Below are 72,089 nucleotides of genomic sequence, written 5' to 3' on the forward strand. Positions count from 1 at the left end.
ACAGAATCTCTATTTTTTGGTCACCTAATCTCCCACAAAAAATTAAATAAAAAGTGATCAAACCGTCGCATCTACACCGAAATGGTATTACTAAAAACTACAGCTTATCCCGCAAAAAAATAAGCCCTCATACCACTTAATCGACGGAAAAATAAACACGTTATGGCTCTTGGAATTTGGCGACACAAAATACATTTCATTTTTTACACTTAGGTTTTTACTTGTAAAAGTAGTAATATAGAAAAAACTATATATATATATATTTGGTATCGCCGTAATCGTATTGACCCACAGAATAAAGTTAACATGTTGTTTTAATTGCACAGTAAATTCCGTAAAAACGAAGCGCAAAAAACCATGGAGGAATCAGTTTTTTTCATTTTCTACCCCACAAAATTATTTTCCCCGTTTCCTAGTACATTATATGGCAAAATAAATGGTGCTACGAAAAACTACAACTCGTCCCGCAAAAGTCAAGCCCTCATAGTACTATTTCGATGGAAAAATAAAGACGTTATGGCTTTTGGAAGGTGGGGGGGGGGGGAAACTAAAATGAAAATCTGAAAAAGGGCTGCGGTGGGAAGGGGTTAAGATAAAAATAGCCTATTGTATATATACATATTACAGCAAGGTATTTCACATGGGGAAGATGTCCATTGGACTCTTTAGAAACCGAACAGCCCTTTGGTCCAGTAACTTATATTAAAAGAGCATTAGCCGTTAGGATTTGTCTATTCTGACCACAGAGATTTTAGCGTTTGCATGGCATCGATGGGATGACAGAGAGAACCCACTACCCTGTCAAACACATAAGATGTGGCATTTGACTGCAGTATCTAATGGGTTAAACTGCCAGGATCATAGTTCCTGCGGGCACAGAGGCAATACCCACGAGATCCTAATGACTAATATATCAGTCACAGAGCAGTTTGAAACGCTAGATGTACACTCTTTTGATAAATGAATAAGGATGGAATTTATGCAACAATGCGAACGTCCATTTTCCTTTCTTCTACATTGATGTGATGTGTATGAGTTAACCCATTGGGACAGTCTGCTGCATATGATACCTACAAATAAAGGCCCTTTTACACCCGCCGATAAGCGGCCCGTGCAGCAAGCGCCGATCAACGAGACATCGTTGATCGGCCCTCGTTTGCTCCGGTCACTCCGGAGGTATGGATGGAGACGAGCGGTCATTAGTCCGATCGCTCGTCCCCATACATAAAGCTATACGACCGGCAGATGATTAGAGCGTTTATTCGTTCATCTGCTGATCGTTCCCATTTACACAGGCAATTATCGTCAACAAGCGTTCTATGAATGCTCCTCTGCCTGATAATCATCCAATGTAAAACCCACTTAACCACATTGGTGATTATCTAATTCTATTCCCAATTCTACTATTTGCAAACAGATAGAAGCTTGTCATCTGTTGGGGGGGGGGGGAGGGGGGAGGAGATTGAGTTTATCTCATGAATACACAGACTCATAAAATGCTCATTTTAATATCCGGCGTGAAAACTTTGAGAATAGATAATACAGCCATTCTTACACGGATTTTCAAAGTAAGTTCACCAGCTTCATCAGATCTTAGAGATCTATTTAAATAACGTATGCAGTTTGTATTGTAAAATCTGGTGGCATATCTCAGCACATTTGAAGCATAAAATGCTCGTTCTACACTCCAAAATACACTTGAAATTGGCCTGCAAAGTGTATACGATGCATATTTTAACACTAGATTAAAAAGGTGTCATAAAAAGAGTGATGTCACTAATCAAAGCATTTTACAAGCTGATTTTTCCAATTGACGCTTCAAAAAAACTTAGCCTTAAAAACATCTGGATTTAGGAGGCCGCTTCCACTCTGAAATCAGCCTGAACATATGCCTCGTAAACGTTACCCAAGTCTTAAGCTCAATACTAGAAATTAAAGTTATGTCTCATCCCAGAAAACTCTTTTAGACTGGCTTTCCGTTTTTTCTGACTTTTTTTGAAGCAGAAACACTGCAGATAGATGTTAGTTGGAAGTCAAGGCACTATAAACAGTTTGTTTGTTTTTTGGTGGAATTTTTATGCATGTGACAATCTGTATAACTTTTTTTTTCATGCCATTTTTTTCTCCAGAATAAATCATGTGTTGCAAAGCGGAATATTTGAATCACATGATTTGAAATGTACAAGGGGATTTTTTTTTGAGTACTCATTGTAAAGATCCCTTTCTCGTCGAGTTCATTGAAGGACACAAAAGATTGTGGGTCTAGGCTGCTGCAGCCACTAGTACATGATCTGTGGTTGTACAAAACCCAGGCCCCGCACTGATCAGCTGGTCCGGTGCCTCCGTGCACCAGACGTACATGCGACATACATGCCGGAAGCAGTTGGCTCCGGCAACGAATTAGCGGCCAAGCTGCAATACTGCTTCTGTTCAAGTAAATAGGAGCTGACCTGCAGTACAGCCGCTATGATATGCACGGAGCCAACTGCTTCCAGCTCCGAACATAGCATTATGTGCCATAACATCCGGTGCCCGCAGGCCACCGGAGCGGCTTATCGGTGCGGGGTCCGGGTTTCAGATCGACACCAATGACATACTAATGACATATCCGGTGGATAGGTCATCAATTGTCAGAAGGTGGACAACCCCTTTAAGGCAAAAAAATAAATAAAAAATGTTAGTTCCTCCCTCACAGATTTCGCAACTAGAAGCCTAGAGAAGGTAAGCCGTAAATACACAGAACAAAAAAAACTCTTGGTGGGATGGAACTGAAAACCAGATGAAAAAATAACTGGGTGGTAAGCTGTGTCCCCCAATGAATGAAACAAGTAAAGGATTTTCCAGTAAGTACTAAAAAAATATCCCCATTTCTCCGTCGTGTCATTGGGGGACACCCTAACGCAGTCCCTCGGGCAGCGAACAAAAACATCACCCAACAGGTCACCGAACCCACTAATGCCTGCAGAACCTAGCAAAAACCTGGGAATAACATTTGAGGATGCGAAGTGTGCACCTTACAGAACAGAGTTATATATGAAAAGAGACCAGGTAGTGATCTGATGTATTTGTAGGGCAGAGGCCCAATAGCATGCCGGCCACAATGCAACCACAGGACTAGTGGAATGACTTCTTAGTCAGAGAGTGAGAGCTCTCCCTTAGCACAATAGCCTTGGATGATGTTCGGAAGTAGAAAAAGTTAAGTCAGACTAGCGGAAGGAGACGGTTTTACACAAATAGATCCAAACAGCGGTGAGCACATCTAGATGGAGCAGAGAGCATCTGCCAGAGTTGGAAGAACAGAACAAGAAGAGATCCCACGCAGAGGCTTAAAAAAAAAAGATGCCGACTGCATTGCTTAAAGAGGCTCTGTCACCAGATTTTGCAGCCCCTATCTGCTATTGCAGCAGATAGGCGCTGCAATGTAGATTACAGTAATGTTTTTATTTTTAAAAAACGAGCATTTTTGGCCAAGTTATGACCATTTTTGTATTTATGCAAATGAGGCTTGCAAAAGTCCAAGTGGGTGTGTTTAAAAGTAAAAGTCCAAGTGGGCGTGTATTATGTGCGTACATCGGGGCATGTTTAATACTTTTACTAGCTGGGCGTTGTGTATAGAAGTATCATCCACTTCTCTTCAGAACGCCCAGCTTCTGGCAGTGCAGACACAGCGTGTTCTCGAGAGATCGCGCTGTCGTCACTCACAGGTCCTGCATCGTGTCAGACGAACGAGGACACCGGCACCAGAGGCTACAGTTGATTCTGCAGCAGCATCAGCGTTTGCAGGTAAGTAGCTACATCGACTGCATTCAGTCCAGATTGGGGTGGCCAAACATGCCGGAATTGAAAAGAGGGTGTGTGTAATAAAAATATACACCCCAGAACCCTTTCTTCTGAGTAACACAGGCAAATACACCTAGCTATTCTCTGGGGCATTACATATCTAAACCGCTATATTCCATAGCCTACTTCTCAAAACCATGCATCTGAGATGGGACCTATCGAAGAGTTACAAAATTGAAGGAGGCTGCCAACAACTAGAGCTAACTTCCCCCTCATACGTGAGCCTTTTTTTTTTTAAGAGTGTGTGTGTGCGCGCGCGCGCCTTGGACCAAGGAGAATTGCAGATCAAACCTGGACGTGCAGTGGAGCATGCCAACACTTTATCTGCATATTGTGGGTGGCTCCAGACTGAAGTGGACTGTACATAGTCCTGGATCATGTCAGTGATAAAGTTGTACCTATGACAACTATCCTGGAGGGCCGCAAAGCATCTAAAGCCAAGTTAGGATTAAATACATCTACTTGATCAAGTCCTTTCCCTGTTGCAGAGGCATCGGAGCAAACCTCTGCCCGCTATGCATTTCTACTGAATGAAAGACTAGTTCAGGGAATTTTTATTCAATCTCAGACACCTGTGATAATTAGTTTTCCAGGTGTGCCCAAAGGAAAACTACTTAAGAAGGACGTTCCACATTATTAAGCAGGCCACAGGTTTCAAGCAATATGGGAAGGAAAAGGATCTCGCTGCTGCCGAAAAGCGTGAAATAGTGCAATACCTTGGACAAGGTATGAAAACATTGTATATTTCAAGAACTTAAGCGTGATCATCGTACTGTGAAAAGATTTGTGGCTGATTCAGAGCACAGACGGGTTCGTTCAGATAAAGGCATAATGAGGAAGGTTTCTGCCAGACAAATTAATAGGATTAGGAGAGCAGCTGCTAAAATGTCATTGCAAAGAAGCAAACCGGTATTTGAAGCCGCGGGTGCCTCTGGCGTCCCGCGAACTTCAATGTGTAGGATCCTCCAGAGGTTTGCAAGTGTGCATAAAGCTATTATCTGACCACCCCTAAACAATGCTCACAAGCAGAACCGGTTGCAGTGGGCTCAGAAATACATGAAGACTAGTTTTCATACCGTGTTGTTTACTGATGAGTGCCGTGCAACCCTGGATGGTCCAGATGGATGTAGTGGATGGTTGGTGAATGACCATTTCCCAACAAGGCTGCAACGTCAGCAAGGAGGTGGCGGAGTCATGTTTTGGGCTGGAATCATGGGGAGAGAGCTGGCAGGCCCCTTTAGGGTCTCGGACGGTGTGAAAATGACCTCTGCAAAGTACAGAGTTTATGACTGACCACTTTCTTCCGTGATACACAAAGAACCGTGCCTTCCAAAGCAAAATTATCTTCATGCATGACAATGCACCATCTCATGCTGCAAAGAATACCTGTCATTGGCTGCTATTGGCATAAAAGGAGAGACACTCATGGTGTGGCCCCCATGTTCCCCCGACCTCAACCCTATTGAGAACCTTTGGCGCATCCTCAAGCAAAATATCTATGAGGGTGTGAGGCAGTTCACATCAAAACAGAAGCTCTGGGAGGCTATTCTGACATCCTGCAAAGATATTCAAGCAGAAACTGTCCAAATACTCACAAATTCAATGGATGCAAGAATTGTGAAGGTGATCTCAAAGAAGGGGTCCTATGTTAACATGTAATATGGCCTGCTAAGTCTCTTTTGATTGAAAGAGGTTTTGATTTCTGTAAATATGACCTCCTGAAGCTGCAAATTCAACAAATTACCATTTTAGTTCTCTTTACAACCTTTCAAATTATTATGAACAATAGAGATCAAAACATTTTAAACAGTGCATTTTGAGGTTTTTTTTACGTCGAAAAAAAATCTGTTATCATTAGATTTGTTCAATAAAATTTGCATTATACTCCAACGGTTGACAGCTTGAAGATTATACTGAAGCATTTGCATCGACTATTTAGGAAAATCAGCAAAGAATAACATTTGCATAATAATTTGGAATGCGTTGTATCGGTACATTGGACCGCTGTGTTCATCTGTTTTTGGACACAGGATAGCCTTATGGGTACAGCTTTGTTTAACCAAGGTTTACGAGTGATGTATATCATAATTAGCCTCTTGACTGCTCCTTTTGTTATTTCAGTAAAAGCAATGCAACTACAGTGAACCCCTTCAGTAAAAAAGGAGCCCTTAAATTTACTGGAAAAAAAAAGACACTTTGTTCCTTTGTCACTATATGGCAGTAGGTGGCCAAAGCACAAGTCTCACTTACAATCGGGTGATAGAGCCTATTTAAGTGCCCTATTGCCTACATAATGTGATCGGCACTGTAATGTAGAGAAGTTGTGTTTATTTGTAAATACAATAATTTTTGAGCAAGTTCTAAAGAATTTTAGATTTATGCTAATTAATCTTAGACAACTGGGTGTTTTTACTGTTTACCAACTGGGCATTGTACAGAGGTGTATGACGCTTACCAATCAGCATCATACACTTCTCATTGTTTCAGCCCAGCTTCTTTCACTGCACAATCACACTGTAACAATGGGCTGGAATAATAAGTGTATGATGCCAATTGGTCACAGTCACACACTTCTCTGTACAATACCCAGGTGGTAAAACGTAAAAACACACCCAGTTGGTCATTAAGAAACTAATTAGCATAAATCTAAATGTATTACTTGCTCAAAAATGATCTTTTTTCAAAATAAAAACCACTGTTATCCACATTACAGCACCGGTCAGATTATGTAGGAGATAGGGCACTTATAATCTGGTGACAGTGCCGCTTTAACATGTTAGCTTATAACGGAGCACCCTTACATGGTCAGCCGCTGTTTCAGCTGTCAAATCCCAGGTAAAGGGCAGTTTAGTTTTTTTTTTTTTTTTTTAAACAGCTTATGCAACTTAGAATTGTGCAAAAAACAAAAAACATTTTTTTTATTGAAGCAACTCCCGTCCCAGCAGGATGTCACCATTACTTTAGCGTACCGCTACTGTATCCACATCTATGCAAGTGGTAAAATGGTGTTCTTAACCCCTTAACGACCAGCCTATTTTGGACCTTAATGACCAAGCTATTTTTTACGTTTTTCAATCGTCGCATTCCAAGAGCTAACACGTTTTTATTTTTGCGTCGACATAGCTGTATAAGGTCTTGTTTTTTGCAGGACGCGTTGTATTTAATAGCACCATTTTGGGGGACATATTTATTGATTATCTTTTATAAACTTTTTTTTGGGGGGGGGGGGGGAATAGAAAAAAAATCTGAAATTTCGCCACTCTTTTTTGCGTCCTAAAACTACGCCGTTTACCGTGTGGTATAACTAACACAATAACTTTATTTAGCAGGTTGTTACGATTGAAACGATACCAAATTTGTATAGTTTTTGTATGTTTTACTACTTTTACACAGTAAAAATGCTTTTTTTTTCTAAATTATTTGTTTTTGTGTCTCCATATTTGACAAGCCGTAACGTTATTTTTTCGCCCATGCAGTTGTACGAGGGCTTTTTTTTTGCGGGACGACTTGTAGTTTTTATTGGTACCATTTTGGAGTAGATGCAACTTTTTATCCCATTTTTTTAAAGTCAGTATTCACAGAAAACAGCAATTTTTCCAGTTTATTAATTTTTTTACGGCGTTCACCGTGCAGGTTAAATAATGCAAAAAGATTTATAGTCGGGGTCGTTACGGACGCGGCGATACCAAATATGTGCAACTTTAACTTTATTTTGTTTTTTTAATAGTAAAGCAGTTTGTAAGGGGAAAAGCTGGGTTTTATTTTTTTTAAATTAACTTTATTAAACTTTTTTACTAGTCCCATTAGGGGACTAATATGCGATTCTGAGATCGCATTTATAATACACTGCAATACTTTTGTATTGCAGTGTATTATGCCTGTCCGTTTAACACGGACAGGCATCTGCTAGGTCATGCCTGCGGCATGATCTAGCAGGCCATGATCTAGCAGGCATTCACTCCAGGCAGACCTGGGGGCCTTTATTAGACCCCCAGCTGCCATTAGAGACACTCGGCGATCGTATCGCCAGGTGTCGGTGGGAGAGGGAGCTCCCTCTCCAAAACCACTCAGATGCGGTGCTCGCTATTGAGCACCGCATCTGAGGGGTTAAACGTGTGAGATCGATACTAATATCGATCTCACACGGCAGAGCAGGGACGCCTCTTAGCAGCTGAGAGCAGGGAGATTTGACAGCTCCCTGCTGTTTACTTCTTCCGATGCCGCGACGTAAATAGTCTGGCATCGGAATAAGGCCCGTTAGTGACCGGCCCATCGTGTTTCTACGTCGGTCACCAACGGGTTAAACCATAAAGACTGGCAAGACACATTAGACCACAACTCCTATGGAGCAGAGTATTCAGCATCTGCCTGCCCTCCCAACGCTGCAGTACCAGGAACAAGCTTACATTAACATGGATTGCTAGAACAGGCCTAAGGCTGTTTGCCCATATGCAATATAGATCTGTACTAGACCTATAAAGTAAGTTACATTTTATAAAGAGTCATTAACATGTTACACGTGACAGATGCTCTTTTCCCCCAATCAAAATGTGTGATGCCAAGTACCAGATTACGTTTAAAGTAGTATGAGAACTAGGGATGCACCGAAACTGTTTCGATAATCTGCATCCCCAAACGGTTCGATACCGTTATTTCATGTATTTCGATACTATACTGCGCTGTAAAGCGAAGTAACACATGAATGTATGAGAGCGGGGCTGCGGCTGTGATAGTCATTGCCGCGCTCCTGAGTGCTGATAAGTGCACGGGGTCAGGCTGATGCGATGCGGCCGGGGCTGCACTAATGTGTGGCAGCACTGAAGACAGAACATGGCGGACGCACTGCCAAACACCCCAATGTTATGTCTTCAGTGCCTGAACCGCCGCTCATTAGTGCAGCGTCGGCCGCATCTCCTCACGCTGACTGCGCACGCACTTCCTGTCAGGAGCGGGGCAATCACTGTTACTGGCAGAGATCAGAGAAATCTCTCATCTCCGCCGTTATTCCCGTGAATGCTGCGATCACAGCGGACTGCAGCATTCAGGGGAAAATGAGAAGGGAGGATGCCCCTTGGATCGCGTCACAGGGAATTCCTGTGACGCGATTGAGGGACATAACATATATGGGCAGGCAGCCCAGAGTCCATTGAAGGACCCCAGGGCTGTCTTACCCAAGTATGCCCTAACAGGATATATGGTATGTCCTAACAACTTCCTGTGCACTATCAGTACACAGGCTAATGTACTGGCATATAGATATATACCGGTACAATACTATCAGTATATAGATATATGCCAGTACATTTATTTTTTTTAAATGTAACATTAAAGTTTAAAAAAAGAACGTAAAAACAAACACATTAAAATAAGTCTCAATACATAAAATACACATTCAGTATTGGCCTGGCCGTAATAACCTGCATAATTTATGATGTGTACGCTCTGAAAAAAAATCAAAACTGCTTTTTCACTTATTGCGGGGCACAAGGTGTGATGAATTTAACCACCATGTGCCTCACATTAATAGTCATTAAGCCCATCATGTACCTTACATATTAACCCATTATGACAGAGAAACATGATGGGGTTAATTACTATTAATGTGAGGTACATGGAGGTTAAATTCATCATCACACCACGTGCCTCACATCCGAAAATGTCAGAACTTTTTTTTTATTACTGTTGGCAAAGTATCGAAATCGCAATACTAAAGAGTATCGGTATCGAAGTCTAAATTCTGGTATCGTGACATCCCTAATGAGAATACACTTAAACAAAAAAGGACTAGATATAGACATCAGAAATCACCTAAGGTTTTATTGATCTTATTAGATTTGTTCAATCCACAATTTATAACCTAGTAACATAAATCTTGAAATTTTACATGTTTAGATTAACCAATTAGGATTTTTACAGTGAAATGCAAAATATACAAGGCTGCTAGACTCTTCTGTACAATGTTAAATGTCAAAACTAAAACAATACATAAACCTACAATAGGCTTAAAGACCAGACATTTGCAATTCCCTTGTAGTGTTTAGAACAGTCTATGTACTGTTTGATGCACAAATATAAAAAGTTTTACAGGAGTTTCTTTTCCATTGCGAAAACGATGTCAGTGTTATAGCATGCATGGCAAACACAACTTTAAAGACTAGAAAATGTCCAAAGCACAAATTTTATGTCACCACCCTTTCTGCCATCTCCTGCCAGACTATCTATTCACACCAACTTTAAAAAACAAACAAAAAACCCTTAACAGCATGACTCAGCCACCTACAATATATGCAGTTGAGAAACTGTAAAGCAGATAAACATTGTACAAGTTTGTGATGGGCCTTTGAGCATGATCTATTCAGCAACCATTGCAGAATCAAAAAATGTATGCTGGAAGCATAGCAAAATTTTAGCTATATGAAATGGTCTATATTGCTTGGAGTCTAATTATACAACTTTCAGAATGACCATAAGTTTTTTTGGTGCTGCATCAAAGTTCAGCATACTACATTATGCACTAACGTTGACAATGCAGAATGGGATGCACGGTGTTGCACAAGGCAAACCTAGAAATCACCCAGAAAACCAATTAGAATTTCTCTTAGTCATGTGAATCTGGAAACAAGCCAAACAGATCAGTTTAATAAAAGGCGTGAGAAGAGGCCTATGATCTGAACACCTTTAAATCCACATTAGGACTAGTGTTACTATTAGCATTATTAACATAATGGCTATAGTTTAGATAATATAGTTTGATTGGAGCAGAAGGTTCTAGTACTAGAGAGAGAACGCATAGCAGTGTATATCCGCAAGTGGCAGGTATTGACACCCCCCCCCCCCCCAGTACAGAATTTTATGCCAATTTCTGCATTTCATCATAGTGTACTTACCTTGCACTATTGACTATCCCATGTCCTTAATACCACCATGAGCTGATCTGCTCTTTGAAGTCATCAAATATCCTTTAATTTTTATTGCTCAATGAACTTGCAATTCATGCAAATGGTAAGGACAGAAGAGCCGGGCACTTAAACCATGCATGCAAGGCATGTTTGCTTTTAACCCAGTTTCATGTCTGGGTAACAATTTAAAATTCTGGAGAATCAAACTGCTTACTCAGGATCCAAATGGGAGCAGAGTATAGACAGCCATTTACAATCTACTATTTTTTTATGATTTCTAGCTCTGGATGCAGGTGTAAATGGCTTCGCATTGAACACAATTGTGCAAAAACCTTGCAATAATGTAAGCCAAGGTGAGGCACTAAATTCTATGCATTGATGTCGCAATGACACTTCCAGATCTGTGCACCTGAAGATTAAGCTGGCCATAACATACACAGTAAGCCATAGTTTAAAAGGGTTCGTACGATTAGAAAAAGCTCTATGCCAGACACTGCCACTCTTGTCCTTGGGCTCAGTTTTGGGGGTTAAATACTAAAAAAAAAAAGTAGTCCCTTTTCTAATTTCATACAACCCTAAGGCCTCATTCACACGGCAGGGTTTCCCGGCCGGGTGCCGGCCGTTCATAAATCGGCCGGCACCCGGCTGCATTAGGAATGATAGACCCCTAATGGGGCTATTCACACGACCGATTTTTTGACGGCCGGAAAATCCGGCCGTCAAAAAATAGGACATGCTCTATCTTTGCCCGGGCACCCGGCCGCCCGGCTCCCATAGAAGTCTATGGGGCCGGGTATTACACGGCCATCACCGGAATGTGTTCCGAGTGATGGCCGGGTTTCCCGGTGCTTGCGCTCTATCTCCTCCTCCTCACAGCGCAGAGTGCATGTGAGGAGGAGGAGTTGATGCCATTCTGACGAATGGCATCGCTGTACACTGTGTTGCAGGGCCGGGGTGTACAGCAGGTGGAAGGGAGCGCTGCGCTGGCTCCCTTCCCCTGCTTGTTAAAAGCACCCTGGCTCGGCGACACCTTCGATGGCGCCGCTAGTAGTAGTAGCAGCAGCTGCTGCTGCTGCGGCTGCTACTACTGTAGCGACGCCACTATAGCAGAGCAGGGAGGTATCTCCCCGCTCTGCTATGTGCTAGCCGCACTTTAGCTCCTTGAAGGAGCGGAATCCCCGTGTTTTCGGGGATTCCGCTCCTGGACAGAGCGCTTGATGTCTCTGTCCATATCTGGGCAGTGACATCAGGGGAAACTCCTGAAGCGGAATCCCCGAACACATGGGGATTCCCCTTCAGGAGCTGCCGCTGATGTCACTGTCCGGATCTGCCCGGCCCGGATGCATAACTTTATGCAAACCGGCCGGGCAAAATGGCCGATTTTACCGTCCGACACTCGGGCTCGGGAACGACCCGGTCGTGTGAATCCCGCCTAAGAGGCTTCTAGTTCAGATCTAGTCTAGTATTCAGCAGTAATACCCTGGGATCCCTAAAGAAGCATAAATAGCCTGGACCGTGTCGAATTGTTAAACAAAGGATACTTGCCCTACTCTACATTTTAGGAGAGTTGTTTGGGTTAACACTATTAAATCCCATGTCTAGTATCCCCATTTGTATTACAAAAGATTTAAAGAAATCACACTGGAAGCACCGCAAAATCAATTCCTGGGAAGGTCTTTACTCTGTTTAATATTTCAAGATAAATACAAAGAAGAAAAAAAAAAAGGAAAAAATAAGCAACTGAACGGCATTTTTCTATTTTTATTTATTTTCAGTCTGATGACAAAGGCCTCGAGTGAAAATCTGTAGCATTAACAACTCTAATCCTCATTTTGTGCCATGTATGCCTGCTATGTAGAATCACCCAACATACCAAGTTCCTGTCTAGACTGTAGGCAGGCTTTGACACCATTTTTTTTTTTTTTATAAGGTTACAATATGCAAGCCAACATGTTGGCAGAGGAGAATACAGAGGTAATACAATTAGTTGCACATGGCCACCAGGAGATTTTTTTTTAATAAGTATGGGGCAGGAAAAGGAGCATCAACTGGCATTTCTAAATCACTTAAATTTCTTATATGTCCAAGTGATATACTTGGCACTTGGTGTTTTAAACAGTCTAACATGCAATAGATTTGAACTTGCTTAATGTTCTAAGACTTATTCTCACTCTACATATTAGTAAGGAATAGAAAGTTCTGCATCTTTATATTTGTTTTATTAAATTACCTTTTTAATTCCAGGTTCCAGGTGCTTTCACCAATGTAACTATAAGCCTGATTTAAGCTATGCATCATGGGCAAACTGATGCAGAATACATCTAGAGTCACTTAGTTGGACCCTCAAGTGAACACCTCCAGGAATGTGAAAGGTAACTCAAAAAATATCTGCAGTGCAGTGATTTGGAAATGACCAGTTAACCTGCATGACCAAATTCAGAATCCAGCAGTATTTGCAAACAAGTCAAGTCAAAAAGAAATGAGGTTTTTGTGAAGGCCATAGCTTTGGTGACAATCAGAACCAAATTTAAGATCTGTTTATCTTGACCTGAGCAGATAGCTCGAGCCGGGGATCCCTGTTTATTTGGTCATGGCCTTGATGGCTACCGCACATTCTTCATCCATTGCATTCAAGACTGAGATCTGTTAATAAAAAAAAAAAAAATAGAATTAGAATACAATGGCAATATTTACTAGTCACATTGGAAAATTAGTGCAAACAATGGTTCAGATCTGTGGTCAGCACTTATTTAGTATGTTTCCTCTGGCACAGTTCTCAGACCCCAAACTTTACTCTAGGGTCCATTTCAGAAGGACAAAGTCAATGCTTAAAGAGGCTCTGTCACCACATTATAAGTGGCCTATATCGTACATGATGTGATCGGCGCTGTAATGTAGATTACAGCAGTGTTTTTATTTAGAAAAACGATCATTTTTGACAGTTAGCACAAAGCTAATATAGGTCATGAGTTTCTCAATGGACAATTGGGCGTGTTTTACTATATGACCAAGTGGGCATTATACAGAGGAGTGTATGATGCTGACCAATCAGCTTCATACACTTCTCTCCATTCATTTACACTGCAGATGGCGATAGTGTATTTATGTGACTGCAAATAGCTATAACACTACTCATGTGTCATGACAATGAATATACATTACCTCCAGCCAGGACGTCATGTGTATTCATTCTCCTAACCACTTCTATAGCATCTCTGATTTACAGCACATCAGGCGTAGTCTCGCGAGATTACGCTGTAAGCGGTCATTCACAGCGAGATCTCGCTGTCCTGTAAGTCACAGAGACGCTACAGCATTGGTCAGGAGAATGAATACACATGACGTCCTGGCTGGAGGTAATGTATATTCATTGTCATGACAAATAAGTAGCGTTATAGTGTGTTTGTGACTGCAATTAGCGATCTCGCTATATGCAGTGTAAATGAATGGAGAGAAGTGTATGACGCTGATTGGTCACCGTCATACACTCCTCTGTACAACGCCCACTTGGCCAAAAAGTAAAAAACACGCCCAGTTGGTCATTAAGAAACTCATTAGCATAAAGCTAATATAGGTCATAACTCCGTCAAAAAGTTTTTCTAAAAAAAAACAAAAAAAAAAACCGCTGTAATCTACATTACAGCGCCAATCACATCTACAATATAGGCCACTTATGTGGTGACAGCCTCTTTAATGAGGCTAAACCAGTTTATAAGCACCCTAATACATAATTTGATAGGCGCTGTAATGTAGAACAGTGGTTTTTATTTTGAACAATCATTTTTGAGCAAGTTATGAACAATTTCAGATTTATGCCAATTAGTTCTTAATGACCAACTGAGCATTTAACTTTTTAGCAAGTGTATGACACTGACCAGTATCAGCATCATACACTACTGTTCGTTCATGTTCAGCTTGTTTCACTGCACAGCATGATCTTGAGATCACGCTGTGACGGGACTTCCTCCCACTGGTCCTTCACCGGAGCGACAGAAGAGTCAATAGACCAAATAGCTGCTGCAGATTCGGATAAACCACTGTTTTTCAAGATAAAAACCACTGTTCTCTACATTACAGATTAGGTAGGAGATAGGGCACTAATAAACTTGTGACAGAGTCTCTAAAGGGAAGGTGTCCTGAAAAAAAAAAAATAAATTTTTTTTATGTTATAGCTTTTAGTGTGTTATTAAAATACATTTTATTTATTTGTGTTTTACTTCTCTATGGGGGCTGCCATTTTTTTTCATCTCTGTATGTGTCGATTAACGACACATACAGAGATGGAATACGCCACATACATCCCATAGAGAATGCGAACGGGAGCCATTCCATTCACTGTAGTGTACGCCGCTCCCACAGTCCAAAAGGAAGGTCTTTGGCAGAGTGACATCCGGCGCCATTTTCATGTGGACCGGCAGCCGCGGACGGACAGTAAGAGGACTATTTCCGGTCGCGGCTTCTGTCCATATGTTCAGAAGCAAGGACAGGGAGCGGAACCAGCGGCAGCAGCAGGTAAGTTATGTTTGTGTATGTGATGTGTGTGTATGTTCGTGTTATTCTGTGTGATTACCACTGTATCTAATCCTCCAACACTGTGCATTCGCTCAAAAAATGGCAGCACAGTGTAGGTTTCAACATTCAACCCCCTCCTTTCTCCTGGCACTAGCCAGGATAAAGGAGGGGGGGGGGATTGTTTGAGCACACTAGAGTGAGTGTGTCTTCTCCAATTTTGCAGCATAAAGCAATGAGGTTGCTTTACCACATGCCAATGCTGCAATTTTGGAAATTGCTCACTCTAGTGACCAGCACATGGAAATGTTATAAATTAGAATCTAATTTATAATATTTCCTGACTTGTGAAAAAAATGAACAAGATTAGAACCATGTGTAATCATTTATATACTGTATAAAAAAAAAATTCTAGCGACACATTCCCTTTAAGACCAGCAATTCATTTTGATCCCTACTTAGGATAAGTACAATTTGCGAATTTGACACCGAAAAAAGCTCACTGTAGACATTGCCTGACTGGTCTTTATAAATACTGCTCAATGTTGACCAAGACATTATGCGCCATTTCTAAATGCAAGGACTAGGTTTTTGCATTGAGGTTAATCTTCAGGACATCCAATGTAATTCTTGCAGACTCCTACTAAGTATTGAGGCTAGCCTGTAACTGACCCTCACCCCCAAAAAAAAAAAAAAAAAAAAAAAAAAAGAGAGTGAGGAATAGATACTGCAAGAACAAGACCTAGCTTCCTTACCATAATCTCATCTCCTGCTTCATATTTAGCTTCTATTTCCTTTCCCAGGTCACCTTCTGGCAGCTTAAGGTCATCACGAACTTCTCCACTGTCAGTCAGCAGGGACAGGTATCTATCATTAATACCGATCAGCTAAAAAAAATAATAAAAACAAGGTAATACAAAGAATGTGCTGCAAATATAGTTTGTATGAGACTGCAGATATCTGAATCATGCAATTCAGCCTGTCAAATCCAAACTAGTCTGTTAAAGCTTTGTTAAAGGAATATTACAACTATTTACATAATCAAAATAGAACACAGGAATTTTTTTAAATTTGTTATGGGTCACAAAGTGCAGCCAAATAGGGTTTAATACTGCTGCAGTTTGCACTTGAGTGCACAGAATAGACGCACAGGCTAGGTTCAGAGCGTAAAAACTTAGTTGCAGAAATGGCCACGAATTCCACCATTCATGGCAAAGAGGGAATATACAGCATTTCTGCAAAAGGTGAGGCATGCTGAAGATTTGAAAATCTTATATGAAGTTATCTTATGCTGCAAGTGGAGTTTAAAAAACCCCATTTACTTTCAATGCACAGAATTTGCAACATGTTACGTGTGAATCTAGCCTCATGGCAATGTTAACAGCCAAGGTGTATTGCTGCTGAAGGGATCAGTAGATCTTGGGCTAGGTTCACACATTCTATAGCAAATTGCTGTAGTCTTGCAATGTGGTTATTGGTGGTGCAGTTTCTACATGTGGGTTTACATGTTGCAGCAGTGCATTTTGCGATGTGGTTTTTACAGGAAAGAATCCTCTTAATATGGTTTAGTGAAAGCTTGTTTGATAACTCAATGGTAGTCTGGGTGGGGAAGCAGCATACCAAATGTGAAATGTCAGTCAACTCCTTCACTAAAGTTCAAATGGTGTTTGGTGCATTAGTCTGAGGTGGTTTCCTGGTGCTTTTATTTTTAAAATTTAGGTCACTTTACCAAACATATGATTTTATGATGGAATGGTTAAAGTCTGATGAATGGATGTTACTTCAGAAATGCAAACCGGACCAAATTTTTGCAATGCAATGTTTCAGAGGTGCCAGTTAGCATAGTAGTAGGTTCAGTACCCAGATTTTAACTTGGCAAAAGGACACTGATATAGAGATGCTGCAAACACAATATGGGCAGTCTTGAAGGCCTGGGGCTTGTCCACACGTAACAGAATAGCGGCAGATGCTCTGTCTGGAATTGGATGGAAAATATGCAGCAGAATACAGTAGCAGCAAAGTGGGTGTGAATGACCAAATGTCATCCTCAGGCTGCATAAAATGTCAGTCCAGAAATTCACATGCGGTGCACATCTTTTGTTCCGCAGCATGTTAAGAGGCTCTGTCACCACATTATAAGCGGCCTATATTGTACATGTGATCAGCGCTATAACATAGATCAGTGTTTTTTATTTAGAAAAACTATTTGACAGAGTTATGACCTAGATTAGCTTTATGCTAATGAGTTTCTCAATGGACAACTGGGCGTGTTTTACTATATGACCAACTGGGTGTTGTGGAGAGAAGTGTATGACGCTGACCAATCAGTGTCATACACTTCTCCCCATTCATTTACTCAGCGCTATAGCTATATCGCTATGTGCAATGTGCAGCCACAAACACTAACATTACTCGTGTCATGACAATGAATAGACATTACAGGAAAGAACAAATGTGCCTAGGGCACACTGAAAGCCAAATTTCCCAACCACTAACAGATAGTGTTAAAATATAACTTTTAATGTGTTATCTTTAACCCCTTAAAGGGAATGTTGCCAGAAAAACATGTTTTTTTTTTAAAAATTAAACATTTAGTGTGTAGGTGATTAAACATTGTTCCAATTTTTTTTTTTTTTTTTGCACGAGTCCAGGAAATATTATAAATTATTTCTAATTTATAATACTACCCATTTTTGGTCACTAGATGGAGCTGTTCCCAATGTTGCAGCATTGCAACATTGGGTTAAAAGCCCTCGCTCTAGTGAGCTCTCAGCATCCCCCCCTCCTTTATCCTGGCTAGTGCTGGGATAAACGAGGGGTTTGAACGGTGTAACCTCCTACACTGTGTGTCGCCATTTTTTGAGCTAACCCACAGTGTAGTAGGTTTACATACAGTAGTAGAGACACACAAACATGAACATACATTAAAATCTTACCTGCTCCTGCCGCCGCGGCGGCTCCCTCCGGCCCGTCCGCTCCGTTTGCTGCCGCTGGTGCAAGTGCACAAATCCGGAAGCCGCGACCGGAAGTAGTAATATTACTGTCCGGCCGCGACTTCCGGTCCACAGGAAAATGGCGCCGGACGGCGCCAATTTCGAATAGGACTGTGTGGGAGCGGCGCATGCGCAGTTCCCACACAGACGCCGTACACTGCAGTCAATGGGACGGGAGCCGTATTCCATGTCTGTATGTGTCGTTAATCGACACACACAGAAATGGAACAAAAAATGGCAGCCCCCATAGGGAAGAAAAAGTGTAAAAATAAGAAAAAGTAAAACACAAACACACAAATGAATATAAAAGTTTTTAATAAAGCACTAACATCTTTAACATATAAAAAAATAATTGGTGATGACACTGTTCCTTTAACGCCGAAGGACGGATATATCCGTCCTCAGCAGCTGCTAGTTCGCGCAGGACGACGGATATATCCGTCCTGTGATCGCGCGGGTACTGACAGTTTACCCACGCGATCAGCGGCAGGAGCACAGCTGTTATACACAGCCTGGCTCCTGCTGCAACTGCCGGAATCGAAGCACGCGCCGATTCCGGCAGTTTAACCCATTAAATGCCGCTGTCAACAGTGACAGCGGCATTTAATGTGTTTGACAGAAGGGGGAACTCCCTCTGTCTCCCGATCGGCGCCCCCGCAAACAAATCGCGGGTCGCCGTCGGGTTTCCATGACAGCCGGGGGTCTAACAAAGACCCCCAGGTCTGTCTTCCGCAACTGCCTGTTAGGCGATGCCGGAGGCATGACCTAACAAGTTGCCTGTCAGTTTTACACTGACAGGCAATAATGCTTTGGTATACGAAGTATACCAAAGCATTATATATGCGATCGGCACATCGCATAGTGAAGTCCCCTGGTGGGACTAAAAAAAAAAAAAAAGTAAAACCGTTAAATAAAGTTTGTGAAAAAAAAAAAATAAAAAAAAATTAGTCAAAGTCAAATAAAACTACTGTTTTGCCCCAAAAAGTGGTTTTATTTAATAAAACGGTCAAAACAAAAATCACACATACACATATATGGTATCCCCGCGATCGTAACAACTTGACCAATAAAATGAACACATTAATTAAACCGCCGGATGAACGGCGTCCAAAGAAAACGCAAAAAACAACGACAAAATTCTCTTTTCTCCCATTCCCCCCATAAAAAATAAAATAAAAGTTCATCTATAAGTCCTATGTACCCCAAAATAGTACTAATGAAAACTACACATTGGCCCGAAAAAAATCAAGCCCACGTACGGCCACATCGACGGAAAAATAAAAAAATGACGGCTCTTGGAACGCGGCGATGCAAAAACAAGTAATTTTTTTCTAAAAGGCTTTTTATTGTGCAAACGTAGAAAAAACATAAAACCTTTACATATTTGGTATCCCCGTAATCGTGCCGACCCATAGAATAAAGTTAACATGTTATTTACGCTGCATAGTAAACGGCGTAAATTTATAACGTGAAAATTAATGCTGGAATAGCTGCTTATTTTCAATTCTCTCCTAAAATAAAGTTAATAAAAGTTAATCAATATGTTATAAGCATCTAAAAATGGTACAATTACAAAATACAACTCGTCCCGGAAAAAACAAGCCCTTATACGGCGATGTCGACGGAATAAAAAAAAGAGTTACGACTCTTGGAATGCGACCGTGGAAAAACAAAAAATAATCCTTGGTCATTAACGTGCAAAATGGCCCGGTCATTAAGGGGTTAAAGATGTCCATGAGGACGTATACAATGAGCACAAACAGTTACAATTTTTGCCAGTGTCCGTTTAGCACACACTATTGAAACTCTGTCTGCATCGTTGCCAGACAGAGTATGAAGTATTGAGTTCAAACGTATCGGGTCAGCAGCTACAGACTGCTCGGCCCGAATGTGCTGTGGTATGCGTGCTTAGATTGCTAATGGAACCTGGCTGTTAAAAGAGAAGGTATAGCCCCCCCCCCCTACCCCCATGTTTCGCTGTTAACACAGCGTCCTCAGGGGATCAAAACGGGGCTAATGAGCGCGCGTGTAAAGAGTAACTCCTTTTAAAGACTAAGGTGTACGTCACACAGGATTCACCTGTGTGAGAACCAATGGGAGAACTATCTGGGAACCAAGCCTCCATGTTAGAAGATTGACGTCTGGGTAGGCCAATAAAAAGGATGTATGTTGAGCCAGTCAGTGTGCCAGGTGCACCTGCGCTCTTGAACTGTCGCTGGACTTAGAAAATTTTCTTTATATATATCGATCTACATATGTGGAAAGCGCTTGCGCATATCATCTAGCAGTGATACTCAGTCGGTCTCACTCTTCTTAGATGCAAGTGCGCATGTCTGGGCACTTAGAAAATTCCGATCAGGGATAGTGTAGTTGAATGCCAAGTGCGCAAGCGCTTCTAAGACATCTAGTTCTTTAATAAGCAAATCGGCTATGTCCAGCCGTCACTTGAATGCGCACGCGCGATTTATACATTTCCCTGAACGGAATTTTCTAAGTCCAGCGACAGTTCAAGAGCGCAGGTGCACCTGGCACACTGACTGGCTCAACATACATCCTTTTTATTGGTCTACCCAGACGTCAATCTTCTAACATGGAGGCTTGGTTCCCAGATAGTTCTCCCATTGGTTCTCACACAGGTGAATCCTGTGTGACGTACACCTTAGTCTTTAAAAGGAGTTACTCTTTACATGCGCGCTCATTAGCCCTGTTTTGATCCCCTGAGGACGCTGTGTTAACAGCGAAACATGTCGGGGGGGGGGGGGGGGGGGCCGCTATACCTTCTCTTTTAACAGCCAGGTTCCATTAGCAATCTAAGCACGCATACCACAGCACATTCGGGCCGAGAAGTCTGTAGCTGCTGACCCGATACGTTTGAACTCAATACTTCATACTCTGTCTGGCAACGATGCAGACAGTTTCAATAGAGCGTGTGCTAAACCGACACTGGAAAAAATTGTAACTGTTTGTGCTCATTGTATACGTCCCCATCGACATCTTTAAAGATAAAACATTAAAAGTTATATTTTAACACTGTTAGTGGTTGGGAAATTTGGCTCAGTGTGCCCTAGGCACATTTGTTCTTTCCTGTACTCGCTATTTGTCTGCCAACCACTAGGGTCCTTTCCTTATTTGAATGAATAGACATTACCTCCAGCCAGGACGTGATGCGTATTCAGAATCCTGACCACTTCTGTAGTGTGATTTACACATCAAAATCTGCACTATTTTCTGCAGCAAACAAACGCAGAAAATGGTGCAGTTCCTCTGCAGCAGAATGTGCGCAATTTTAAGTGAAATTTTATGCAGCAATTCCACTGTGTGGACAAGCCTTTAAACAGACAGCCCCTTTTTTTAAAGTATGCCACTAAAATAAAACAAAGCTATGGCTAATAGACAAGAGCCCCATACGCAACAGTGATGTGCCCTAGTAGGGCATATGTATTTTGTAGAGGGATGTTCTTGTAAGGCTACAATACTACCCTCCTGCACTCCACCCCCCCCCCCCAACCAATAACCCTAATATGCTTAGGGAAGGAAATCTCTACTGTTTAAAGAGGCTCTATCACCAGATTTTGCAACCCCTATCTGCTATTGCAGCAGATCGGCGCTGCAATGTAGATTACAGTAACGTTTTTATTTTTAAAAAACGAGCATTTTTGGCCAAGTTATGACCATTTTTGTATTTATGCAAATGAGGCTTGCAAAAGTCCAAGTGGGCGTGTTTAAAGTAAAAGTCCAACTGGGCATGTATTATGTGCGTACATCGGGGCATTTTTACTACTTTTACTAGCTGGGCGCTCTGACGATAAGCATCATCCACTTCTCTTCAGAACGCCCAGCTTCTGGCAGTGCAGACAGAGCCGTGTTCGAGAGATCACGCTGTGACATCACTCACTTCCTGCCCCAGGTCCTGCATCGTGTCGGCCACATCGGCTACAGTTGATTCTGCAGCATCAGCGTTTGCAGGTAAGTAGCTACATCGACTTACCTGCAAACGCCGATGCTGCTGCAGAATCAACTGTAGCCTCTGGTGCCGATGTGTCCTCGCTCGTCCGACACGATGCAGGACCTGTGAGTGACGTCACAGCGTGATCTCTCGAGAACATGGCTGTGTCTGCACTGCCAGAAGCTGGGCGTTCTGAAGAGAAGTGGATGATACTTCGTCAGAACGCCCAGCTAGTAAAAGTAGTAAAAACGCCCCGATGTACGCACATAATACACGCCCACTTGGACTTTTGCAAGCCTCATTTGCATAAATACAAAAATGGTCATAACTTGGCCAAAAAAGCTCGTTTTTTAAAAATAAAAACGTCACTGTAATCTACATTGCAGCGCCGATCTGCTGCAATAGGAGATAGGGGTTGCAAAATCTGGTGACAGAGCCTCTTTAAGTAGCAAGTATATTTGTGACTGAATTTTTTAGGGACCAGAGAAATCCTTTAATGGCTAGTTATTTAAAAAATGTTTTAACTTAATTGAGTCCACCACTTGATAATGTATTCAGTACTATGCAAATAAAACCAATTATAAAAAAAAAAAAAAAAAAAAAAAAGTAGAGAAAGTAGCATGGATTTCTAAAATGCCATGTCAAGTTAACCCATTAGTGACTTCCTATTGGTGGTGTTTTTACAGCAGTCACTAACAGGCTTTATTCTGACGCATAGGGCTTTTTAAGGTGCAGCATCAGAACGGGAGCAGTAAAAGCTCCCTGCTCAGCTACTGGAGGTTGCAGAAAACCTGCTCGAGCCAGTAGTGAGCCTGCCCATTTAGTCAATAGCGACTGCCGCATCTCAGTTATTTTAGAGGGAGGTGGCTCCCTCTCCACACCGGCACACCCACAATGCGACCACAGGGTGCAAGTGGTTTTTATGGCAGCTGGGGGACCTAACAAAAGCCCCCAAGTCGCCTTTAGTGAAGGTCTGTAGGGCCAATCCAGAAGCATGGCTTACCAGATGCCTGCTAGTTATACACTGACAGGCGTAATACATTGCAATACAGAAGTGATCACACAGTAAAGTCCCCTAGTGGGACTAGACAAACAATTTATCCCCTTCCAAAACTATGAGAAAAAAAAACCACACATGTGAAGTTACACATACTTGGTATCACTGTCCGCAACGACACCAAGTATCAAAGTACATTTAACCTGCACGGTGAACGCCATAAATAAAATACAATGCCATAATCCGCGGTTTTCTGTTTATCCTGCCTCCAAAAAACACAAGTCGTATGTACACTAAAATGATTAAAAAAAACAAAAACAAAAAAAAAAAACCATCTTATACAGCCGACAATAGAAAGAAATGAAAAATGTCAAGTGCTGGGTCATTAACCCTTTGTGACATATGTACTATTACTGAAATGTCACCAATGGGGAAATATGGATCATGCTTATGGGCATTGCGCGCTCTATACTCGGTAGGAGAGTGCTGTGTTATACAGCGGACACCACTCCAATGAACGGAATCAAAGATGACTGATTCTGCCTGTTTAACACCTTACATGCCTCAGTCAATCACAACTGGCATTTAAATTGTTAGAATCAGGGGGGAGCCCCCTCAAACACCATCGTTAAAAGAAGCCTGTTTTGTACATAAGGGTTTTTTTGTTTAAGCCGGAGGCTACCTTAACCACCATCTGTACCCTGCGATCGAGTCACGGGGAGATGGGCTGTCAGAGGCAGTTGCCCCCCCATCTAATGCCATGGTAGCTATTGACCGCAGCATCTAAAGGGTTAAACGAGCAGGGTCACTACAGTGAAGTGTTGGCTGTATTATACAGCTGACACCCATGTTGTATTGAGTGGGCTTGAGCCTGCATCATACTTCCCCCTACCTGGCTAAGATGCAAGTATGTCAAATATCAGAGAGGGGGTTAAAAGTGCTGCGTCACTCATTTTACGTTTCGTATAACTCTGAAGGTTGTCTAGTTCACGAATTAGGTGACAAACTAGAATGAACCTTTTTAAAAAGCAAGACTATACTTGTCTTAATAGTAAGGGCATCTGCCTACCAATGTATTAATGGCATGGATACATAATGATTACGTTGTACAGATTATTCAACCCACTTAGAGGGGAGCGGTCACTATGTCATAATGCAAACTTACCAGAGGCCCATGCTGCTTTTTGTTCCCCCAGAAGATAAAGCCCCATGTTGTGTTGGCACCCTATACACCTAGTCCTGCAGTTAAACAGGGCATGAACTACACCGATTCGTCTGAGGTCTAGACAGCCTCACAGCCCCCCCCCATGCTGTCCAATTACTGCAAGGAAGCGGCAGACTGATCAGGCACAGCGTGATCTTGCCAGAACAACCTCCGCTTAAGACCACACTGCGTGAAGATTTCAGAGCGGATCTGAAGACGCCTCGTGATGATTTGACAGCATCAGAAGCTGTAAAGCTGGGACCACCTGGGAGAATCGCTGTAGTTCATGCCCTGTAGGCCACCTACAAGAAATTAGTATGTAGGGGACAAATACTGTGGGCCATATCAAATTTAACCTATCAGAAGAGCCTTACATGTGAACATGGAAATCAGAATGGTTCCCCTATATTAGCCTCAGTGGAGAGACACTGAAAAGAGCAACTTCATGGTTTCCTACTTAACTGGGCGCAGTGTTAAAGGGGTATTCTCGTCTGACATTTATGGCATATCCACAGGATATGCCATTAATGCAAGATGGAATGGATTACCAGAAGTGAGAATAGATTTCTCTAGAACTGGGCCCTGCCACCTCAATTGCGAGCTGGTCTGGAGTACAGAAACAGCAGAGCTCTCGCGCATTGTTTCCGTAGCAGCGAAAGGGAGTTACAGAACAGCATAGCACAGAAAGCTTGGCCTCTTCCGTACTTCTGGCCGGAGAGCAGGACAAGGTAGGACAGGAGAAGGGACCCCTGGTTCTAGAGATCTGACTGACATTTATTGCTTATACTGTGGATATGCCAGAAAACCCTCTTTAAACTAGATACAATCCAACAGGCTGAAGACAGCCAGCTTACCAGGAGAGTTGAAAATCGTGGCATCTCTTTTCTGGTTGGTCAACCTCTACAATTTGAACAAAGTAAGTACGGTTAACTGATAACCAGCTCTGATTAGGAGCTGCAACAAAGCTCAACATATGCTACGGAGTAAATATAGGATGTGAATTAACCCTTCTGACAATCAACTCCTTAAATTTGGTTAGGTTGCAAGTACCATTCATACACAGGAGCCTCCTGCTACATTGGGGGGACCCAGGAACATGATATTCTGATGTGTGTCACAAATCATGTGTCCCAGGGGAGGGTCAGTTTAGTTACAACTTTTACTAGTGACAAAATTATACTCCAATAGAATTAGTGCCTGCATACTCCATTGCACAGCATTTTATTCATTAAAGTTTTAAGAACAGATACAAACTGATAAGGATGGGCATTTTACTTTTAAAAGGGATGGGGGGGTCATGTTTTTTTTATTATATTGCTTTTAATATAAATTTTATTTAATTGTGTTTATGTTTTACTTTTTAATGTATTCTTACTTTTACTTCTCTATGGGGGCTGCCATTTTTTTATCTCTGTACGTGTCGATTAACGACACATACAGAGATGCTATATGGCACATACAACCCCATAGAGAATGCGAACGGGAGCCATTCCAGTCTCCGTTGAGTGCGCTGTCTGTGTGGGAACAGCGCATGCGCCGCTCCCACTGTTCGTGTGATACCGTCTGCTGAGCCCTGTATCTAATCCTCCTAGCACTGCAGTCGCTCAGAAAACGGGTTTGAAGACATTCAAACCATTCCTTCTCCCGGCACTAGCCAGAAGGGAGGGGGGGGGGGGGGGATTGTGTGATGACACTAGGAGTGTCCACCCCAAATTTGCAGCATAAATCAATGAGGTTACTTTACCAGTGGCCATGCTGCAATTTTGGGAACTGCACCCTCTAGTGGCTAGCACATGGAAATCTTATAAATTAGAATCCAATTTATATATTTCTTGACTTGTGAAATCACCTAAACATGAATTGTTTAACTGAAAAAAATTTAAATAATCTAGCGACACATTCCCTTTAACCCCTTCCCGACATTTGCCGTACATGTACGTCATGGAAAGTACTGACTTCCCGCATCTTGCCGTACATGTACGCCAAATGTTTGGGACCGGCTCAGAAGCTGAGCCGGTCCCATCATCACCGGATCTCAGCTGTATCTTACAGCTGACATCCGGCTGTAACGGCGGGGACCGAAATTAGCTTCGATCCCCGCCATTAACCCCTTAAGTGCAGCGCTCAAACGCGATCGCTGCACTTAAGGTGTTTGCAGCTCATCGGAACCCCAGTAATGAAATTGCCGGGGTTCCGGTGGCTGCAATGGCAACCGGAGGCCTAATACTGGCCTCCCGGTCTGCCTAGCACCGAAGCCGGTCAAGATCCGCCCGGCGGCGGAGCCTGATCGGCTTCCGTAGCTGTCGGCAAGATGGCGCCGGGTCAGGAGCTGATCCGGCGTCATCAGCGGTGGAAGTCAGCTGTACTGTACAGCTGACATCCACCTGTAACGGCAGGAACCGGAGCTAGCTCCGATCCCTGCCATTAACCCCTTCGATGCAGCAATCGAAAGCGATTGCTGCATCGTAGCGGTTACTAGCAGATCGCCAGCCCTGACAGGCAATCGGGACTGGCGACTGCTGTTATGGCAACAGGAGACACAATGGTCTCCTGCTCTGCCATTACGGAAGCCGATTTAGGCCCCGCCGGGAGGCGAAGCCTAATCGGCTTGCTGTCAGTGAATGACTGACAGATCTAATACATTGCACTACATAGGTAGTGCAATGTATTAGAAAAAAAAAAATCTGACCGTTGGAACTTCAAGTCCCCTAGTGGGACTTGAGAAAAAGTGTAAAAAAAAGTGCACAAAATAAAAGTTTGAAAACAGTAAAAGTTTCAAGTAATCAAATAAAACACAATCCCCCTTTTACTCTTATCAAGTCCTTTATTATTGAAAAATAATAATAAACCATATGTATTTGGTATCGCCACGACCGTAACGACCGGAGGTATCAAAATATTATATTATTTATTGCACGCGGTGAACAGCGTAAAAAAAAAACGTAAAAAACGTTACCAGAGTTTCTGTTTTTTGGTCACTTTGCCCTACAAATATTAGAATAAAAAGTGATCAAAAAGGCGCACATATCCAAAAATGGTACCTATAAAAACTATAGCTCGTCCCGCAAAAAACAAGCCCTCATACAGCTCCGTCGACAAAAAAATGAAAAAGTTATGGTTCTCACAACTTGGCGACAGAAAAAATACATTCTTTTTACAAAAGTAATTTTATTGTGCAAAAAGTTGTAAAACATGAAAAAGTTCTATAAATTAGGTATCGCCGGAATCGTACGGACCTGCAGAATAAAGTTAACATGTAATTTATAACGCATGGTGAACGCTGTATAAAAAAAAAAACGAAAAAAGCTGTGCCAGAATTGCGTTTTTTTGTTTACCTGGCATCCCAAAAAATAGGATAAAAGGTGATCAAAAAGTCGCATGTACCCCAAAATGGTACCAATAATAACTACATCTCGTCCCGCAACAAACCAGCCCTCATACCGCTACGTCTATGAAAAATAAAATTAGTTATGGCTCCAATAAGTCAGGAAATAAAATAATAATTTTCACGACCTACTTCTAATAATTTCTGTAAAAAAGCTGTGCGGTCAAAATGCTCACTGTACCCCTAGATAATTTCCTTGAGGTGTGTAGTTTCCCAGATGGGGTCACTTTTGGGGGATTTTGACTGTTTTAGCACCGCAAGAGCCCTTCAAACCTGACATGGTGCCTAAAATTTATTCTAACAAAAATAAGGCCCCAAAATCCACTAGGTGCTCCTTTGCTTCTGAGGCCGGTGCTTCATTCCAGTAGCACGCTACGGCCACATGTGGGATATTTCCTAAAACTGCAGAAACTGGGCAACAAATATTGAGTTGCATTTCTCTGGTAAAACCTTCTGTGTTATAAAAAAAATTGTACTAAAAATTTATTTCTGCAAAAAAATATGAAATTTGTAAAATTCACCTCTACATTGCTTTAATTCCTGTGACATGTGTAAAGGGTTAAGACATTTTCTAAATGCTGTTTTGAATACTTTGAGGGGTGAAGTTTTTAAAATGGGGTGACTTTTTGGGGGTTTCTAATATATAAGGCCCTCAAAGCCACTTCACAACTGAACTGGCCCCTGTAAAAATGGCCTTTTGAAATTTTCTTGAAAATGTGAGAAATTGCTGCTAAAGTTCTAAGCCTTGTGAGGTCATAGAAAAATAAAAAGGATGTTCAAAAAACGATGCCAATCTAAAGTAGACATATGGGTGATGTTAATTAGAAACAATTTTGGGTGGTATAACTGCCTGTCTTACAAGCAGATACATTTAAATTGAGAAAAATGCTAATTTTTGCAATTTTTCGCTAAATTTTGGTGTTTTTCACAATTAAATACTGAACATATCGAGCAAATTTTGCCAGTAACATAAAGTCCAATGTGTCACGAGAAAACAATCTCAGAATCGCTTGGATAGGTGAAAGCATTCCGGAGTTATTACCACATAAAGTGACACATGTCAGATTTGAAAAATGAGGCTCGGTCAGGAAGGTCAAAAGTGGCTAAAGAGGGAAGGGGTTAAAGGTAGAATAGTCATTAGAGTCTGTTACAGAAACGTTTGAATAGATAGATGCCCATCCTTTCTAGGATGCTTCAAAATTACTTTAAATAATTCTCACTACTGATATGCGCGGTTTTATTTAAGGTGCATTTACATCTTACAAGTTTAGACACCTGCAGATTTAGGGCTCCTTCACACGAATGTAGCCCACCTCGGCCGTGAAAAACTAACGTTTTCCACATCCGAGGTGGACACGTTGTCACGGATCCCCCACAGACTAGTCTATGGAAGGATGCGTGACATGCAGTAAAATAGGACATGTCCCATCTTTCAGTGTTCACACGCTCAGATGAAACGGTCGTGTGAACAACCCCATTGAAATGCATGAGTCCGTGTGACAGCCGTTGTTTTAACGGCCGTCACACGGCCGTGATTCACGCTCATTGAGGCCTTACACTGCAGTTTTTTTTCTCCACAGGTGAAACATTTAGTTTACATGTTTCACCTGTAAAAAAACACTGGTGAAAAACACATTGCCAAACCATGGCAATCTTCAGTAAAACCACAGGTTTTTTTTTTTTTAATACATTAACTGCGCAACCGGAAACCTCATCTAGATGCATCCCTAATGTGTTTAACACGACCGACTGCCACGCTGTTTTCTCGGCATCCGATAATTTTCACGGACCCATTCACTTTAGCAGGTGAATCGGATCTGTGAAAACAGACCAGACTTTCCAATCCATGGAAAGATAGGACCTGACTAGACCCAGCAATAACACACGGTCATGTGCATGTCTTCCCAGCCACAATAAGGCTATGTTAACAAGTCAACAAATACCAGCTGTTGCAATTTTAGCCCAACAGCACAGAGCCAAAATAGGACCTTTTTATAGGGTGACTTCAGTGTATTTTCGCGAGGTTTTGATGCGGAAACAGCACCAAAATAAAAAAAACTAAAATTGCCTCCCATTGATTTTAATGGGAGGCAGGCGTTTATCCACACAAGTGGTAAACCACTTGTGGGAAAAAGCAGCGACATGCCCTTTGGGAGTTGTCTCCAACCTCCCAAACCCATCAACGGGAGGCAGAGTTTCTCATGCAGTTTTTTTCACCAGTGGCCATTGAGCACCATGGGTGAAAAACACGGCAAGTGTTTCGCTGGCAGCTCAAAATGCCTGAATCCCCTCTTCTGTAGCAGAAAGCCTGACTTGGGTCACATTTGCTGAGATTATGCATAGCCAATTGGACCTGCATGAACATGCCCAGTTACATCCGTAGAGTGGAGTCAGTTTTGGGAGGAGTCAATAGAAATGTACAGACTCTAACTTTAACGTATCATTTTTATTTTGTTGTATTAAATCGGGGGGGGGAGACGGACGACGACGTCCAGCCAACGGGCCGTATAAGGCCTGCAGGATCATTTGGTCTGGCCTCACTAAAAACCGCGCTGCCGCCGCATCATTCGCTGCTTGTCTCAGTCAGCAGCGGTTTGAGAAAGGTCGGTGTATGCCAGCCCAATAGTGGATCAGTCTAGTCAACTGACCTGAGTCAGTGATGCGACTTCTGTCCGCACCCCCTACTTAATCAAAGCGAGGTCCAAGTGACTTAAAGGTTTTTCTTCTTCATCAAGGACATTTAACACAACAGAATGTCAGGTGTGAGTCCCAGAGGTAGGACCCGCATCTATCTATCTCCCCCTAAACACTGTTCTGCCTTTGTGTTGTGCTGAAGCTTGCGATTCCCAACCATAAGGGAAACAGCGTAGCTCGCTAAGCTGTTTCCACGAGTCCCATAGACATGAATTGTAGTTACAGAAACAGCATAACTCGCATGCGGTGCGGCTTCCATAACTGCCATTCACTACTACAGGAGTTACGGAAACAGAACAAGCTCAGCAAGCTATGCCGTTTCCTTCTTTACAGTTGTAAATCACAAGCTTCAGCATAACAGAGCGGTAGAACAGTGTTTAAGGCACACGTTCTAGAAATAGGTGCGGGTCCCAGATGTGGGCCCCACATCTGACATTTAGGACATTCTGCGGCTAGGTCATAAATGTCCCTGATGGGAAAACCCCTTTAAGCAAGTCAGAACAACTTACTGTTGTTTCAAAGTTTACCATTGCAAAGAGGCGAGTGCGTTCCAGACTGACCGTCGCAACATCAATACCAGCTAACATCACACGCCTCACCAAAGAGAAGCAGTTCCAGCCATCACATTAGGGGTGAGTTAATTAAATGTTTGACCAAATATAACAGGCTCATTTTTAAGTTGATAATTTTGTATTGCCCGCAAAGGTTATAAATAGCCAACAGCAGAAAAGGTTCCCCACCTCTGTATTAATTGAATAGCATATGTTGCATACTTAGTTGAAATTGTATTCCAATAAATTCCATGATCCAAGTAGTCGGATGTTGCCATTTTACTACAGTTAGGCTGGATTCACACGAGCGTGGCGTTTTTGCGGACGCAAAAACCACTTGACAGCTCCGTGTGTCATCAGTGTATGATGCGCGGCTGCGTGATTTTCACGCAGCCGCCATCATAGAGATGAGGCTAGTTGACGTCAGTAAATAGTCACTGTCCAGGGTGCTGAAAGAGTTAACTGATCGGCAGTAACTCTTTCAGCACCCTCGACAGTGAATTCCGATCACAATATCGAGCAACCTGTTAAAAAAAACGGAAAAAAAACACAAAAAACGTTCGTACTTACCGAGAACTTCCCTCCCGGCCGTTGCCTTGGTGACGCGCCTCTCTTGACATCTGGCCCCACCTCCCTGGATGACGTGGCAGTCCATGTGACCGCTGCAGCCTGTGCTTGGCTGGAGCCGTCACTTGGACTGAATGGTCATCCCAGGAGGCCGGACTGGAGGAAGAAGCAAGGAGTTATCGGTACACGTTCATGGGAAGTCACTGTCCAGGGTGCTGAAACAGTTTAACTCTTTCAGCACCCTGGACAGTGACTATCTCCTGACGTCGCGTACCGGAAATTTTTTTGCTGGGTTCGGTCAAAACAAGTTCGGCCGAACCCGGTGAAGTTCGGTTGTCCGGGTTCGCTCAGCTCAAAGACTCAGTTTGGATGTTTGTAAACAGAAAAGCACGTGGTGCTTTTCATTAATCCTTTTGACAGCTCTTGCGCAAATCACGCAGTTCGCACGGAAGTGCTTCCGTGCGGCATGCGTGGTTTTTACGCACCCATTGACTTCAATGGGTGCGTGATGCGCGAAAAACGCTGAAACGGACATGTCGTGACTTTTTTTGCAGCGGACTCACTCTGAGTAAAAACCACGCACACACACATGTCCGCACGGCCCCATAGACCAATATAGGTGCGTGCACATCACGCGCGTTGCACGGACGTTTTTCCCGTTCGTTAATTGTATCTGGTATAAACTGAACTTTCATTCAGGATGTATAACCACTTACTCTATTACTGGTTTAAGATTCTCAGGACCATCGGCTGAGTGACCAGCTATAGCCACAACCTATATTATTTATCCCCACTGCTAAGATCTGCAGGATCTTTCTCTCCTGCTAACCATGTAAGTGTCAGTTTAGATGTTGCGGATCTGTACAGTACATGTAGGAGATTTTGAAAAACACATTTAGCAGGGGAAAAAAAAATAAAAAAAATAAAAAAAAAGTGGCCTTTAGGGCTGTGGATCTTGAAGTAAGCAGGGTTTAAATTATTTTTAGACATGCAGCAGAAATTAAAATCTGCTGCATTTCTAAAAAGGATATGCAACACGAGTCGGGTACCTCTAGACACCCTCCAACCAGTGTGAACAACTGGAATCCACTAACTATATGTAAAACGCACTTTAAACCACTGTCCAATTCAGAATCACTGAGTTAGTTTTGGGGAGACCTGCGGTCACTGGTTTTTCAGCAATTGGTTCTCTTTTGATAGAGAAGCATATCTATTGCATAATTTTAATGACACTAGCTGGCAATTTTTATTGTGACTATAAAGTTTACGGGAACTACAGTCCGTTCCGTGTCTGGTACTATATTTTTGTCCATTATTGTTAACTTTATCCCTGTTACATAAAACAATAGTCTTTTTGACCTTCTTACCATGTTACTGACTTTTATTTCACATTAAATGTTGCTAGTGTTTTCAGCTTAGCGTTCTGGATACTATGAAACTTAAAAACCTCCAATTGGTCTAAAAAAAATAAAAAAAAGTTGCAGGTAGAGGTTTTTTTTAGCTGTAGTTCATAACAGACTCATTACCAACCCACCCATTATACAATAGAGAATGTTGACAAGATTTTCCTGGACTGTCTCCACAATAAGGCTACAGGCACACATTTTGCTGCGGAAAATATGCAAGAAGTAGAAAAAATAAATGCACCCGATGGTACGTTTTTACATTTTTGCTGTCGTGGCATTTCCATGCTGCATGTTTTGCGCCATTTCTTTAGAACTACAGGAATAGAATTTGCAAGCAGAATTGAGATAAATGGACATGCTGCAGTTTCAAACAAACACGCACTGCAGGTCAATTTAAGTCCAGAAAAATATAGCATGGACAGGAGATTACCTGGAATCTCTGACTATGCTGGTACTGTATTATGCTGCAGTATAATACACGCAGCAAAACTGCACGTAATATGCATCATCCCTAACCGTGCAAAGGGCCGACAGCTCTATACCATGTCCATCTAGGTTAAGGAACCGCTTTGAAGAGAGCCAGCAAGGGGAACGATACCGCATCTATTCTCAGGTACGCACCAATTAGATCAGGTGTAAGTTTAATGGTTTTCTTTCCAAAAATTAAAGACAAACAGGGAAAACTAAAAGCAGTTAAAGACATCACACGACAAGTCAGGCCCCATGCACAAGACCGTAAAAAACCTCCGTTTTTGCAGACCGCAATTGCGATCTGCAAAAACAGACCCATTCACTTCCATTGAACGCAGACACCTTTCCGTACCGCTACGGATGTGTCCGTGCCGCAGAACTGTGCCAGGAATTATGGAGCATGTCCGTTCTTGGTCCGCAATTGCGGCGCTGACTCCTCCGTAGAAAAGTCTATGGGGGAAGCCAGAATTGCAGATGGCTACAGAGGTGTCCGCAAACACGGATAGACATCCGCAAATACAGAACTGTTGCTAAGCGACACAATGGGGATATCCCATCAACGGGCCTATTTTTGCAGATCCGTATATACGGATGCACTACGACAGTAAACTACTTTGGATCACAATAAAGTTTGGAGGTGCTATAGTATTATACAAAGTAGGACCCACGGTAACATGCCATTGGACACGAACATCTGAGCTGCTGACCCGTAACCATCTACGAACTTGGCTGCTATGGACTGGAACATTACAGTCTACTACACTCACTGAATGATTGATGCTGTAACAATTTTGTGCTTAACCCTCCCCCAGAATGAGAGTTTAACCCCTAGACAAGCTCAGTGCCGATCTCTTTAATCAGACATGCAAGTCAAACAAAGCAAGCAAACACCTAAAAATAAGCACATACGGTGGATAGGAATCGTAGTAACGGCCAGTACCTGGTAATCATTTCTCTTAATATTTGGGACGTCCATGTTGTGGGTAGATGGACAGATATCTTCATACTTCTTGCCAGAGAAGATATCAATACCAACAAGGTGAACCTGGAGAAAAAAAACAAAAGTGAAGTGATGTTTATTTCCTTACAAAAAAAACAACTGACTGGTGCCATTAAGACATAAGCACTTAAGGTTAATAATTTATGCACATCTTATCTTTACCTTGGCATGACCATGCTTGCCAGTCTTGGAGGTTGACATTTCAACAATCTTGCAGGGACGAGCTTTCAGAACCACAAATCCGTTCTTGCGCAGGGCAGAGCACTGCATGGGGAAAGTGGTGGAAGCCCCGGCATCTCCAGTGGTGAAATCTACCTCATCTGCCATATTGTTGGGTGTCTACGAGTACTGGGGAAATAGGAGACAGGTTTTCAGGACACTATTACACAGCAGCCACCTCTAGCATGTAGGCCATGCAGCCAGAAGTGCTGATAAACAATGTTATAAGTTCTCCCACACTGCGCCCTGTAAATAGAGCCTGCACCCGACAACGTGGCCTCCTTCATACAGGGAGAATACAAGCCGTGGCGCCTGCCAGCAGCATCCTGACCCGTGACTGCAGCGGCCTTCTACCTGTCCACGTGTGAGAACCGAGCGCCCTAGGAAACGGAAGCCGCATCAGAAAGCTGCGCCTCAGCCGGCATCGCCCAGTCGTGGCGGCATGGAGCTTTCCCCTCCCCCAGGCTAGATGACTCTGCTATGCCCAGCGGCCTAGTGTGATATGGCGGCCACTCGCCGCGCACACAACTGGAACAGCGGCGGCTGGAGTTCCGAATGAAGGTAAAAGCAGCTGTTGGCGGGCCCCGCCGCATCACTAACCACCGCTTTAGGCCGCAATTCACCGCCAATCCCGGCCTCACCCTCGGACCGCATGGCCGCCCATTCTCCACCTCCCCGAATAGCCCGCGGATCGGCATGGCGCGCTCGGGCCTCGCGGTACCACCAGAACGAGGCGCCCTGACTCCGCCCGTGCCGGCCTCATCCTCACCCGTGGACTAAGTTCGACGCCAGCTTTTGTCCCCGCTTCCTGCACCCAGCCAAGCTCCTCAGCCGCCGTGTCCGACGAATACACACGTACACGGGCTGTCATACAGCCGCCTCGCTACACGAGAACCAGGACGCCATGCTATCCCTTCCTTACCTTCCAACAAAAAAAGGAACGTCACTGCGCAAACGCGCCCAATTTCACTGCGGCAGCCCGGGAGAGGAGGGGCTAACAGAGGCTACACCAAAAACGGCCCCTCCGCTTCCGCTTTTATTAGAGGTGGGACTTGACTTTCTCTCGGACGCGCTTGGAGGGTGGGTGGAGCCTCAGCATGAAGATCCGGCGCGGATGAGCACACGTAGAATGGATCAGATTAGTTTTGTTCGCAGGAGTGGCTACAACTTGGCTGCTACTGGTAGGGAATTCAGACAGGAAAGAAGACGCTACGTACGCGTGTGAATTGGGGCGCTGTGCGGATGTTATGTAGATGCGAACCGCTTTGTTGTGCAGAGCTACAAATAAGGCCCAAAAAGAATAAGAATATTTATGGGTTTGTACCATATTGTTTTATAATCAATGTGATAAGAGAGGTGATGACAAAGAGATTTACCTGGATCTATCATCTAACAGTGGACAACTTTGCTTTCCTCCATAGCCCCTTCATGCTGTTGATCCGCTGAAGCCTGACCCTCACCAATCAAATGTCGATGACTTATTCTAAAGATGGGGGACCTCAAAGGCACGAAATGGGCCCACCACAACAACGTATCCACTACCCACAAGATAGGTGATCAGTATTTGATCGCTGTGGGTCACTTATGAGAACCGGGTTCCCGAGTCCCCTGTTTGAAAAGAGCGGCAGTGCCGCATGCGCTCTGCAGCTTCATCCATTCTTTATTGGGTTGACGTATTTTTGGGGCCGCAATTCACCCGCAAATCTGCGGGTGAATTGCAGCCCCATTCATTTCAATGGGCTAATGCACGATCATGGTTTCCACGGTCTGTGCATTGCCTGGGAGCCTAGGATGTGTAACATAGGACATGTCTTATTACGGCCGTATTTTGCGGTTCAGGCTCATTGAAATGAATGCGCACGGCCCGCGATTTGCAGGGGCGGCCCGTGGGTGACACTCCGTGGCCGTCCGAGCCGCAAATCACGGCCGTGCACACTACTATGGTTGTGTGCATGAGGCCTTCCGCCTCGCCAGAATTCACTGCAATATATAACTATAGCAACGCATTGGGCAAACGATCAGGTGTTGGCACTATAAAAAGTGTAAAAATTAAATAAACTTTGGGAATATATAAAAAACAAAATATTAAAAGTACAAAAAAAAAACCTTTTACCAAGTAATATAAAAAATAAACATAATTGGTATCGCCGTGTCCGTCAAAGTGCAAACTTTTACAATCTAACATTTCACTTGCAGGCAATGTTACCTCTAAGTCTAGGTAGCGCCTCAGCGGAGCACTTAGGGAGCAGGGCGAGTCTCCATCAATGGTGACCACAAGTAAAACCCAGAGTAAACGCTAATATAGCGACTAAGGGCGGATTTACACGTGTGTGCGTTTTGCGCACGCAAAAAAAACGCTGCGTTTTGCATGCGCAAAAGCCACTTAACAGCTCTGTGTCATGATCATATGGTGCGCGGCTGCGTGCTTTTCGCGCAGCCGCCATCATTATGACACTGGATGTTTTGTAAGGCCTCCTGCACATTTCCGACACGGTTTTCACGGCCGTTTGTGACGGATCCGTGTGTCCGTTTTGTCGGCCGTGTGCACTCCTTGTTTCCGAGCATGGTACTGTCCAGGGTGCTGAAAGAGTTAATGGGCTGCACTGATCGCCGGTAACTCTTTCAGCCCCCTTGACAGTACCATGCTTGGCGAGCGGAGAATACAATTTTAATGTAATAAAATTTAAAAAAATGCAAAATTTCATACATACTTTCCTCCTGTCCGGCCTCCAGCGATGACGTTTCATTCATGTCGCCGCTGCAGCCAATCACAGGCTGTAGTGGCAGTCACGCACGTCAGGATGATGTCAGAAGGCCGGCCTCCAGGGATGACGCTTCATCCCACGTGACCGCCTCTGCAGCCAATCACAGGCTGCAGCGGCCTCTGCAGCCAATCACAGGCTGCAGCGGCCTCTGCAGCCAATCACAGGCTGCAGCGGCCTCTTCAGCCAATCACAGGCTGCAGCGGCCTCTGCAGCCAATCACAGGCTGCCGCGTCATTCTGGAAGGTCGGATTGGAGGAAGACAACGACCGGGTACGTATAAACTGATTTTTATTTTATTTTTAATCAGCAGCCTCTTTTCTCTATCAGTGATTGATAGAGACAAGTGGCTGCCGATTAGTGTAATATTTCTGTTATGTTTTACTGCCCGCCGGCGGTTGCTAGGCAACGGCTCCGTCACACACGGACGGCACACGGATGCCTTCCGTGTGCCTTCAGCTTTTTTTGACGGCCCCATTGACTTGCATGGGCCTCACGGTCACAGAATCCCGGACCAAAGTAGGACATGCTCTACTTTGGATCGGAACAGAACAAGAGGACCGTCAAAAAAACTGAAGTGTGCATGACCCAATTGAAATGAATGGGTTCAGGGTGCTATCAGTGACAAAAACGGATAGCACCCTGAAGGAAAAAACTGAAGTGTGCATGAGGCCTAAACAATAGCACGTGGTGCTTTTCTGTTTGCAATCATAGTTTGCCTGCTGTTGCGCGAATCATGCGCGTCACCCGGAGGTGCCTCCGTGTGGTGCGCGTGATTTTCACGCACCCATTTACTTCAATGGGTGCGTGATGCGCGAAAAACGCATAAATATAGGACCTGTCGTGAGTTTTACGCAGCGGACTCACGCTGCGCAAAAATCACTGACAGTCTGCACTGCCCCATAGACTAGAACAGGTCCGTGCGACGCGCGTGAAAAGCACGCACGTTGCACGGACGTATTACACGTTCGTGTAAATCCGCCCTAAATAAGAGAATAAAAAAACTTATTTGAAATTAGTTTTAATTACATTTTTAACCCCTTCCCGTCGCAGCCATTTTTCAGATTTTCATTTTCGTTTTTTGCTCCCCACCTTCCAAAAGCCATAACTTTTTTATTTTGCCGTCGATATAGTCCTATGAGTGCTTGATTTTTACGGGACGAGTTGTCGTTTTTCGTAGCACCATATAATGTACTGGGAAACAGGAAAAAAATTATTTGTGGGGTAGAAAATGAAAAAAACAGCGATTCCTCCATTGTTTTTTGCGCTTCGTTTTTATGTAATTCACTGTGCAATTAAAGCAACAGGTTAACTTTATTTTGCCAATAATTATTTGGTCAATATGATTACGGCGATACCAAATATATATCGTTTTTTCTATATTTTACTACTTTTACAAGTAAAAACCTAAGTGGAAAAAAGAAAATTTATTTTGTGTCACCAAATTCCGAGAGCCATAACTTTTTTTATTTTTCCGTCGATTAAGTGGTATGAGGGCTTATATTTTGCGGGATAAGCTGTAGTTTTTAATGATACCATTTTGGGGTACATGCAACGTTTTGACTTTTTTTTTTACGGCGTACACCGTGCGGGTTAAATAATGAAGTTCAGACTTTTACGGATGCAGTGATTTTTACTATGCTCTAGGGGGGAAAGGATTTTTTTTTTTTTTTCGTTTTTTTACATTAAAAAAACTTTATTTTACTCATTTTAACTTTTTTTTTTATTAGTCCCCCTAGGTGACTTCAACCAGCGATCGTTCGATCGCTTGCACAATATACTGCAATACTAATGTATTGCAGTATATTGTGATTCTGATAGGCAACGGTTAAGCCCAGCCGGAGGCAGAGCTTCATAGGAGCACAAAGATGGCGGACCTGGGGACCTTCATTAGGCACCCAGGCAGCCATAGCAACCATCGCCACCCCGCGATTGCATTGCGGGGGGCGCGGTGAGCTGTTAGAGGGGGTCGCCCCCTCCTTTCTAAGGATTTAAATGGCGCGGTCGCTATTGACCGTGGCAATTAACGAGTTAAACGAGCGGGATCGCGCTCTAGCGCAATCCCGCTCGTTACTCTGAAGTGTCGGCTGTAATTCCGACACCCGCATCGTATGGAGCAGATTCACTCTGTGAGCCCGTTCCATAATTCCCCTAACCGATCTTGGCGTATGGATACGTCAAATGTCGGGAAGGGGTTAAATACTATAATATTACAAGTCCACCAGGAAAATAGACAGTTATAAACACCAATTATAGGCATCAATGAAAGTATCCCTCATTACACCACGGCCCCTATAGTTAGCGCCACACAGACCCCCTGTAGATAGCGCCACACAGCTCCTATAGATAGCGTCGCACACATCCCCCTGTAGATAGCGCCACACACAGCCGCCCCCCTGTATATAGCATCACACATCCTCCTGTAGATAGCGTCACCCCCTGTAGATAGCATCACACGCAGCCCCCTGTAGATTGCGCCACACGCAGACACCTTGTAGAGAGCGCCACACAGACCCTCCTGTAGATAGTGCCACACATCCCCCTGTAGATAGTGTCACCCCCCTGTAGATGGCGCCACACACTGCCGCCCCCCTGTAGATAGCATCACACATCCCCCTGTAGATATCAGCAGGCCCCTGTAGATAGCGCCACACGCAGCCCCCTTGTAGATAGCGCCACACGCAGCCCCCTTGTAGATAGCGCCACACAGACACCCCTGTAGATAGTGCCACACATACCCCCCTGTAGATAGTGCCACACAGACACCCCCTGCAGATAGTGCCACACAGCCCCTCTCCTCTTGTATATAGCGCTACACAGCCCCCCTCTCCCCTTGTATATAGTGCTACACAGCCCCCTCCCCTTGTGTATATAGCGCTGCACAGCCCCCCTCCCCTTGTGTATATAGCGCTGCACAGCCCCCCTCCCCTTGTATATAGCGCTACACAGCAATTCCCCCTGTATATAGTGCTACACAGCCCCCCTCCTCCCCTTGTGTATATAGTGCTATAAAGCAATTCCCCCCTGTATATAGCGCCACACAGCCCCCTCCTCCCCCTGTGTATATAGTGCTACACAGCCCCCCTCGTGTACATAGTGTTACAGAAATCCCCCCCCCTGTATATAGCCCCCCCTGTATATAGCCCCCCCTCCCGCACAGCTCCTTAAAAACAAAAAGTGCCTTATGGCCTGCAGCCCATAGTATACATTTGTGTGTGTGTCCTGAGGATGCACATACAAGTGAATGTGGCTGTCGCTAGCACAGGAGCTCCCTCCAGTGCTAGCGATGCCGCTGCATCCGCCCGCGACAATGGGCAGGCTTTAATCTTTAGTGAGCGGGCGGACCATGGAAGGAGCGCAGACGCGCACCTTATAGGGAACACTGATGCAGGCTGAATGCCGTTAGAAAATAGAAAAAACATAATTTCAGTTTTTTGGTCACCTTACCTCCCAAAATAAAAAGTGATCATAAAATGGTATGTACTCCAAAATGATACTAATAGAAACTACAGCTCGCCCTGTAAAAAAACGAGCCCTCACATAGCTCCATCGACAAAAAATTAAAAAGTTATGGGTCTCAGAATATAGCGACACACAATACAATTTTATTAACAAACGTTTTTATTCTGAAAAAGTAGTAAAAGATAAAAAAAAACTATAATTTTGAAATCGCCTGATTTTTATTGACCCACAGAATAAGGGCTTGATCACACGTAGCGGAATTGTTCCATATTTTTCATCTGGAATTGCGGACGGAAAATACGCAGCGGAATACAGTAGCAGCAAAGTGGGTGAGATTTAACAAATCTCATCCACACACTGCGTAAGGCCCTTTTCAGACAGAGTTTGTTGACTCAGAAAACGTGTCAGAAAACGCCTTCCATTGATTTTAATGGGAGGAGGAGGTGTTTTTTTCCCGCAAGCGGAAAAAACGACTCTCGGGAAAAAGAAGCGACATGCCCTATCTTCGAGCGTTTACATCTCTGACCTCCCATTGACATCAATGTGAGGCAGAGAAAGCATCTTTCGCTGCGTTTTTGCCCGCGGCGCTCAATGGCCGCGGGCGAAAAACGCGGCAAACGGCGTGCAGGCAGATCAAAATCTGCCTCAAAATTCCAGATGGAATTTTGAGGCAGAATTTTCTGCCTGCAAAAAAACTGTGTGAACAGGGCCTAAAATTTCCCAGCAGAAATTCACCTACAGTGCAAATTTTTCGAACCGCAGCATGTCAATTCCTGCTGTGGATAATGGACTGAATTGCTTCATTTTTCAGGGATGTCACCATCTCCCAACATTGAAAAAAACACACCAATATCTGCACCATTTTTTTCAGTAAAAAACGCATCAATATCCGTGCCATTTTATGCAATAAAAAAAAGCAGGAAATTGTGCGTTTTTTCCTCAGCGAAATTTCTGCTAGTTTCTACAGAATTGCTGCCGAAATTTTCTGAAGCAATTCCGTTACATGTGGACAAGCCCTAAAGTTAATATGTATTTTTTACCGCTCAGGGTTTAAAGGATATGTAAACCTTTGAACTAGGGCTGGGCAATTGATCGAAAAATAACCGAAACCGAAAATCAGCGCAGATAGCTTCGCATTTCGTTTTTTTCGGTTCGGTTATTACATGCAGCCCAGCCTCTGCCGTCAGTAAGTGTATGCTATCCAATTAGAATCGGTGATATTTGATTAACATATCAGCGATTCTGATTCTCAGCTGGCTGCTGAGGCACAAGCAGACCACCAAATCCTGCCTGAGCCCCCACCCCTCACACGAGCAGCGCACGGCACAGTGGCGTCACAGCACTATTTACAGCTAGTCCACTGTTTTGGTCAGCCGTCGCTGCTCACCCCCCCCCCCCCGGACAATCCGCATACTTTTTGCTTTGCTCCATCAGCTTCCTCTCTGCTGCCGTCGCTGCTCATCCCCCGGACTGTCCCAATACTTTCTGCTTTGCTCCGTCAGCTTCCTCTCTGCTGCTGTCGCCGCTCACCCCCCCCCCGGACAATCCGCATACTTTCTGCTTTGCTCCGTAAGCTTCCTCTCTGCTGCTGTCGCCGCTCACCCCCCCGGACAATCTGTATACTTTCTGCTTTGCTCCGTCAGCCTCCTCTGCAGTCGCCGCAAACCCCCCTCCCCGGACAATCCGCATACTTTCTGCTTTGCTCCGTCAGCTTCCTCTCTGCTGCCGACACCGCTCACCCCCCCCCCGGACAATCCGCATACTTTCTGCTTTTCTCCGTCAGCTTCCTCTCTGCTGCCGACACCGCTCACCCCCCGGACAATCCGCATACTTTCTGCTTTGCTCCGTCAGCTTCCTCTCTGCTGCCGACACCGCTCATCTCCCCGGACAGTCCTCATACTTTCTGCTTTGCTCCGTCTGCTTCCTCTCTGCTGCCATCGCTGCTCATCCCTCCGGACTGTCCGAATACTTTCTGCTTTGCTCCGTCAGCTTCCTCTCTGCTGCTGTCGCCGCTCACCCCCCCGGACAATCCGCATACTTTCTGCTTTGCTCCGTCAGCTTCCTCTCTGCTGCTGTCGCCGCTCACCCCTCCGGACTGTCCGAATACTTTCTGCTTTGCTCCGTCAGCTTCCTCTCTGCTGCTGTCGCCGCTCACCCCCCCGGACAATCCGCATACTTTCTGCTTTGCTCCGTCAGCTTCCTCTCTGCTGCTGTCGCCGCTCACCCCCCCCGGACAATCCGCAAACTTTCTGCTTTGCTCCGTCAGCTTCCTCTCCTCTGCATTCGCCGCAAACCCCCCTCCCCGGACAATCCGCATACTTTCTGCTTTGCTCCGTCAGCTTCCTCTCTGCTGCCGACACTGCTCATCTCCCCGGACAGTCCTCATACTTTCTGCTTTGCTTCCTCTCTGCTGCCGTCGCTGCTCATCCCTCCGGACTGTCCGAATACTTTCTGCTTTGCTCCGTCAGCTTCCTCTCTGCTGCTGTCGCCACTCACCCCCCCCGGACAATCCGCATACTTTCTGCTTTGCTCCGTCAGCTTCCTCTCCTCTGCATTCGCCGCAAACCCCCCTCCCCGGACAATCCGCATACTTTCTGCTTTGCTCCGTCAGCTTCCTCTCTGCTGCCGACACCGCTCACCCCCCCCGGACAATCCGCATACTTTCTGCTTTGCTCTGTCAGCTTCCTCTCTGCTGCCGACAAAGCTCACCCCCCCCCCGGACAATCCGCATACTTTCTGCTTTGCTCCGTCAGCTTCCTCTCTGCTGCCGACACCGCTCATCTCCCCGGACAGTCCTCATACTTTCTGCTTTGCTCCGTCTGCTTCCTCTCTGCTGCCGTCGCTGCTCATCCCTCCGGACTGTCCCAATACTTTCTGCTTTGCTCCGTCAGCTTCCTCTCTGCTCCCGTCGCCGCTCACCCCCCCCCCCGCCTCGACGGTCCCCATGCTCTGCGCTTTGTTTATAAAGCAATGCAAAAACATGGGGACTGTCCAGGGGGGGGGGGGTGCGCGGCGACCACAGCAGAGAGGCAGCTGACGTTGCGCACCGAGCACGGCCTGACCACCTCTGGCGACATATATGTGAAGCAGGCCTGTGATTCCTCTCTCATAAATTCTGCTACTCTTCAATGTTTGTGTAGTTTTCTTGATGCTGAAAAGAAGCTGGGTAGAAGGACCTCAAAGATTAAGAACACACTAGTTAGGAAGAACCTGACTTTGAGATGCCTCAGCCAAGTGTTAGTGGAATGGTATACTACTGTATATAATATATACCCCCTGAGCCTGCCTGCTCTATACTAATATATATGCTGTATGTATATCCCCTGGCTGTAAACCTTCTGTATACTAGTAGTATACGGCAGACTCAGGGGATATATTATATACTAGTAGTGTACAGCAGGTTCAGGGGATAAATATTAATTCAATGGCGTAACATGCAAATAGGGGGCGTGGCATGCAAAAAGGGGTATGGCCTAAATAATTGTTAAAGGGATCCTGTCATCAACATCTTACCTGTTAAACTCGCCTGACATCTCAATGGCCGCAGCTGTCCAGAGTTCGTTCCTGTTCTCTTCTTTCCTGAAGTCCTCCTCTGTCTGTAAATATCGTCGTTTAAACTCTTCCCGCCTTTTATGGTAATTATTTTTCCCTCTGGGATGCAGCTTCTTAACCCCGCCCACCTGTCCGGCCCTGACTGGCTAAGGAGCTGTCAATCAAAAAGGAGGTGGAGTCCACTCTGAGACGCTGGAGGAATGAAAATCTGACTCTTTTCAGATGAAGATTTGACTCTTTTCTGCTCATTTGCATACGGAGTGGGACCACTGAAAAACGGAATACTAAAGCTACAGAGCTTACTTAGAACATATTTATAGCTTAGATGACAATGATTTTTCACCCACTTTCACCAGGTATTGCTGGCTTTATAGCTAAAATGATGGTGACAGGTTCCCTTTAAGTAATCGAGGTTACATGTTCAATTAATCGTGATTTTGATTTAGGCCATAATTGCCCAGTCCTACTTTGAACTCAATTTTTAAAAACGTTTTTTAACCCCTTCCTTTTGTTTTTTCCTCACCGCCTTCCAAAAACCATAATTTTTTAATTTTTCCATCAACATAGGGCTCGTTTTTTGTGGGACGAGATGTAGCTTTTTATGTACCATATAACGTACTGGGAAACTGAAAATGGGGTGAAATGGGCAAAAAACTGTGATTCCGCCATTGGTTTTTGGGTTTTGTTTTTATGCCTTTCATCGTGCACAAATGACATGTTAACAAATTGCTTCCCAACTGATATCTAGGGTTTCAGATACGCATATTTTTTCGCACCCTGGTTTGGCCTTATGTTTCATGAATATAGATTGTGTTCTGTGGAAAGGTAGAACTGTGGTATGCCACATACTTTTGGCATCTAGACTCATGATCGCCCACAAATGGAAATGCGCTTATGTGTTCACTGAAACAGAATTATTGAACCAGATTCATTTTTCGTTCCAATTGGAAAAAGTTTGCCTTGCAATGGGGGGAACTGGTCGTTATTTTTAGGAACTGACCCTACTCACGGATTTCGCTCCTTTACACCCATAATTCTCTCTTCAAAAGTTTGATTCTCTCTTGACTGTACTCAGGTAATGATTTTAGGACCAATTACTCTCTTTAATGTTAACTTTCCATGCAATGCAATTGAACGATTATTTTTTTCGTTTATGCTACTGTATTGGATTTCATGTATAATCTTCACTGTCACTTTCACCTGCAGATATTCATTTGCTTTCGTTGAATTTACAAATTGCTTAAATTGTCTTCACGTGTAATTGCCTCATGTTCGAGGCTCCTTGATGTGTTTTGTTATATCTTTCAAAAATGTAATAAAAACGTTATTTAAAAAAAATAAAAAATGACATGTTTATTCTATGGGTTGATACAATTACGGCGATATTTATATCAGTGTTTTTTATGTTTTACAAAGAAAAAACGTTGTTAAAAAAAAAATTGTGTTTTGTCGCCACATGAGAGAGCCATAACTTTTTTTATTATTCCGTTGAGCGCTTAGTTTTTACGTAATTCACTGTGCAATTAAAACCACATGTTAACTTTATTCTGTGGTTCAATACGATTACGGCGATACCAAATATATATCGTTAGTTCTATATTTTACTACTTTTATAAGTAAAAACCTAAGTGTAAAAAAGAAAATGTATTTTGTGTCGCCAAATTCCGAGAGCCATAACTTTTTTATTTTTCCGTCGATTAAGTGGTATGAGGGCTTATTTTTTGCGGGATAATCTGTAGTTTTTAATAATACCATTTTGGTGTAGATGCGACGGTTTGATCGCTTTTTATTTCATTTTTTGTGGGAGATTATGTGAGCAAAAAATAGAAATTCTGGCGTTTATATTTTTTAAATTTTTTTTTTACAGCGTTCACCGTGCAGGTTAAATAATGATATATTGTAATAGTTCAGACTTTTACGGACGCGGCGATACCAATTATGTTTATTTATTCTTTTAATATGCTCTAGGGGGAAGATAGGAAAAGGTTTTTTTTTTTTACTTTTAAGATTTTTATTTTTTTTTACACAAAAAAACAACTTTATTTAACTCCTTTTTACTTTTTTTTTATTAGTCCCCCTAGGGGACTTCAACCAGCCATCGTTAGATCGCTTGCACAATATACTGCAATACTGATGTATTGCAGTATATCGTGATTCTGACAGGCATCTATTAAGCCCTACCGGGCTTAAAGAGGCTCTGTCACCAGATTTTGCAACCCCTATCTGCTATTGCAGCAGATAGGCGCTGCAATGTAGATTACAGTAACGTTTTTATTTTAAAAAAACGAGCATTTTTGGCCAAGTTATGACCATTTTTGTAGTTATGCAAATGAGGCTTGCAAAAGTCCAAGTGGGTGTGTTTAAAAGTAAAAGTCCAAGTGGGTGTGTATTATGTGCGTACATCGGGGCGTTTTTAATACTTTCACTAGCTGGGCGCTCTGATGAGAAGTAACATCCTCTTCTCTTCAGAACGCCCAGCTTGTGACAGTGCAGATCTGTGACGTCACTCACAGGTCCTGCATCGTGACGGCCACATCGGCACCAGAGGCTACAGTTGATTCTGCAGCAGCATCAGCGTTTGCAGGTATATTTTTTAGGAATATATTTTAGGCACCATGTCAGGTTTGAAGATGTCTTGTGGTGCCTAAACAGTTGAAAGCCCCCAAAAGTGTCCCCATTTTGGAAACTACACCCCTCAAGGCGTATTTCTAGGGGTATAGTTAGCATTTTGACCCCACAGTTTTTTTTGCATAATTTAGTGGAATTAGTCTGTGAAGATGAAAATGTACTTTTTTTTTATGTTAAAACATATAATTTTTTCATTTTTACAAGGAATAAAGGAGAAAAAGCACACCAGCATTTGTAAAGCAATTTCTCCCGATTACGGCAATACCTTATATGTGCTCATAAACTGATGTTTAAACCCATGGCAGGGCTCAGAAGGGAAGGAGCGCCTTTTGATTTTTGGAACGCAGATTTTGCTAGAATAGTTTTCGGTGCCATGACTCGTTTGCAACACCCTGGAGGGACCAAAACAGTGGAAACCCCCCAAAAGTGACCCCATTTTGGAAACTACACCCCTCAAGGAATTTTTCTAGGGTATAGTTCGCATTTTGACCGAACAGTTTTTTTGTAGAATTTAGTGGAATTAGGCTGTGAAAATTAATATCAACATTTTTGTCCACTAAAATTTTGAATTTTCATAAGGGATAAAAGAGAAAAAGCCACCCAACATTTGTAAAGCAATTTCTCCCGAGTACAGCAATAGCCCATATGTGGTCATAAATGTTGTTTGTTTTTTTTTTAAATTAGAAATTAATTAACCCTTTCAGGACTGATCCTTTTTTGCTTTTTCATTTTCGTTTTTCACTCCCCGCCTTCCAAGAACCATAACTTTTTTTATTTTTCCATCAATAGAGTGGTGTGGGGCTTCTGTTTTTTGCCGGAGGAGTTGTAGTTTCTATTGACACCATTTAAAGTACCCTATAATGTACTGGGAAACTGTAAAAAAACTTGTGCGTCGTGGGGGGGGGGGAGGGCGATGAGATGTCGGAGGGGGTCGCCCCTCTCTTTATAATTCCTCAGATGCTGGGGTCACGATTGACCGCAGAATTTGAGGTTTTAAATGGCCAGGAACAGCACAATCACAGTTGCTGGTCGTTCGTGCCGGGTGTCAGCTGTAATACATAGCTGACACCTGGAGCGTATGGAGTGGGCTCAGCATATGGAGTGGGCTCAGCGCGTAAGCGTGCGCCATACTCCCCACCCCCTACACCATGATGTGTACTTACGTCATGGTGCGTGAAGAGGTTAATAAATCTGCTGCAGCATGCCCCCAAATCTGTACTCGATGTGGATTCCACATTAAACATCAACAAGGGAATTTATTCACCAAACATCCACTGCAACGTTTCACTGCAAAAGCAAAATGCCTTCATTGAGAAGGTGAAACGTTGCAGTGGATGTTTGATGAATAAATTCCCTTTATTTTTGTGTGCTGCTTCCTCGCATATTGATATTCTATGACGTAAGGAGAGGTCGCTCCTTTTGAAGCTGTGCACCTGCCGTGTGGTTTTTCTGCCACAGTGCTGCTCCATTTTTTTTCTTTTGCTTTCCTGGATAGTATTTGCAGTGTGTGAACATGACCTTAATTGTTCGTGCTTCAACTTTGGTTGACTGCTTGAGAAATAAAACTTCTTATGGCTGCAGCCTGTGTTGCTAATACTATATTATATACCTTTTCATATATTGTAAATCGGCCTATAGTTTTTTCCTTTCGTTAAAAACAATATAGGCACAAACAATAAACTGCTCTGTGTCATGTATTTTGCTAAGGCCCCATGCACACGAACGTGCTTTTTCACGCGAGAATTGCGGCCCCATTCATTCCTATGGGGCCATGCACATGACCGTGGTTTTAATGGTCCGTGCATGACCCGGGAGCCTGGACCGCAGAAAGAACAGGCAAGCCTTATTACGGCCGTGTTCTGTGGTCCGGGCTCATTGAAAATAATGGCCGTGGCCATGTGCATGGCCCGCGATTTGCGGGCAGCTCGCGGCTGACAGTCCGCTGCCGGCCGCCCCGAAGATCACGGCCGTGCACATGGCTACGGTCGTGTGCATGAGGCCTAAGAGATTTCCATGTAATTTGTACGGGGAGTAGTAGAATTCCAAGAATGCAGGTTTACTGCAACCCAGACCAGTAAAAAATTACTAGATTCTGGAATTCTGGAGGGGATTTTGCAGGATGCAAAGATGCAGAAGATTTAGATCCAACCAACCCTTAAATAGTAAAATTAAAAAAAAGCAGAAGTATCGAATTACATCCTAATATAAAAAAATAACTAATAGTCATGTTTTGGCTTACATGAGCCTTTATCAAAAATCCTGAATTTCTTTCTGTTTATTGGTTGCTTATACATCTATAATGTGTCATAGATGTGTCTACATATCTTCATCACTGATTTCAAGTATTTAATTTAGTCCCATTGCCACAGGTGTAGAAAATCCAGCACCTGGCCATGCAGTCGCCTTTAGGCTGGATTCACACGAACGTGGCGTTTTTGCGCGCGTGAAAAACGTGACGTTTTGGTTGCGTGGTAGTTGCGTGTGGCATCCGTTAGGGCTGCGTTAGGACTGCGTGATTGCGTATTTTACGCGCGTATGGCATGCGTTTTTTACGCGCGTCAAAACAACGGAGGGTGGAGTAATGGAGAGGGCAGCCTACAAAAAGACACCTTCTCCAACACCTGTTTGATGTGAGCACATGTTCGCATCAAGTTTGCACCTTGCAAACTACTTTTGGCCGTGTTGGGTGTTTTTTGGGATTTTTCCAGGTAAAAAAGCTACACTATGCCCTTGACTCCGCTGGGCCGTGTGCTGATATCATGGATGGTTTCTCGGAGATTTGGTGAGCGCCGACCCATGCTTCAGGAGGGAACCAGGAGAAGAGGGAGGATTTTGGTTCATCCACTTGTGGCCCAGCGCACCTCCAAAGGCCATTTTCATACTCTATATGATGACCTTCACAGCCACCCCGAGAAATTTCGGACGTTTTGCTGCATGTCTGTGTCGACTTTTGATATTCTGCTGGACCTGATTCGCACAGGAATAACCTACCAGGACACAAATATGCGGCGCTGCATTTCCCCCGAGGAGCGACTCCTTGTGACGTTGAGGTATGTGTGTTTTAAACAATTGCAGCTTACAGGATGGTGTGTGGTTGTCATGTCCTACATCACGTTTATTTGTGTGTTGTGTTTTTGCATTTCGCCCATGTAGATTTCTAGCTACCGGAATCAGCTATCATTCGTTACATTTCGAATTCCTTCTTGGCGTGAGCACAATTTCGGGCATTGTGACAGGCACCTGTGTTGTGATGTGGCTGCGATTGAAGGCCACAGTGATGCCTCAGCCCACGACAGAGCACTGGCTTTCGATTTCTGCCGACTTTATCACCACCACCCAATTTCCAAATTGTATTGGTGCCCTAGACGGGAAGCATATTCGGGTCAAGAAGCCCCCCCCACTCCGGATCCAGATTCTATAACTACAAACAGTTTTTTTCCATCGTCTTGTTGGCCTTGTCCGACAGCAATTATTGTTTTACCATTGTACATATAGGGTCCTATGGAAGCTCAGCTGATGCCCGCATCTTTCGTACATCCAGGATGGGCCATCGTCTGATGTGCAATCTACTTTCCGTGCCGGCGCCGAGCCACCTGCCTGGCTCGCGAGGACCACCAGTCCCTTTTGTAATCGTGGCAGATGAGGGTTTTGGACTCACAAGTCAAGTAATGCGCCCATTTGCTCGAAGAGGCTTGGATGACCGCCGGCACATATTCAATTACCGGCTTAGCAGAGCACGCCGATGTGTGGAATGTGCATTTGGCATAATGTCCTCCAAATGGCGTGTTTTTCTCACCACCATGCAACTGACGCCGCAAAATGTCACCCGTGTCATACAAGCGTGTGTCGTGCTTCATAATTTTTGTCACATACATGACGCCGGTTGTGATGCCGAATATATTAGGCAAAATGTTTCCACATCAACCATTCCGCAGCAAATTCCACTTGGAAGGGCTCAAACATCTGGGATTCGAGTACGCGACATATTTGCACAATATTTTGACAGCCCCGATGGAGCTGTGCCATGGCAGGAGGATGTTCTGTGAGGGCTGTCCTAGTGTAGATTATTGGCCACTGTAGCATTTTTTAGTTAAATTTGTTGTTATTTGGAGAGGGGATATTTTGATTAGGGACTCGCAAGACATGAGGACCCTTGACGTGGGTTGCGAGCTTATATCTTTGGTGGTTTTTCTTTTTATTTTGAATGTCCTCTAAACGAATTAGCATGGGAGGCAGATTGGTTTAGCCCATGTTCACTAATCCCAAGCCAAAATACATTTGTTCGACATTTCTCACACCACTGCAATGCAGACGAGCACAATATGAGGAATGGAGGAAAACCACCAAAGATACACTAATACCTCAATCATGGCATGCAACAATCTTGCTCCGTCGGCATAATGTTTGAACATTACCTAAAAGAACCTTTTGGGGAACCTGGGTTCCACCACATAGATGGAGGCAAACACATCAAATCTTACTTGCAAACAGAAAAACAATTTAATGTGTAATTTCGAACGGTAACTTTTAACAGAAACCAGCAGGCATCCAAAAATAGAAAACGCACCAACATGATGCTACATTTAAAAACTGGGACTTCGATGTTTACATCACCACATCGAGCCACCTGTAATCTGCCTACACACATCTATAAATCATGATACCTCTGTGATGGCGACTGATGGCTCTGCATTTCAGCACCACTATACTGTCCCTGGGCCTGCTGAGGATGTTCCTCAACAGCATAGTGGTGCTGATACAGAGGGTTGAACCCTGCCGGGGGGCCCTGGCCAAAGGGTGGCTGGGGTCTGACGTAGGGGGCGAAAGGGCGCTCCCGAGGCACCACATGACCAGGTGACATTATGCTCACCATCGGCCGTTGGTACTGTGGCCGTGGAAAGGTGTGTGCAGGCTGGGAAGGGAGAGATGCAGTAGAGGGCACCAAATCCTCAGGCAATCCACGCCATTGCTCTATTACCTGGAAGCACTGGCGTGGATTGTTAGGAGGAGTGGCGGAGTCAATTATAGCAAGGATGGACCCTTGGACGCGTGCCATCCGGTAGTCCGGTACTCGCCGGAGTAGTGGCGCTATGCTACAGCCAAAAGCGTCACATCCATCCTCCTCCGAACAGCGCCGGAGGTACTCCAGGACTCTCGAGTCCACGTTGGCACCTGCTGTGGCAACCTGGGTGCGCCGGCGTCTGGCTGGTGGCGTCCGGGGATTGTCCACGTCCCGTGGCAGCTGTGGTTGGCTGCTTTACTGGGTGGCTGCTTGTGTTTGCGTGAGCTCGGGGGTCAAGGGCAGCACGGGATCTTGTTCCGTGACCAGCTGTGACTCCACATGGCCAGCCTCCTCCTCGGTGTCATTGAGATTATCACTGCATCTGCCAGAAACATTTTGCGTTACTCCTTTTAACATGTCCACAAGGGACAAACAGCTTTTTTTGGCCGATTATACAGTGAACACACACACATGTCATCAAGGTACAGTCAGTACTTACGTTCCCTTGAGGAACATCAGCTGTTTCATATATATGTAGGGGCGTTTTTTGGACGCCCCATCCCCACTTCGCCCTCTGCTTCCAAATTCCCTCCTGAACTGATCCCGACAGCTCCTCCACCGGGTTTTAACATCATCAACTGGACATAGGAACAGGAAACAGACAAAAAAAGGAGAACATGTGACCTAACTGAAAACTGCACTTGTCCGAAACGTCGCTAAACTTTAAACACAACTAAACATTAAACACTTGTCTAATGATGCAGTGACACACCCGCGACCAAGCACAGTAGAAACATGTTAAACACAAGGATATACACTACAGCATGGCCGATTGCATTAGCATCAATACAGATCTGCGCTTACCTATGCTTTTGTGGTCTCTTGTGGTGCTTTTATCCCACTCCTGTCCGAAGAGGCTCTGCGCGACCTCATCCCAGCCAACCTCCTTGCCCGTGCGGTCGTGGTAGGCTTCTGCGTTGGTGTTCCACAACTGGGGTCTGTCATGGACCAAGCAGATACGTTTTTCAACATCGCACGCCGTGGCATTGCAGCAGATGTCGGTTGGAACTGTGCGCATGTGCTCAGAAAGTGAAAAGCCACTTCCTGGTTTGTACTTGTTTTGTCTAGTTTGGTCAACTAATTTACATAGACTTAACAAGTGTTGCGTGAAAAACGCTGTGCGTACGGAGGTGCTTCCGTGTGCCGTGCGTTGTTTTCACACACCCATTGACTTCAATGGGTGCGTAATGCGTTGAAAACGCAGAAAGAACGGACATGTCGTGACTTTTTTGCAACGGAGCAACGCAGCGCAAAAATCACGCACATGTCTGCACGGCCCCATAGACTAATATAGGTCCGTGCAACGCGCGTGAAAATCACGCGCGTTGCACGCACGTATTTCCCGTTCGTCTGAATAAAGCCTAAGGGTAAGGCCCCACGGTTCGACCACGTTGCGTTTATGTTGCGTTTTTAAACTGCAGCAAGTCATTTTTCAATAGAAGTCAATGGTAACATTTTTGTTATGGACAGAGTGCTGCCATTATATTACAATGTGTTTTTTGTGCGGTTTACTGCACCTTCATAATGTCCGACCGCATGCAGTTAATGACCGCGCTGCCAATGTTGTTGCTGAAGTGCTTGTGTTTTTGCTAACAGTTCTGCAATGAATTGTGATGAACTATATACAGGAAGCACCTAACAAACTTGAACACGGGTGAAAACTGTCCATCAATTATTTCCTTTTAAAAAAAAAACAAACCGCAACAGAACTGCAGCATTAGGCCTTATTCACACGAACGTGTTTCACATGGACCTATGTTAGTCAATGGGGCTGTTCAGACAGTCCGTGATTTTCACGCAGCATATGTCCGCTGCGTAAAACTCACGACATGTCCTATACTTGGCTGTTTTTTGCGCATTACGCACCCATTGAAGTCAATGGGTTCGTGAAAATCACGCGCAGCACGCGAAAGCACTTCGTGTGAATAAGGCCTAACAGAAACAAAAAACGCATGCAGTTGACCACATGCGGTTTTCAAACGCAACAAAACCGCGGCAACGACGCACCGTGTGGCCTTACCCTTACAAACATTTGTGAAAGAATGTGTCGTTCTAAAGAGATCACTGAATTCCAGCGTGATCCTGTGAAATTTCTTCCCTTCTAGATATTACAAAATCAACTGTGAGTGATATTATTGCAAAGTGGAAGCATTTAGGAACCACAGCAACTCAGCCATGAAGTGGCAGACCACGTAGATTTACAGAGTAGGGTCGCCGAATGTTGAAGCACGTAGTACATAAAAGTCGCCAACGCTCTGCTGGCACAATAACTGCACATTTCGAAACCTTCTCTGGCATTACCATCCATACAAAAACTGCGTCGGGAGCTTCATGGCATGGGTTTCCATGGCCGACCAGCGGCATGCAAGCCTTACATCACCATTCACAATGCCAAGCATTGGATGGAGTGGTATAAAGCACGCCGCCACTGGACTCTGGAGCCGTGGAAACGTGTTCTGTGGTGTGATGAATCATTCTTCTCTGTCTGGCAGTCTAATGGACGAGTCTGGGTTTGGTGATTGCCAGGAAAACTTTACCTGCCTGACTGCATTGTGCTAACTGTAAAATTTGATGAGGAGGGATAATGCTATATAGTTATTTTTCAAGGGTTGAACTAGACACCTTCGTTCGAGTGAAGGGAAATCTTAATTCTTCAGCATACCAAGACATTTTGGACAATTGTATGCTTTCATCTTTGCAGAAACAGTTTGGGGGAGGCCCTTTTCTGTTCCAATATGACTGTGCCCCAGTGCACAAAGCAAGGTCCATAAAGGTGAGTTTGGTGTGAAGAACATGACTGGCCCGATCAGAGCTCTGACCTAAACCCCATCGAGCACCTTTGGGATAAACTAGAATGGAGATTGTGAGCCAGGCCCTCTTGTCCAACAGCAATGACTGACCTCACAAATGCTCTTCTGGATGAATGGCCAAAAATTCCCACAGACACACTCCAAAAATCTTGTAGGAAGCATTCCCAGAAAAGTGGAAGCTGTTTTAATTGCAATGGGGGAACCAACTCTATATCAACGCCTTTGGATTTAGAATGGGATGTTATAAAAGCTCCTGTTGGTGTAATGAGTAGGTGTCCGAATACTTTTGTCCATATAGTGAATGTAGTGTACATATAGATTGCTGTATATCACTTATCAGGAGAATGAGTATCCCGTGAGCCCCATTGGCCGATACTGCACGGCCGCTTTCCCTATTGCATTCAATGAAGAGCTGCTTACACTTGCATGATACAGATTTAATGTAATATTGTGATTTGTGTATGAACTACGTACTAGTCTAAACACTTTCTATTTCTCCTGTCACTTAAAGGGAAAGTGTCATCAAAAAATGACCTGTTTAAATCAAGTTTTTATGTCAAACGTAATAGCAGGTATAACGTAATAGCACGTCCGTAGGCTGCGGGTATCATTGTGTATCACAGCTGACACCCATGACTAATGGCCAGGAATAGCGATCCTTGCCATTTAACCCCTTAAATCCTGCGATTAATCAAGATCGCAGCATCTAAGACGTTCGAAAGAGGTGAGCACCCCCCTCCGACAGCTCATCACCCCCCCCTCCTGAGACGCAATTGTGGGGTGCCAATGGTTGTCATGGCAGCCCAGGGGCCTAATAGAGGCCTCCAAGACTGCCCTAACTCTGCCTCTGTTAAGCACTGCATGTGAAACCTGTAAAAATGACTATACACTGCAATACATTATTGTTGCTGTTTATTGTACCAGCGATCTAAAGATCGCGGGTTCAAGTCCCCTAGTGGGACTAATAAACTGTGCAAAAAAAGTTTAAGAAAGTTTTTAGTAGTGTAAAAAAATTTAAAAATATTAAAAGTTAAAAAAAACACATTCCCTCTAAAGTAATGTAAAAAATAAACAAAATTGGTATCGCCGCATCCGTAAAAGTTTGAACTGTTACAATATAACATTATTTAACCCGCGCGGTGAACGTCATAAATAAATAAAACGACAGAATCGCTGTTTTACCCTTTCACCTATGACAGCACCCTTGGAGAGACATCCCATTCGCTGGACAGGAAGCCAGATGATATGAATAAGGACAGAGATCTCCACACAGCTAGTCAGGTTTCCTGTCCTCTGGATGGGATTGTCCTGTGTTTAAGACACACTCTCCAGGATTGCAAACCCTCTAGCAGGTACTCACCTGTGTCCCTAGGAGTATTCTGAAGGTGTAAGACTCTCTTAGGGAGCCGTGTACGCACATGTTAAACATCAGTAATTAGCCCATGATCACCCTGGAATTAAATAGGGCCCTTCCCTTTTGCTCATTGCCTGAGCGTTGTTTGTATTTCTCTGTTAGTCTTGAAAATGGTCCATTAGCTGTATCCGGTATCCCGTGCTGTATTTGTGCCTGTGCCATCACTAGTGTTGGAGTCGTCTTGTGCCGTCTACTACGGCTTCTGACTTACACCACGTCTGGTGTCATCTGCCACGTTTTGCATCACCGGCCGCTAAGGTCCCATCTGTGCCGTTGCTACTGTCTGGACTATTACAGGTACCCTTGTGCTGGACTTTGTATATTCTTGGTACACTGTTGTTTGGCCAGCTGCTACTCCGCTACGGCGGTGCGGCCTAGTGGGTCCACATACCCACAGATTGTGACACATAGGTAGAGTGGAGAGCGGTAGGCTACTGCTCTCCGCTCTGTTTTCAGTGTGGTGCTATTTTCAAGGGGGGCAGTATGGGGCTATTTTCAAGGGGGTCTGTGTGGTGCTATTTTCAAGGGAGCTGTGTGGTGCTCTTTACAAGTGGGGCAGTGTGGTGCTATTTACAAGAGGGGCAGTGGTGTGCTCTCTACAAGGGCGGGCTGTGTGGTGCTCTTTTCAAGGGGGTGGTTGTGTGGTGGTGTGGTGCTATTTTCAAGGGGGTGCTGTGTGTGGTGTTATCTGCAGGGGGCACGGGTACTGATGGGGCACTTTTATTGTGTCGAGCACTGAGGGATCATTATTACCATCTGGGGCACTGTGGATTACGACTTTGTTTAGAGGATGGGGTATAGGTGTGGAGGGTGCTGAAAAAGCTAGAAACCAACATGTCTGTCAAATTCTGCAGAGACGAGTCGTGGCTAGAATAAGTAATCACAGTGGTCTGGGCCGGATGGAGAAAAAAAGGGAAAGTGAACGACTAATCAGAGAAATCATCACCTAAGTTAGCGTGGGAAAGGGTTTACAAGTGGAGAAGTGGAGCTGTGATTCTTGGGTCACTCCTAGTACACTGCACAGGCAATGATTTTGTAATGTGTCCGTAAAAATTTTGGTCTGTCCGTGATTTTTAGCATAGTTGTCCAGAAATTTCTGAAGTGGAGGTTGACAACCCTGCGTGGGAACCAGACCTAAAGTGTCTCAATACTTATGTCAATGCAATAGTTTTGTTTTTTCTTTTCAATAAATTTGCAAAGATTACTAACATTCTGTTTTCACTTTGTTATTTTGGGGTATTGAGTGCAGAATGAAGGCAAAACATGAGAATTATTTTTTTTCCCCATTTAGCACAAGGCCTCAAAATAACAAAATGTGAGAAAAGTGAAAGGATCCTAAGACTTTTCGAATGCACGGTATGTAAATTTCCACCAAAAAGTCATTATTTAGCATAAAATATATTTTATTGCCCATACATTAAATAAAAACAAAAAACCCTACACATATTATGTATCGTCACAATCGTAATAACCTGAAGAATTAATTCAACACGTTATTTGGCGTGAAATAAATAAATAAGAAAAAACTATCTTGAAAATTGCTTATTTCTATATTCATGCTGCAAAAATAAATTACATAAATTACACAGTCATGTATTTGCAATCCCAAACTGCGCAGGAAAAAAAATACAATTTCTCCCGCATAAAACAAGGCCTCACATAGCCACATCTATATAATAAAAATAAAGTTATGGCTGAGAGGAAAAAAACAAAAGAAATTAGCTCGTCATTAACCCCTTCCCGCTCCTGGACGTACTATTAGGTCATGGTAACAGTATCGTTCGCGCTCCATGACCTAATAGTACGTCACGGGAGGAACGGCCATTTTGGCCGTCTTCCCGACACATACAGGAGCTGTGACAGCTGCTGTCTCGTAAGCAGTTGCCACAGCTCCTATAGCGGGGACCGATCTCTGTGTCCCTGCTGATTAACCCCTTAAAAGCCGCATTCTATAGCGATTGCGGCTTTTTAGGGGTTAAACTAGCATCGACAGCCCACTACATGATAGCGGGCAGCGATGGTTGCTATGACAAAGTCAGGACCCACTATGCTTGCTGTCAGTGAGTAGCTAACAGCTCTAATACACTGCACTACGCATGTAGTGCATTGTATTAGAATAGCGATCAGGGCCTCCTGCCCTCATGTCCCCTAGTGGGATAAAGTTTTAAAGTAAAAAAAAGATGTGTAAAAATAAGAAAATAAAAGTTTTAAAAGTAATACAAGTAAAAATCCCCTTTTTTCTCTTATCAGTCCTTTATTATTAATAAAAATATATAAACAAACAAATAAAATATACATAATTGGTATCGCCGCGTCCGTAACGGCCTGAACTACAAAATGATTTTGGTATTTATCCCGTGCGGTGAACGTCATAAAAGAAAATAATAATAAATCATACCAGAATCACAATTCTTTGGTCACTTCACCTCCCAAAAAATGGAATAAAAAGAGATAAAAAAGTCGCATGTACCTAAAAATGGTACTGATCGAAACTACAGTTCGTTACGCAAAAAATAAGTCCTCGCACGGCTTTATTGATGGAAAAATAAAAACGTTATGGCTCTTAGAATAAGGCAACACAAAAAGTAAATGATATTTTTACAGAAAGTATTTTATTGTGCAAACGCCATAAGACATAAAAAAAACTATAAACATCTGGTATCGCCGTAATCGTATCGCCCCGCAGAATAAAGTGAATGTCATTTATAGCGCACAGTGAATGCTGTAAAAAGAAATAGAATGAAAAAAAATAGTAGAATTGCTGTTTTTTAGTCACCACGACACTTAAAAATAGGATAAAAACTGATCAAAAAGTCGCATGCACCCCAAGAAAACTACAATGAATTCCTCAAGGGGTCTAGTTTCCAAGGGTCACTTTTGGGGGATTTCCACTGTTTTGGCACCACAAGACATCTTCAAACCGGACATGGTGCCTAATAAAAGGAGGCCTCAAAATCCACTAGGTGCTCCTTTGTTTCCGAGGCCGGTGCTTCAGTCCATTACCGCACTAGGGCCACATGTGGGATATTTCTCAAAACTGCAGAATCTGGGCAATAAGTATTGAGTTGCGTTTCTCAGGTAAAACCTTCTGTTTTACAGAAAAAAATGGAATAAAAAGGATTTTCTGACAAAAAAAAGAAATATGTAAATTTCACCTCTACTTTTCTCTAAATTCCTGTGACACACCTAAAGGGTTAATTAACTTTCTAAATGCTGTTGTGAATACTTTGAGGGGTCTAGTTTCTTTAATGGGGTGTTTGATAGGGGTTTCTAATATATAGGCCCCTCAAAGCAACTTCAGAACTGAACTGGATCCTTAAAAAAAAAAAAAAAAAAAGAGGAAATACTTTGTTTCTTACATTATACTGATAATGAGCAGCGCCCACCCCGAGATGACCCCAGTTTTGACCGTTTGTATAAAGTGAGACCCCTATTAGGCCATTTCAGTGCCCAGTTTTCCCAAGCATACGCACCCGAGAAGTGTATTTCTATTGATGAGTCCTTTTTACATTTTAAAGAGAGGCTTCAATTCCACCAGTACCTGCCAAGTAAGACGGCAAGGTATGGCGTGAAGCTGTATAACCTGTGCGAGAGTGCATCAGGGTATACCTACAAATTTAGGATATATGAAGGGAAGGACACCAGTATTCAGCCCCCAGTATTTTTGCATTAACTCCTTACTGGGAGTTAATGCAAAAATTGTGTGGGATTTGGTGCACCCACTCTGTACCAGGGTTACCACCTCTACCTGGATAATTTTTATACCAGCGTCCCACTCTTCAAGTACCTCGCTTCCAGAAGTACTGCGGCATGCGGCACTGCTAGAAGAAATCTGGGAGGCCTCCCTAAGACACTGCTTGGGCAAACACTCAGAAGGGGTGGGAGCAGGGCACAATCTAAAAGCAACATATTGTGTGTCAAGTACAAGTATAAGAGAGATGTCCTTGTATTGACAACAATACATGCCCACACCAGTACCCATGTATCTGTACGAGGTACCAGTCCAGAGACCCCCAAACCAGACTGCATCCTGGACTACAATAGGTACATGGGAGGAGTGGACTTGTCAGATCAAGTCCTGAAGCCCTACAGCGCCAATGCGGTGTGGTATAAGAAGCTGGCCGTGTACATCATATAGATGGCATTGTACAATGTGTACGTGCTACATCGATGTGCAGGCCAGACGGGAACTTTCCTGGAATTTCAAGAAGTGGTTATCACAAACCTAATCTTTAGGGACCAAGAAGTACTTCTGGAAGCGAGGCCACACGCATCGTACCAGGGCAACACTTTCCAGGAGAAGTTCCCCAAACTGGAAAAAAGGGAAAAAGTCACAAGAGGTGCAAAGTCTGCTATAAGAGGGGGATAAGGAAGGGCACAATATATCAATGTGACACGTGTCCCGCAAAACCAGGGCTCTCTATGAAAGTGTTTTAAAATTTATCATACATCCCTTGATTTTTAATAGACCCCAGTTTTACTTACCCTGATGCCCTTCGCACTGCTTATCCCCCTCATCTTTCCCTTCTGAGCCCTGCTGTGTACCCAGGCAGCTGTTAACAGCCACATTGAGGGTATTGCCATACCCGGGAGAACCCACATTACAGTTTATGAGGTGTATGTCTCTGGTTTAAAGCTGACTACTCCTCTAGATGAATGCCTTATGGGGTGCAGTTTTTAAAACGGGTTCACTTTTCGGGGGTTTCAACTGTACTGGTCCCTCAGGGGCTTCTGCATACATGACTTAGCACCAGAAAAGCTCTTGTAGGCCAAATGGTGGTCCTTCCCTTCTAAGCCCTGCCGTGTGCGCAGGCAGCCGATAACAGCAACATGTAGGGTATTGCCGTACCCAGGAGAACCCACATTACAATTTATAGGGTGTATATCTGCGGTGGCGCATGCTGGGCACAATATATTGGACACTGAATTGGCATACATATATAGAAAATTGCAAGTCTCACACTGCACCATTTGCTGCGCATTACCTTTTAGACAATAACTGTGGGGTCAAAATGCTCACTACAGCTCTAGATGAATGCAACATGGCACCCGAAAACCAATCCTTCAAAATCTGGACTCCAAAGAACACTCCTTTCCTTCTGAGCCCTCCCATGGGCCCAAACGGCAGTTTATCACCACAAATTGGGGTATTGCCGCACTGAGGACAAATTGGGCAACAAAATGGGGTATTTTATTTCTTGTGAAAATAAGAAATTTTGAGCCAAAACTACATATTATTGGAAATTTTTTTTTTTTAATTCACAGCCCAATTTAAATAAGTTCTGTGAAAAAAAACTGTAGGGTCTAAATGGTCACAACATCCATAAATGAATTCCTTGAGGGGTGTACTTTCCAAAATGGGGTCACTTCTGGTGGGTTTCCATTGCTTTGATACCTCTGGGGCTCTGCAAATGCGACATGGCACCCAAAATAACCAATCCAGCAAAATCTGTACTCCAAAGAACACATAGCGCTCCTTTCCTTCTGAGCCCTCCCATGGGCCCAAACAGCAGTTTATCACCACAAATGGGCTATTGCCGCACTCAGGACAAATTGGGCAACAAAATGGGGTATTTTATTACTTGTGAAAATAAGAAATTTTGATCAAAAATGACATCTTATTGGAAACCATTTCATTTTTTTAATTTCACAGCCCAATTCAAATACGTGCTGTGAAAAAACCGTGGGGTCAAAATGGTAACAACAACCATAAATGAATTCATTAAGGGGTGTAGTTTCCAAAATGGGGGATTTCTACTGTTTTGGCACCTCAACACCTCTCCAAACCTGGTATGCTGCCTAAAATATATTCTAATAAAAAAGAGGCCCCAAAATGCACTAGGTGCTTCTTTGCTTACAAGGCCTGTGTTTTAGTCCACGAGCACACTAGAGACACATGTGGGACATTTCTAAAAACTGCAGAATCTGGATAATGCATATTTAGTAGTTTTTCTCTGGTAAAACCTTCTGTGTTACAGAAAAATATTGAATAAAATTGAAATTCAGTAAGAAAAATGAAATTTGCAAATTTCACCTCCACTTTGCTTTAAATCCTGTGAAATGCCTAAAGGGTTAAAAAAACTTTCTAAATGCGGTTATGAATACTTTGAGGGGTCTAGTTTTTAAAATGGTTTTTTTTATGGGGGATTTTAATACATAGGCCCCTCAAAGCCACTTCAGAACTGAACAGGTACCTTAAAAAAAAGGCTTTTGACATTTTCTTAAAAATATGAGAAATTGCCGTTTATGTTCTAAGCCTTGTAACGTTCAAGAAAAATAAAAGAATGTTCAAAAAACTATGCCAATCTAAAGTAGACATATGGGAAATGTGAACTAGTAACTATTTTGGGTGGTATAACCATCTGTTTTACAAGCAGATGCATTTAAATTCAGAAAAATTCTATTTTTTCAAAATGTTCTCTAAATTTTGCAATTTTTCTCAAATAAACACTGAATATATTGACCAAATTTTACCACTAACATAAAGCCCAATGTGTCACGAGAAAACAATCTGAGAATCGCTTGGATATGTTTAAGCATTCCCAAGTTATTACCACATAAATTGAAATATGTCAGATTTGAAAAATGGACTCTGAGCCTTAAAGGGAACCTGTCACCAGCATTTCACCTATTAAACCAGCAATACCTGGTGGTAGTGGGTGAAAAATCATTTCTATATAACCTTTAATTGTCTTCTTAGTCGGCTCTGTAGCTTCAGTATTCAGTTTTTTAGTGTTCCCACACCGTATGCTAATGAGCATAAAAGAGTCAAATCTTCGTTTGAAAAGAGTCATATCTTCATTCTTCAAGTCTTTCAGAGTTTACCCTGCCTCTTTACTTTTGATTGACAGCTCCTCGCCTTCCCCCAGCCCACAAAATCCCACGCTTGTGCATTGATGTCCCCTTCTGTTGTGTACACACAAAGGGACAGTGGATCATCGATTAAAAAGGGCGAAATGTTTGCAGACCGTTATTTACAGTCGGAGGAGGAGTTTAGGAGAGGGGACAACGGCAATGAACTTTTGATAGCAGCGGCCAGTGAGGGATAAGTCAAGTTCAATAGGTGAAATGCTGGTGACAGGTTCCCTTTAACCCCTTCCCGCTCCTGGACGTACTATTAGGTCATGGTAACTATAGCGTTCGCGCTCCATGACCTAATAGTACGTCTCGGGAGTAACGGCCGTTTCGGCCGTCCTCCCGACACATACAGGAGCTGTGACAGCTGCTGTCTCGTACAGCAGCTGTCACAGCTCCTACAGCGGGGACCGATCGCTGTGTCCCCGCTGATTAACCCCTTAAAAGCCGCGTTCTATAGAGATCGCGGCTTTTTAGGGGTTAAGCTGCCATCGCCGGCCTGCTACATGATAGCGGCCGGCGATGGTGACTATGGCAAACGGACACCAAACAATGGCGTCCGGCTATGCCATAGACGGAAGCCTAGTGGGTCCTGACAACGTCAGGACCCACTATGCTTGCTGTCAGTGAGTAGCTGACAGTTCTAATACACTGCACTACGCATGTAGTGCAGTGTATTAGAATAGCGATCAGGGCCTCCTGCCCTCAAGTCCCCTAGTGGGACAAAGTAATACAGTAAAAAAAAAGTTAAAAAAAGATGTGTAAAAATATGAAAATAAAAGTTTTAAAAGTATTAAAAGTAAAAATCCCCCTTTTTCCCTTATCAGTCATTTATTATTAATAAAAATATATAAACAAGCAAATAAACTATACATAATTGGTATCGCCGCGTCCGTAACGGCCTGAACTACAAAATTATTTCGTTATTTATCCCGCACGGTGAACGCCGTAAAAGAAAATAATAATAAACCGTACCACAATTATAATTGTTTGGTCACTTCACCTCCCAAAAAATGGAATAAAAAGAGATAAAAAAGTCGCATGTACCTAAAAATGGTGCTGATCGAAACTACAGTTCGTTACGCAAAAAATAAGTCCTCGCACGGCTTTATTGATTGAAAAATAAAAACGTTATGGCTCTTAGAATAAGGTAACACAAAAAGTGAATGATTTTTTACCAAATCTATTTTATTGTGCAAACGCCATAAGACATAAAAAAAACCTATAAACATCTGGTATCGCCGTAATCGTATCGCCCCGCAGAATAAAGTGAATATGTCATTTATAGCGCACGGTGCACGCTGTAAAAAAAATAGAATAAAAAATCAATAGTAGAATTGCTGTTTTTTAGTCACCACGCCACCTAAAAATAGAAGAAAAACTGATCAAAAAGTCGCATGCACCCCAAGAAAACTACAATGGATTCCTCAAGGGGTCTAGTTTCCAAATTGGGGTCACTTTTGGGGGGTTTCCAATGTTTTGGCACCACAAGACCTCTTCAAATCGGACATGGTGCCTAATAAAAAAGAGGCCTAAAAATCCACTAGGTGCTCCTTTGTTTCGGAGGCCGGTGCTTCAGTCCATTACCGCCCGAGGGCCACATGTGGGATATTTCTCTGAACTGCAGAATCTGGGCAATAAGTATTAAGTTGCGTTTCTCTGATAAATCCAATTGTGTTGTAAAAAAAATGGAATAAAGAGGATTTTATGAAAAAAAAAAAATGTAAACTTCACCTCTACTTTGCTCTAAATTCCCGTGAAACACCTAAAGGGTTCATAAACTTTCTACATGCTGTTGTGAATACTTTGAGGGGTCTAGTTTCTAAAATGGGGTGTTTGATAGGGGTTTCTAATATATAGGCCCCTCAAAGCAACATCAGAACTGAACTGGAACCTAAAAAAAAAAAAAAAAATAGGCAATACTTCGCTTTTTACATTATACTGATAATGAGCCGTGCCCACCCCGAGATGACCCCAGTTTTGACCGTTTGTATAAACGGAGACCCCTATTAGACCGTTTCAGTGCCCGGTTTTCCCAAGCATTCACCCCCAAGAAGTGTATTTCTATTGATGAGTCCCTGGTACATTTTAAAGGGATGGTTCAATTCCGTGAGTACCTGCCGGGTAAGAGGGCAAGGTATGGCGTGAAGATGTCTAAGCTGTGCGAGAGTGCATCAGGGTATACCTACAGGTTTAGGATATATGAAGGAAAGGCCACCCCAATCCAGACTGCATCCTGGACTATAATAGGTACATGGGAGGGATGAACTTGTCAGATCAAATCCTGAAGCCCTACAGCGCCATGCGGTGTGGTATAAGAAGCTGGCCGGGCACATCATACAGATGGCTTTGTACAATGCGTACGTGCTACGTCGATGTGCAGGCCAGAGGGGAACTTTCCTGGAATTTCAAGAGGTGATTATCAAGAACCTAATCTTTAGGGACCAAGAAGGGGGGGCACCCAGTACTTCTGGAAGCGGGACCACACGCATAGTACCAGGGCGGCAACACTTTCCAGGAGAAGTTCCCCAAACTGGCAAGAAGGGAAAAGGTCAAAAGAGGTGCAAAGTCTGCTATAAGGGATGACGCAATATATCAATGTGACACGTGTCACGAATAACCAGAGCTCTGTATGAAAGAGTGTTTTAAAATGTATCATACATCCCTTGGTTTATAATTTACCCCAATTTTACTTACCCTGATGTACTCCGCACAGCTTATCCCCCCTCGTCTTTCCCCTCTGAGCCCTGCTGTGTGCCCAGGCAGCTGATAACAGCCACATGTAGGGTATTGCCGTACCCGGGAGAACCCACATTACAGTTTATGGGGTGTAGGTCTCCGGTCAAAATGCTCACTACACCTCTAGATGAATGCCTTAAGGGTGTCGTTTTTAAAACGGGGTCACTTCTTGCGGGTTTCAACTGTACTGGTACCTCAGGGGCTTCTGCAAACATGACTTTGCACCAGAAAATCCCCGGTAGGCCAAATGGTGGTCCTTTCCTTCTGAGCCCTCCCATGGGCCCAAACGGCAGTTTATCACCACAAATGGGGTATTGCGGCACTCAGAACAAATTGCGCAACAGAATGGGGTATTTTGTTTCTTGTGAAAATAAGAAATTTTCAGCCAAAACTACATATTATTTGAAAAAAATAATTTTGTTTTCATTCCCAGCCCAATTCAAATAAGTTCTGTGAAAAAACTATGGGGTCAAAATGGTCACAACACCCATAAATGAATTCCTTGAGGGGTGTAGTTTCCAAAATGGGGTCACTTCTGGTGGGTTTCCATTGCTTTGATACCTCTGGGGCTCTGCAAATGCGACATGGCACCCGAGAACCAATCCAGCAAAATCTGGACTCCAAAGAACAAATAGCGCTCCTTTGCTTCTAAGCCCTCCCATGGGCCCAAACAGCAGTTTATCACCACAAATGGGGTATTGCCGCACTCAGGACAAATTGGGCAACAAAATGGAGTATTGTATTTCTTGTGAAAATAAGAATTTTTGAGCTAAAATGACATATTATTGGAAAAAATATATTTATTTTTCATTCCCAGCCCAATTCAAATAAGTTCTGTGAAGAAACTATGGGGTTTAAATGGTCACATTACCCATAAATGAATTCCTTGAGGGGTGTTGTTTCCAAAATGGGGTCACTTCTGGTGGGTTTTCATTGCTTTGATACCTCTGGGGCTCTGCAAATGTGACATGGCACCCGAAAACCAAACCAGCAAAATCTGCACTCCAAAGAACACACAGCGCTCCTTCCCTTCTGAGGCCTCCCATGAGCCCAAACGGCAGTTTATCACCACAAATGGGGTATTGCTGCACTCAGGAGAAATTGGGCAACAAAATGGAGTATTTTGTTCCCTGTGAAAATAAGAAATTTTGATAAAAATGTACATCTTATTGGCAAAAAAATCATTTTTTTTAATGTCACAGCCCAATTGAAATAGGTGCTGTGAAAAAACTGTTCGGTCAAAATGCTAACAACAACCATACATGAATTCCTTGAGGGGTGTAGTTTCCAAGCTGGGGTCACTTCTGGCGGGTTTCCATTGCTTTGATACCTCTGAGGCTCTGCAAATGCGACATTGCACCCGAAAACCAATCCAGCAAAATCTGTACTCCAACAAACACATAGCGCTCCTTTCCTTCTGAGCCCTCCCATGAGCCCAAACGGCAGTTTATCACCACAAATGGGGTATTGCCGCACTAAGGACAAATTGGGCAACAAAATGGGGTATTTTGTTCCCTTTGAAAATAAGAAATTTTGATCACAAATTACATTTTATTGGAAAAAATTACATTTTTTTCATTTCACAGCCCAATTCAAATACGTCCTGTGAAAAAACTGTGCGGTCAAAATGGTAACAACAACCTTAAATGAATTCCTTGAGGGGTGTAGTTTCCAAAATGGTGTCACTATTGGGGGATTCCTACTGTTTTGGCACCTCAATACCTCTTCAAACCTGGCATGCTGCCTAAAATATATTCTAATAAAAAAAGAGGACTCAAAATGCACTAGGTGCTTCTTTGCTTCTAGGGCTTGTGTTTTATTCCACGAGCACAGTAGAGCCACATGTGGGACATTTCTAAAAACTGCAGAATCTGGACAATACATATTTAGTAGTGTTTCTCTGGTAAAACCTTCTTTGTTACAGAAAAAAAATGAATAAAATTGAAATTCAGCAAGAAACATGAAATTTGCAAATTTCACCTCCACTTTGCTTTAATTCCTGTGAAATGCCTGAAGGGTTAAAAAAACTTTCTAAATGCTGTTTTGAATACTTTGAGGGGTCTAGTTTTTAAAATGGGGTGTTTTATCAGGGTTTCTAATATATAGGCCCCTCAAAGCCAATTCAGAACTCAAGAAGTACCTTGAAAAAAAGGCTTTTGAAATTTTCTTAAAAATATGAGAAATTGCTGTTTATGTTCTAAGCCTTGTAACGTCCAAGAAAAATGAAAGAATGCTCCAAAAAAACGATGCCAATCCAAAGTAGACATATGGGAAATGTGAACTAGTAACTATTTTGGGTGGTATAACCGTCTGTTTTACAAGCAGATGCATTTAAATTCTGAAAAATGCTATTTTTTCACAATTTTCACTAAATTTTGCAATTTTTCACCAATAAACACTGAATATATCGACCAAATTTTACCACGAACATGAAGCCCAATGTGTCACGAGAAAACAATCTCAGAATTGCGTGGGTAGGTTTAAGCATTCCGACGTTATTACCACATAAAGTGAAATATGTGAGATTTGAAAAATGGGCTCTGAGCCTTAAAGGTAATGTGTTGCCAGAAAAACATGTTTTTTTTTTTTAAATTAAACATTTAGTGTGTGGGTGATTAAACATTGTTCAAATTTTTTTTATTTTTTTCACAAGTCAGGAAATATTATAAATTAATTCTAATTTATAATATTTCCCATTTCTGGTCACTAGATGGAGCTGTTCCCAAAATTGCAGCATTGCAAAATTGGGTAAAAAGCCCTCGCTCTAGTGAGCTCTCAGCATCCCCCCTCCTTTATCCTGGCTAGTGCCGGGATAAACGAGGGGTTTGAACGGTGTAACCTCCTACACTGTGTGTCGCCATTTTTTGAGCTAACACACAGTGTAGTAGGTTTACATACAGTAGTAAACACACACAAACACGAACATACATTGAAATCTCTTACCTGCTCCTGCCGCCGCGGCTCCCTCCGGCCCGTCCGCTCCGTCTGCTGCCGCTGGTCCAAGTGCACAAATCCGGAAGCCGCGACCGGAAGTAGTAATATTACTGTCCAGCCGCGACTTCCGGTCCACAGGAAAATGGCGCCGGACGGCGCCAATTTCGAATTGGACTGTGTGGGAGCGGCGCATGCGCAGTTCCCACACAGACGCCGTACACAGAAGTCAATGGGACGGGAGCCGTTCGCAGTCCCTATGGGACTGTGGCTGCCGTATTCCATGTCTGTATGTGTCGTTAATCGACACATACAGAAATGGAACAAAAAATGGCAGCCCCCATAGGGAAGAAAAAGTGTAAAAATAAGAAAAAGTAAAACACAAACACACAAATAAATATAAACGTTTTTAATAAAGCACTAACATCTTTAACATATAAAAAAATAATTTGTGATGACACTGTTCCTTTAAGGCCAAAACTAGGCTGCGTCCTTAAGGGGTTAAGGTCCAAACTAGGCTGCGTCCTTAAGAGGTTAAGGCCTTTCAGGCCTGGTGATTAAGGGGTTGATAAATGCGGTTTATACCAAAGCAGTTTTCCATTGAAACATTGATCTAAAGTCAAATTGTTATTCTCAACTCAGTCATAAATCTGCACGTACGAACATGTGACTTTGCTGTGGGTCTTAGTATTTTGGTATAAGCTGTTGCACTAGTGCAACATGTGAATATACATGACATTTAGGCTGTGTTCACATCATCGTCTGTATTCCGTTGAGGGGTGCAGTCGGAGGTTTCCGTCGGGTTAACCCCTCAGCGGAAAGCAAACGGAAAGCTCGGCTTCCGTTTCCCTCACCATTAAACTCAATGGTGACGGAAACCTAGCTAATGGTTTCTGTCTGTCAACGTTTTGACAGGGTTCTGTCGTTTTGACGGAATCAATAGCTATTGATTCCGTCAAGAACAACGGAACCCTGTCACAACGGTGACAGACGGAAACCATTAGCTAGGTTTCCATCACCATTAATATCAATGGTGAAGGAAACGGAAGCTTAGGTTTTCGTTTGCCTTTCCGTTGAGGGGTTAACACGGCGGAAACCTCAGACGGAACCACTCAAGGGAAGTACAACGGTGATGTGAACAGGCCCTTACTTACAGATTTCCATTAGGATTCCAGTATTTCGATGGCAAGAATACTGCTGCTGACTGCACTTTCTTGCTGTCAAAAATACAGGAAACCCTAACGTCAGTGTGAACACAGCCTCATCTTTGATTATTTTATTTCTTAGCTCCAAAAAGTTTCTCACTAGTTTTGCTAACTCTGGAATGCTTCACACATGTTATACTGACGTAATATTATTCTGACCTAGTGAAAGGTGCTCTTTAAAAATGTGTATGCTACTCTGTCTACTGACAAAGGCAGCAAGCAGCTTAGAATACAATATTTCAATGCACTGATTCTGCTATGAACCAGGGATGTTTTCTTTACATACAAGTTCATCCTTGTGTTCACCAAATACTTGCTGTAAATGCCCTTCTCTTCTAGGAGATTTTTCTCTCTCAATGATGTGGATTCACTGGAAAAATATGTTTACATGGAGTCCGATTACAGCTTGAATAAGTTACAGATGTTACAGTGAAAATATTCAATACAACAATTTGAAACCGTGTGTTGGCTTGTGATGTAACAGAAGATTACTCCTACTTACTGTACGCAGACACCAAAAACTAAACGTGAAATAACAAAGACTTACAAACAGCTAATTCTGATTTATTTAACAAGTGTTACATGGGAGACGCAGTTAATGGTGGAAAATTGCTGTAGGTTGTGAGTACCACATTTTTTAAACTGTTGACAGCACTTAGCAACCTTACGACAAATGTTGTTAGGAAGATGTAGTAATTAAAGGGGTTTTCCTCCTGTGCGTGATGTCGTGTGGTCTGTAGTGATGTTACCACATGGAGTCATGATTGGCGGTCATGATCAGGTGATAAGTCATCTGTATGGATGATATATCATGACATAGTGGAGGCTGGCAGCACTCTGAAACTGACGGAAATCCAAGTATATTGTTTATAGGTATGTTCACACACACAATTAAAAACAGCTGAAATTTACGGAGATTTTTTCAAGGGAAAACAGCCTCTGATTTCAAGCCGTTTTTTAAGCGAAGGTGTTTTTCATAGTGTCGGAAAATCAGCTCCAAAAAACACCTCAAGAAGTGACATGCTACTTCTTTTTACGAGGCTTCTTATTTCAATGCGGTTTTTTTAATTCAGCAGCGTAAAAATAAGCCTCATGTTAATAGCACAGTGTATTTCCCATTGAAATCAATGGGAAACTGTTTGCAGGCTTATTTCAAGTGTATTTTGGAGCGTAAAACGAGGCTTTTCTGCTCTAAAATCAGCCTGAAAATAAGACGTGTGAACATACCCTATTCGTTTTTAATTTTAGGGCAAGAAAGCTTAAGGGTATGTGCACACGAGAACTGGCTTTTACGTCTGAAAAGACAGACTGTTTTCAGGAGAAAACATCTGCGTCGTTTCAGACGTAAAAGCTCCTCCACGCATTATGCGAGGCGTCTTTGACGGCCGGTCATTTGAGCTGCTCTTCATTGAATTTAATGAAGAACGCCTCATATTACGTTTCAAAGAAGTGTCCTGCACTTCTTTGACGAGGCAGTCAATTTCCGCGTCGTCGTTTGACAGCTGTCAAATGACAACGCGTAAATGACAGGTCGTCGGCACAGTACATCGGCAAACCCATTCAAATGAATGGGCAGATGTTTGCCGACGTATTGGAGCCGTATTTTCAGACGTAAAACGAGGCATAATACGCCTCGTTTACGTCTGAAAATAGGTTGTGTGAACCCAGCCTTATTTGTGGTTTGGCTTTAACCAAGTGCCCAATCTGTGATGGCTGATTGGTCAGAATCAATTGTTTTACCAACATACGCATAACAGTAGTTGTTTAACTATGTCCTTTTTCTGTTCATATCATTGTATGATCTCACACATTGGGTTTTTATTTGACAGATCCTTTGTTTTTTAGAGATCAGCTGTTTTAGAATTGCCTCACAGCTGCTTATCCTCCTTTAATGAAATAACATGAGCGTTTGACAAAACCAAAATGTGCGTGAATGGCCGAGCGCTACCTGATGCTCTTCCCCAGGACTCTGACCCTGGTGAAGCTCC

General features: G+C 43.3%; 1 protein-coding gene across 3 annotated transcripts; it reads right to left on the reverse strand.

Annotated features, from left to right (window-relative positions):
- Window positions 1-12,397: 12,397 nt before the first annotated feature.
- On the reverse strand, window positions 12,398-35,712 carry EIF5A2 (eukaryotic translation initiation factor 5A2). 3 transcript variants are annotated; one of them, XM_075861596.1, is made up of 5 exons: window positions 35,604-35,712; window positions 34,625-34,810; window positions 34,403-34,507; window positions 16,004-16,135; window positions 12,398-13,382 (listed from the first exon to the last, which is right to left on the reverse strand). In XM_075861596.1, the coding sequence occupies exons 2-5, from the start codon at window positions 34,787-34,789 to the stop codon at window positions 13,320-13,322; spliced, it is 465 nt and encodes a 154-aa protein (XP_075717711.1). In that variant the 5' UTR covers window positions 34,790-34,810; window positions 35,604-35,712; the 3' UTR covers window positions 12,398-13,319. The 3 variants fall into 3 exon arrangements, with proteins under 3 accessions (XP_075717711.1, XP_075717712.1, XP_075717714.1); XM_075861597.1 differs by lacking the exon at window positions 35,604-35,712 and adding an exon at window positions 35,451-35,474; XM_075861599.1 differs by lacking the exon at window positions 35,604-35,712 and adding an exon at window positions 35,323-35,346.
- Between the last annotated feature and the right edge of the window lie 36,377 nt (window positions 35,713-72,089).

This window comes from Rhinoderma darwinii, chromosome 4, assembly GCF_050947455.1.
Source record: "Rhinoderma darwinii isolate aRhiDar2 chromosome 4, aRhiDar2.hap1, whole genome shotgun sequence".
NCBI lineage: Eukaryota > Metazoa > Chordata > Amphibia > Anura > Rhinodermatidae > Rhinoderma > Rhinoderma darwinii.

What these genes read in the sequence shown, in the direction of transcription:
- EIF5A2 (XM_075861596.1), bottom strand. Translation starts at nt 34,789, where the DNA reads ATGGCAGATGAGGTAGATTTCACCACTGGAGATGCCGGGGCTTCCACC. An exon ending in GCAAGCATGGTCATGCCAAG is followed by an intron (nt 34,508 to 34,624) that starts GTAAAGATAAGA and finishes TTTTTTCTCCAG; the next exon opens with GTTCACCTTGTTGGTATTGA. An exon ending in AAGCAGGAGATGAGATTATG is followed by an intron (nt 13,383 to 16,003) that starts GTAAGGAAGCTA and finishes TTTTATTAACAG; the next exon opens with ATCTCAGTCTTGAATGCAAT.